Genomic DNA, 72,089 nt, shown 5'->3' with positions numbered 1-72,089 from the left:
TATTGTTTGTCCTGTGAGAAAGGCAAGATGCCCATGAATTACATGCTCAAGATCAAACACCTGGTAAGTGATTAGGCCACTGACCAATGATCAGTGACTCACTGAGTATTCTAGTCAGGCCTGTCCCCCTACATGGTATCCTAGTGTAAACAGAGACTTCTGCCTTTCTGGATCTTTCTCTCCGGTCATACTAATTCATGGATATACACGCTTCTTAGCTGACTGAGCAAACATTGCATCATCCACAAAGCTAACCAGAAAACTAGCCCAAGTGTAATCATTCTGAGAAGCCAGGTTGGTAAGAGCATGGCACTAACGACGTAACTCCGGAATTCTTGCACCCTGGGAGACAACTGGCTTAATTTTGATCTGTAGCCAAACTACATTTTGAAAACCTCTTAACAACCTTGAAAGGGTTTGCTTCTGGTCACAAATGGAACTCAGTGAGAAAATGTTGGAGTTTTATATATAATCTATTGCTGTTATTGGAAAAAAATAGCTCACCGGGCATATCCTGCTGATAATAAATCAGGAAGATAATTTGCATATGAGAAAAACAATAGTGCACCTAACCCTTTGGTTAGGTTGCCCGTCATGTGTTGGTGGGCGTGATGTTAGGTGATTGCTCTGTTCACAAGTAAATAGACATATGAAGAGATCGTGGATTACTGGATAAGTGGAAAGAAAAGATTTTAACTATAAACTTGACGTTTTGGTTCCACAGAATTTCTTAAATGATTAAATGGATTTATAAATCTACGAATATTTAGGTTTGCATGCTAAACAATGAGATCACAAGAGGCATCCTAGTCTTTCATACATCATCCAAAGTGGCAAAAATGATGTTGGACAGTGACAGCTAGCTTTGTGAGTTGAGGGTTTCATTTGACTCTTTCATTAAACTTCATTCAGATCTACTACCGTAACTGTCTTGCCATCTTTTCAAACATATTTGATTCCTTGAAATTTCTCCATTATTGCCAAAGCCATCATAATTAATTATAAAAGCCATCATTTATTAAGCGCCTACTGTGTGTCTCATATTATCCTAAAGCATATTTATGCTCATTATGTTCATGCAATCTTCACAACAATTCTAAGAGGTAGATTTTATTACTGTCTTCATTTTGAGTGATTAAGAAAACAATAGTCCTGTACTTTATGTTCAAAAATTGTCATGACTTGTACTTACTGCATCCCAGTCAAAACACCAACTCCCCATGTCCCTGATCACAGCTGGCTATGCATGAGATTGAGTCATTCATTAATTCATACTAAAGTAAAAATGACAAAGGTTGATTGATCTGTTTAGAAGAGACTTGGAGAAATCAAGTCAAATGGTAAATTTTTCTGGTAGTGAAAATACATTGTTGGAAAAAGAAGTGCAGGAGTCAAGGAGGGATTTCATGCTGAGGAGTCCACTGTCCTTTCAAGTACATTTCTTAAATGTTTATCTGGTAAGATGGTAAACCATTTCTTCTGTCAATAAGAACAGTGTGTACCAAAGAATGGAGACTTGGTTTATTCAGAGAGTATTGCTAGAAAAAGTAGAAACCTATGTATGTGGTGGAATTTTCAGTCCAAATTATCCACCCACAGGTGGGATAAATGAATTAGCTGTAGTTCTGCAGCTAAGAATTCACAGGTGGCAATTATAGTAGTTAAAGCATGTGCAGGCAAAAGCGTACAAAAGTAATTTAGGTGATGGTTAATATTGAGCACTATTTTTGATCAAATTTCACATACTTGTTTTTATTTTCTCTTTTTTGTCTACCTAAAATTAGACCCATTTCTTCTCAGTTTCTAGTACTTGCAGACAAGTATTATTGGGAGCATGGCTTCAAGAATACATCTCTGGGCAATTTGGGCTAAACTGGACTGCTCACGTTCTCACGGTTTGAGGCCATGAGAAAACAGAAAACACTTTGGTGACCTAAATAATTTGAACTGTCAGGGTCCTACATCTCTCTCTCTCTTTTTAAAGATTTTATCTATTTATTTGACAGAGAGAGAGAGATGGCAAGAGAGGGAACACAAGCAGGGGGAGCGGGAGAGGGAGAAGCAGGTTCCCCGCTGAGCAAAGAGCCCAAAGAGGGACTTGGTCCCAGGACCCCAGGATCATGACCTGAGCCGAAGGCAGACGCTTAACAACTGAGCCCCCCAGGCGCCCCAGGGCCCTACATCTCTTTACCCAAAACATGATCATCTATGGCTGTAACAGTTGGAGAAGATGGATACTCTAGATAGCATTGTGACTTAAAGCAAGGGCTCTGGGGTTGGACTACCTGAGTTCAAATTCTACCTCTGCCATTGACTGGTCATTTGATCATAAGCATTTATTTAACCATCTTTTACCTCAGTTTCCTCATTTGTAAAGTGAGGGCAATAATAGTATAGTATTTATTTCACAGGATTGTTGTGAGAAATTGAAGAATCACTTAGAACAATGCTTGGCACAAAATTAACATTCAATCAATGTGAAATACTATCATTGCTAGTTTTTTGATATATGTTGCACTTCACAGTTCGCATCTTTATTTAAACCAATAATATACATTCTTTTCATCTGTTTTTCCTGAGTACACTCATCATACTTATTTTAAATGTTTTTGACGACTAAAATATCTGGATTAATATGTCTACTTCTATTTTTTCTTTATGGTTTTTAGTAATTGTTTCTGTTTCCTGGAATGTCTGTCAAATGTCTCCTGAATATACTAGACATTGTATTTTAAACATTGTAGAGGCTTAGGGGTGAAATCTTTCTCCAGAGAGGCTTTACCCCTTCCTCTGCTAGGGAGCTGACCACTTTAATCTAATCAAAGATAGATCTGACTGCAGGCTGCATTACAGCATTTTTGTTTTTTGTTTTTTTAGCTTTTATTTTTTGGAACAGTGTTAAGTTCACAGAAAAGTTGAGCAGAAAGTACAGAGTTCCTGTATTCCCTCGCCCCCACACACGCATAGCCTCCCCTGCTATCAACATCCCTTGCCAGAAGGGTGCATTTTTTTTTAACCAAGAGTGACTCTACAATGACACATCATTATACTCAGAGTCTGTAGTTTACGTTAGAGTTCACCCTAGGTGAGTGAACCCATTATCTGGGTTTTGACAAATGTATATGACAGGGATCAACCATCATAGTATCATAAAGAATAGTTTCACTGCTGGGGCACTTGGGTGGCTCAGTTGGTTAAACGTCTGCCTTAGGCTCCAGTCCTGATCCATCCCTGCTCAGCGGGGAGTCTGCTTCTCTCTCTGCCCCTCCTCCAGCTTGTGCTCTCTCTCTCTCTCAAATAAATAAATACAATCTTTAAAGAAACAAAAAAAGGATAATTTCACTGCCTTAAAAATCCTCTGTGCTCCACCTCTTCATGCCTCCCAAGCCCAAACGCCTGGCAACTACTGATCTTATTTTTGTCCTCATAGTTCTGTCTTTTCCAGAATGTCACACAGTACATTACAGTTTTTGTAGTTCTTTCCCATCTTTGATCTATCCCTGTTTCTAGAAAGGAAGCCTTTGCTATAGAGTGAGTGTTTATGTCTCCCCCAAATTTTTATGCTGAAATTCTCACCTGTAATGGACAGTATGAGGTGGGGGCTTTGGAAGGAATTAGGTCACGAGGGTGGAGTTCTCATGACTGGGAGTGGTGCCTTACAGAAGAGACCCTGGAGAGCTCCCTCGTCTCTCCCACCGTGTGAGGACACAGCGGGAGATGACTGTCTATGAACCAGGAGGTCAGCTCTCACCAGACACTGAATTTGTCAATGCCTTGACCTTGGACTTCGCAGCCTCCAGAACTATGAGAAATAATGTGTAATGTGTTTGGTATAGCAACACACCCTCCTAAGATTCCACCTGAGGACCTGGGGTGCCCACTGTGACCTTTACCTCCTGGTGACTCCTTGGAGACTGCAAAATCTCAGCTGTACTTTCACAGATGTTCTGCTCAGTTTCTTACTACTGTTCAGGCAGCATCGGAATTTGGGAAAATAGGTCAAATGTCAGGCTCAACGTTCCACCCACCCATCTCACTGGCATCCCAGCTCATAAGATTCCAATTTTTCTCTCCAGCTCCCCAAACCGCCAAAAATTCTGTTGCCTTCTCTGCCTCTTGGTGACCTCTTGCCCACATCCATAGCTTGGTCCTTGGCCTCATGCTCAGTGCTCAGAATATGCAGATGCTATCTTACCAGAGGAAAAATCAATTGCACAATGCCAACTCTCTTCTCCAAGTTTCTTCCTTCTCTGGAATCTTGTTGCTCAAGGCCAAGTTTTCCCAGAAGTTCCTTAATGCCTTCAAGCAGATATTGTTTGGTGTACTTCATGCAGCTTTTGCAGCCATTCTCGGAGAGAGTGCTGGCCTTCACCTTGGCTGGAGGTGGCCGTCCTAATATACACTCCTGATGGAGGTTTCTCTATTCCTTAGTTATTCCATTAAGATTAACAATATAAACAGTTTGGCCAAGTAATCTACCTATTCTACAAACCATTGGTTGATTTTATGGATGATTTGTCATTTGCAAGTAAATCTGTACTTTAATTTAGCATGGTGTTACCTTAACATATTTGTTCATCTCATGTATAAATACTTGTGAATTCTTAAAGAATTTTAAGGTGAATAATCTGGTGATCATCATCACCATATTTGTTCAGCATATATGAACTTCAACTAACCAGTACAGATATTGTGAAAATGTAATTTTATTATTTTGTAAGTCAACTTAATTTCAATCTTGGGCTCCCATTTTACTTGGGTGGCAGAAATGCAGTCTCAGTTCATTTGTGGATTTCCCTAGGATTGTGTTTAAGTAACAAGGGACTTACATAGTGCCAAAGCATCCAGGTTGGGAGGAATCTAATGCTCAATGTCATCTGTCCATGATGTATCCAGTGACATAACCATCATCCTGTCTCTCCATTCAGTGGTCCACTCTGGCATTTCTTAACCTTCACTCTTATTTATAAGGCCCCTTTAGATCTGTGAGCTTTCTCCATTTACCTTGTTTTCATTCTTGAGTGTGCAAGAAACTTTCCCGTGCTCCTGAGCCATTCTAGTGGAATGAAATTGTCCCGACTCTCTAGACACACTGCCTGTTTTTTCTATAGGACTTGCTGCCTCCCGGGAGCTCAGCTCTGACTCTCTTTTGGATCAATCTTCCAAATCCAGGGGAAACGTAGAGGGATGCTTCCCAGTATTTTGCCCCAATATTTTGTTTATACTATGAGGCCTTTCAATTTTCCCTAACACTTAAACTTTTGAAACTCAAAATCTAGCAATAGTTTGCTTTCTGTTGTCCCACGCATTCCCTGAAACCATGACAACACATTAGCCTAGCTGGAAAGGGGAAAATGAAATACTGGTGAGAAAAACAAAGCAAAACATTGGTTAATATTTCAAAAAAAAAAATGACTGTACTACATTCATTCAATAAACTCTTACTTACTGAGCTCCTAATGTATGCCAGGCAAAATGTTGGACACTAGACTGCAATGATGAATGAGATGCAGTCCTCAACTCAGCTGCCTCCAGAACCAGCAGGGGACACACATGGACAAGGAAGAGACAGTTTCAAGACTTCTGGTGAAATACGGCAAAGTAACCACACATTTACTCCCCCTCCCTCCCCAAATTGCATAAAAGTGACAGTATAGAGTTTTTTGTTGTTTGTCTGTTTGGCACAAACCTATAAAGGCAAAGAAAAAAAAGAGAGAGAGAAATACCTAGAAGTAGAAGACATGGTGGCAATGGAATATTGGAAACTAGAAAGCGGATGGACTAGCGGCAAAGCTGAATTAACAATGAAAAGCAAAGCTGGTGGGAAGGAAAGCTAAGAAGGCTGACTGAGCTACAGAAGCCCCGAAAGGTTTAGAAATATCAGAATAGGGGTGAAGGTGGTGCTCACAGTGGGAAGGTTAGTTGCAGGTCTGTAAGAGAAATGAATTGTCAGTCAAACTTCTACTTTCCAGGTGAGAATGTGGTTGAGTCTGCTATGGGAAGCTGACTAAATAGAAAAACGAAGAAACAAACAAAAAACAATAAAACAACCTAGCCAGAGCACGCTACAGAAATGTGTACCTGCCTGTTCCAGTCAGATTCTTTTCTTCCTTTATTTTTAAATATGAACAGACAACCAAAGATTACCAATTACCAAGGCAATTAAGGAAAGTCTATGCCATGACAGAGAGAACCAAATCAAACATGTGAAGAAAATAGAAATTATGGATGGAGCAGAAAAAAACTTTAAAAAACAAACTTTATAGTTCATATCCCCATGTGGTAGGAAGAGATATAGCATCTGGACAACAATGAGAAAGGGCTATAGAATGAAACTATTCAGAGAACAAAAATTGCTCTTTGAAGTTAAATAGAAATTTTTGGAAGAAAGTTTAGAAGATACATTTGAAACAGTCTTCCAGAAAGTCCATCAAAAATAAGGAAATGGAAAATGGAAGAGGAAAGGAAAAGATTAGAGTTCAGGAGGCCCAACACTCTAATAAACAGGAGTTCTAGAAAGAGAGAATACAACAAGATTAGGGTAGGATACTTTTGAAGAAATAATCAAGAAGATTCCCTGAATAGATGATATGAGCTTATAGATTGAGAGAGCTCACTTATGCCCTGCATAATGCATGCAACAACAAAAACTCACAGTAAGGCATGCCATTGTAACATTTCAGAACCTTGGAAATAAAGAAAAGATCCTACAAATTCTCAGAGATTAAAAACATACAAAAGATCCAGAATCAGAAAAGCACCAGACTTCTCACCTGCCCCGTGGAAAGCTAGAAGTCAGTGGAGTAATCCTTTCAACATTCAGATGGAAAATTATTCCAAATCTTGATTTCCATTCTGTCAAATTTTCTAACAAGTGTGAAGGCAGAATAAAAACATTTCAGACATGCAAGTTTTATTTATCATTTATTTATTTATTTATTTTTAAAGATTTTATTTATTTATCTGTCAGAGGGAGAGACAGAGAGCACAAGAGGGGAAGAGGCAGGCAGAGGGAGAAGCAGGCTCCCCACTGAGCAAGGGGCCAGATGTGGGACTCAATCCCCGGACCCTGGGATCAGGACCTAAGCCGAAGGCAGCCGCTTAACCGACTGAGCCATCCAGGCATCCCCAGACATGCAAGTTTTAAAACTTTTTACCTCCTTAAGATATTTGCAAATGACTTATCAGATAAAGGGCTAGTATCTAAAATATATAACGACTTATCAAGCTCAACACCCCCAAAACAAAAAATCCAGTCAAGAAATGGGCAGAAGGCATGAACAGACATTTTTCCAAAGAAGACACACAAATGGCTAACAGACACATGAAAAAATGCTCAACATCACTCAGCATCAGGAAAATTCAAATCGAAACCACAGTGAGATACCACCTCACACCAGTCAGTATGGCTAAAATTAACAAGTCAGGAAATGACAGACGTTGGCGGGGATGTGGAGAAAGGGGAACCCTCTTACACTGTTGGTGGGAATGCAAACTGGTGCAGCCACTCTGGAAAACAGTATGGAGGTTCCTCAAAAAGTTAAAAATGGAACTACCCTATGACCCAGCACTTGTACAACTAGGTATCTATCCAAAGGATACAAACAGTGATTCGAAGGGGCACGTGCACCCCAATGTTTATAGCAGCAATGTCCACAGTAGCCAAAATATGGAAGAGCCCGGATGTCCATCAACAGATGAGTGGATAAAGAAGATGTGGTATATATATACAATGGGATATTACTCAGTCATCAAAAAAAAAAAAAAAAAAAAATCTTACCACTTGCAACAATGTGGATGGAACTAGAGGGTATTATGCTAAGTGAAATAAGTCAGCTAGAGAAAGACAAGTACCATATGATTTCACTCATATGTGGAATTTAAGAAACAAAACAGATGAACATAGGGGAAGAGAAGGAAAAATAAAATGAGATGAAAACAGAGAAGGAGGCAAACCATAAGAGACTCTTAACTGTAGGAAATGAACTGAGGGTTGCTGGAGGGGTGGGGGTGGGGAATGGGATAACTGGGCGATGGGCATTAAGGAGGGCACGTGATGGAATGAGCACTGGGTGTTACATGCAACTCATGAATCGCTAAATTCTACCTCTGAAACTGATAATGCAGTATATGTTACCTATTGAATTTAAAGAAAAAAGAAAAAAAATTACATCCTTTTTAGGAAAACACTGGAGAATGGGTTCTACAAAATAAGGAAAGAAACCAAGAAGAAGAGATAGGATCCAGGAAACAAGACCTAAACTAAGAATGAGGCAAAGGGATGTCGAGTTAGGTTGACCAATTGTTCCAATTTGTCTGGGCCTGACGGGGGTGCCAGATGTGAGATTTTCAGCTTTAAAACCAGGCCAGTCCCTGGCGAATTTGGATGAGCTGGTCATCCTACGTCTAGGATAGCAGTGAGGAGAAGTCTTGGGCAGAGAGCTGGCAGCAGACATGAGACAACTGGACCAGACAGGGAGGAGGATGGTCTGGAAAATACATCCAGGGGAAAACACATACATACATACTTACATACGTGTGTGTGTGTGTATTTCCTGGTGAATTTGAATGTATTCAATATTTAAAAAAATCCTCTTTTGGGAGGGAGTTTAGAGATCAATAAAGGCACACAGGCAACGAAACCAATGAGTGTAGTGGAGACAATAGAGAAAACAAAAAGTTATAGATGAAAGAAAGTGAAATTGAGACATTTACATGGCTCTTTTGTGAATTATATTTCCATAATCATGCTAATGTAAGCACTGAATATTGCTCCACTTCTAGCCAATAGATAGAAGTTCTATCTATTGAGATGGTGGAGAAAGAGGAGCAAGAGAGTGTGTGTGTGATGAAAGCTCATAAATCATTGCCTTCAATGGTGTGGAGTCAATAGGTACTATCCTAAAAAAAGTACATGTTTAAAAAACATGGAAGCTAATTCCAGAAAAAAAAAAAGTTAAAAGAGTTGAAAAAATCTACTTCTGAAGAATAGAACTTAATAATAGTAGGAGCAAGTAAGGGAAGAGACTTTTAAATTTTAAACATATTAAAAAACTTGGCTTTTAGAATTATGAACACGAATATTTTTGAAACAATAATTACTTTTAGAAGAGGTAATTATAGTCAGCAGCTCACATTTTAACTTCCTTTATGTAATATTTTATCATTCAGAGTTTTTAATTTCAATGCGGTGAAATGGGTTAGTTTTTCTTTTATGATTTGTTCTTTGATGTCTTCATTTCTTCAGGAATATGATATCAAAACATAAGGTACAGTGAAAGAATTGTTAATGCGTAGTAAATTACTAATTATATTAAATTTGAAACATCCAGAAATACTAAAAATGCTATATATTGTTTTTGATTAAAAACATAAATAACTGGGGTGCCTGGGTGGCTCCGTTGGTTAAGCCTCTGTCTTCGGCTGGGGTCATGATCCCGGGGGGCCTGGGACTGAGCCCCACAACGGACTCCTTGCTCAGTGGGGAGTCTGCTTCCCCCTCAGCCCCTCCCTCCCCCCTCATGCTCTCTCTCTCTCTCAAATAAATAAAATCTTCAAGGAAAAACATAAATAACTAAGATATATAAGCAGGGAATAACAATGGTAGTACTATTCTGTGTGTAACATTTTATTTATTTTAAAATATGTATAATTAACAAGGTATTAATTGTAAGAAGGTTTTTTTTTTTTTAAGATTTTACTTATTTATTTGGCAGAGAGAGAAAGAGAGAGAGAGAGAACAAGCAGGGGGAGCGGCAGGCAGAGGGAAAGGGAGAAGCAGGCTCCCGGCTGAGCAAAGAGAAGGAAGTGGGGCTCAATCCCAGGACCCCGGGATCATGACCCAAGACGAAGGCAGACCGAGCCACCCAGGTGCCCCTGTAACAAGGTTTTAATTGGCAACAAACCATCGTTTTAAACTTTTCTACAGTTTGAGATATTTCACAATTAAAAAAAGAAAATAATCAACAGGCAGCCACAATACACAGAGGCCAGGTTTTACCACAGCGGAAGAAGGTGCTTGGTACTAGGGAGCCCCGAGTAAAGCACCTAATCCGGACTAGGGGCATTGATTAGGAAAAACTTCCCAAAGCAAGGTCATCGGAGCTACCACCTTAGGGAGACACAGACGAGCTGGAGGTGGGGGGCGGCAGGTAGAGCTGTACTTCCCTGAGAAAGTAAGGGGCATTTGTGATACGTGTCTTGGGGAAAAATAACAAAGACCCTACAAACCGTGTTCCTGAGTCTGAATCTCATCCCGGGGTAAGGGTGAATCGAATTGAGCAGCATGGCCAAAGCGGATCCTGGGAGACCAGGTGAGGAATCTGGTGTCTGTATTTAATTGGTAGAGGCTCGAATTCTATACAAAATTGTCCCACCCCCGACCCCCTCAATGATGCTTCTGCCTTCCCCTTCGCAGATGGGAACACCGTGCATTTGTCCCTGATTGCTTTCCCCTTTTGTGGCGCGCAGGCCCCTGGTCTTCTCAGGTCTGGGCCAAGTGTGTCAAATGCTCCCTTTCGGGTCTAGCAGCAGCTCCCACGTACCCCTCTGCAGTCCCACTTCACAACTGTGAAGGCTTTGTCAGTATGTTTCTTCCCTTTTAGTCTCCTTTCTGTGCCAGAACCCCTCCTCCTCCGCACGTGTGGGATTCCTGGACGTGGAGTCACGCGCACAGCGTCGGGACACCTGCCCACTGCCGACGACTTGTTTGCTGGGCTCCGCTCCATGCGCCTTTCTGGAGGGTCCCCTTCCTGTGTCTACTGTGTGTGTGCTGAACAGGGCAGTCTCAGAAGTGAGCAGAAGTGAATGCTTTTCTACCCAAGTCCAGCCTGAGAGGAATGGGCTGGTGCTAAGAATCAGCGGGTAGTTACCCTGGCTCTGGCGGCTGAGGTTTATTTTCCTCAAAGGTAGTTTTTGGAAATACTTACTTAGGTTCACTTGTGTGATGTAAAGGCTCTTTCAGTGTGGTGTTCTGAATCCCCTGTTTATACCTTCTAAAAGAGAGGTTATCCTTCTAATTAGATTTTGGTATATGCGCTCTTTTTTAATGCTGTCTTTTTTAGAATGAGGTTTACATACAGTGAAATGAACATAAGCAAATCCTAAATCATGAGTTTTGAAAACATATACACCCATGTAGTTGTCACTCAAATCAAGATGAAGAACGTTTCCATCACTCCCCAAAAGTTCTCCTGTTCCTTCTTTTAGTCCACTTTACCCCTACAAAAACTGCTCTTGGTTTCTATCACTATAGCTTAGTTTTCAGGTTCTTGAACTTCATGTAAGTGAGATCAGATAGAATGTATCTTTTTGTGTCGTCTTTTGTTCAACATGTTTTTGAGATTATTCCATGTTGTTGTGTTCTTTTCTATTGCTGAATAGCATTCCATTACATGAATATTCAATTCATTTATCTATTCCCATTTTGGTGACCATTTTAGTTGTTCCTACACACTGAATTTTAAAATAAGTAAAATGTTTTAAAAAGTTTAGAACTTTTCTTTATAGTGGAGAGGTTTTTTTTTTTTTTTATGAAATCAAAATTACATTCCTAACTGATTAACTAGAAAATTGGAATTAGATTCTCTGTCCCTATTCTGTAGACTGTTTCTTTGAAAGACAGAAATTTGAATGTAAAGGAAAATGGGTCTGGATGATCCCTCAGTTCCCATTCTGAATCTTTAAAGCCACATTAAATAATAATAGAATTTTGAACTCTTCCTTTGCAAGTTACTCTATGAATATTGAGCAGCTAATTCACTCAAACACATTTTTTAGAGGCAGAAGGGGCAGAGGGAGAGGGAAAGAGAGAATCTTAAGCAGGCTCCATGCCCAGCGTTAGCCGCAGGAGGGGCTGGATCTCACAACCTTGAGATCCTGACCTGAGCTGAAATCAAGAGTTGGACGCTTAACCAACTGAGCCACCCAGGCGCCCCCATTCAAACACATTTTTTAACACAATTATTTTTCCTGTGTTTCAAAATGAAAGTGGAGAAATAAAACAATTCATAGGTATCATTCAAAAGCAAGGTGAAGCTTGAGCTAGAAAGATTGAGTCCCTTAAACTTGGAACTTGGGTCTAGAATTTCATTCATGTTGACCTCTGTGACTAAACTATTTGAATTAGTCATCTGTTGCTCTGTAACGAATTACCCCAAAACTTGGCGGCTTAAAATAGCAAATAATTTTTTGATCTCACTATTTCTTTGGGTCAGAAATTTAGGAGCTGGTTAGCTGGGTAGAGGTGGCTCAGGGTCTTTCATGAAGTTGCTGTCAAGGTATCAGGACATATGGTTAAGAGGAACCTGAAGAAAGAAAAATAAGAGAAAAGATGTTTAAACAGGTCTTGAAGGAGGAATAGGAGTTCACCCCCTGAACTAAGAGAATGTAGGGGAAGGTAGAGGCAGGCAGGGGAGGTAACAAATGCAAAATCACGAACTTTTAAGTAGTTAGCAAGAAAGCAAAGGGTGGGAGTAAAACTGGAGGGAAAGTTCAGAAAGGTCATTACGCACATTGCTAAAGAATTCTATTTTCCACAAGCAGTTTGGATCTGCTAAAAATCTATCGATTTTTCAGCATGGAGTAACACAATCGGATTTGCATTTAGAAGGTATTAGAGGAGAAAGTAAGAGGCTAGTAGAAGACTATTGTAATAGTAAGTGGGGAAAGGGAGCCAATGCAAGACAAGGAGAGCAGTTATTAGCATCTGCTCCCTCACATGTGGTGGTAGATGGGGTTGATGAGGGAAAGTGAAGGATCTAGAAGTACTGCTAGGATTCTGCGTGAGAGATTGACCCTGATGTCTTTAACCAGGGCAGAGAATGTGAAAGGAAGAGTTAATCTTAGAGGGAAAATGATGAGTTAGGTTTGGGCATGTTGGTTTTGAGTTAGCTTTAGGATGTCCCGGTTGAGATATGAGTAGCAGATGGGTAGATAAATGAGTCTAGAGTTCACTTGGTGATTCAGGAGGGTAGTTGGTGATGGACAGGCTGCTTGCAGGCTGGGTGACATGGGAACAAAGAGAACACGGAGCTGTGGCTCAGCAAGAAATCAGTGGTTCTCAACTGGGGACAATCCTGCCCCACAGGGGCCATTTGCCAAAATTGGGAGATATTTTTGTTTGTCACAATGTGTGTGTCGGAGGGGCCCCTGACAAATAGTGGGTAGAAGCTGGAAATGCTGCTAAACATCCTACAATGCACAGGACAGCTCTCTTTGTCCCCCACAACCAATAATTATCTAGCCCAAAATGTCAGTAGTGCCATGGTTAAGGGATGCCTGGCTGGCTCAGTCAGAAGAGCACGTGACTTTTGATCTCAGGGTTGTGAGTTCAAGGCCCACGTTAGTTGTAGAGATTACTTAAAAAAAAAAAAAAAGTGCTATGGTTGAGAAGCCCTGATTTACAAAAATAATCTCTTCTAGGAAATACTCCACCGGATCATGTGATTATGGTGGGGGGGGGGGTGTGACTAGGGTCTGTGACTTTGCTGGTCAGTCAGATTTTTCCAAGTTGAACTTGGGAAAGAAAGCTTTTGTAGAGCTGAAAGGACGTGATCCTGAGGTAATGGTAGCCATGTTCTTGCCATAAAGAGAAAGCTGGTGTATGAGAGAGAAAAATGAGAGAGAGAGAGAGCTGTGCGTATGTCATCTGTCATACTTCCCCTTTATTGGCATTTCTGGCTTTTTTCTTTTCCTCCTATGAACTTAATGTGGGAGTGAAGTTTCCTGCTTCCATAAAGCTGAAGCTGCAGCTTACTTCCCAGGCACCTTAAGATTAGAGAGGGCATGTGATTAGGTTCTACCAGTCAGAACCGACTACGGAAGACTGATTCAGGAGAGGGTAACCTTGTCAGGGCTGGACCAGGCCTGCCTTCTCAGTCCCCCTTGGCCCCTAAACATTGTGTATAGTTGCAAAATGACTGTGTACCTCATGGGAAAATTGGGGACAAAGTAGCAGGCTCATGATAGTGGCAGAAAAAAGAAATCATCCAGAGCTTAGAGGTTAGATCCCTGTGGTTTGTGAAAGGGAAAGATAACGTGCTGTGGTGTCACAGTGATATGGTTGGATCAGTCTGGCAGGACGTCGCCCTAAATAGACAAAATGCCATCACCGCAAACCCAGGCATGTCTCCCATGAGGCCTGGGGACATTTGAGAAGCCCCCTTGCCCCCAGACATCTCCCAAATTGAGGTCTCCTGGTATGTGTTGCTGATGGCATCTCCTTTATGTTATTTTACTGTAACCGCCAAATTTATGCAGCAGCAGGCTTATTTTTGCCAAGGCTCCAACTCAGTTGAATCTGTGTGGGTTCAGTTAAGAAAAGAAAGGCCACTCTGTTCAATACAGTTATGAAAAGCTTACTGTAGGGTATTAGTGGCTTCACCGACTGCTGGAAAGACAGCGGTGCGGATCAGGGAGGTGCCACTGACGACCTCCGTCTGAAGTGCCAAAGACAGTAGGGGTTCTCAGGAGCTGGCCAGGAAGCTGCCGCAATTCTCAGCAAGTCCACTGTCTCGCTCTGCAGCCCTGCACTGGGAGCCACCGGTTCACCAGGCCTTATCGGGAACTTGCTAGGAATTTCACGTCCGGCCCGTGCCTCTGAGTGCAACTCTCACCTCTGCTGTTTTCCAAATCTTGGCAAATGCTTCTCATTGACAAATTCTAGCAAAGGTTCTGGGGAAGGTAGTTCCAGGCTCTTCCTCCACGGTGGAGCAGAGACCTTGTAAAGAGATGTGGATGGTGCCCAGCGCTCCAGTAGTGTGCACGGTATGACCGGGGTGTGACCACTTCAGCAAAGTGAGGACACAAACGTTCCACGGATCCACCTTCTGAGATCTTGGCAGAGTAGAGCAGAGAGACGCAAGCTTTCAGAGGCAATAGGGCCAGGTTCTAGCGGGTTTGTGTGCAGCATTAGTTTGCCGGTGGTAGCTTCTTCCCTGGAGAAGTTGGCAGTGTGATTTGGGCATTGTCCAGCCTGCGTGCCCATCAAGGATGATTTCCTAGTCTTGCCAGACATTGTGCCAAGGTGCCTAAAATCCTTTAATAATTCTTTGCTGACGATAGTTAGAATGGGTTCTTATTTTTTACAGTTAAAGATCTTGCCAGACACCTTAAAAAAAAAAAAATCCCTCTTTTTACCTAAGCTGGCTTGAGTTGGGTTTCTGTCACTTGAAACTAAGAGAGTCCTGATTTAAACAGCTTTGTTAATTTGGGCTGAGAGGATGAAGAGAGTGGAGGGAAAAGATTTAAATATAGGTAAGAGTAAGATCATAATCCTGGAGAATGAACCTTAAACCTCAGGGAGGAAGAGGATGTTCTCACCCTCTGAGCAAGAAGGGAAGTAAGAATGGGTGTGGACATGACGCATTTGTAGGAGAAGGATGAGAATGCAGGGCAAGTTGGCCTGTTGAGCAGGAATTATGGCCATTTGCTGGGACAAATGGGAAAGCTAGGATCTTAAGGAGAACAGTGAAAGACTAAAATCAATATCATGCCGGGTGGAGAAAGAGCTGAACAAGGACATATTAAAGGTTTGCTAAGAAATGCTGAGGGTCCCACTGAGACTGATAACCCCACATTTGTTGCAGGGCCAATCTGTGGTATGATTGGTTGTGTCCAGTGACACTCAGCAGCCCACATGTGGGGCAGATGATGGTGTGGTCAGGTCCGTGGGGCATGTGAAGACAGTAGACAGGACAGAGAAGGGTGGGAACAATGACAAGATGGTGGCTGTTATGACTCTGACTGGCTGTGATCTGAGGCTGGGGGCTGGACAGAGAAGACAGTGGAAGCAGAATGGTCGGTAGGCTGGGTGGAAAGAGAGGAACTAGAGGTTTGCGTGATGTCCGAGAGTAATAGGAGACGTGGCTGGAATGGTGGGAGAATGTGGAAGACAGGAGGAAGCAGCGAGGGAGTGGGGATTAGATTGGAAGGTTTTAGAGGAGAATGGCAGTGTCCGGGGTGTGGGGGTGACTATTACAGCATCCTTCAGAGGGTGGGTCCCCTCCCTCGCCTTTCTCAGGCAAAATCCCTCCCAGTTGTTCTTCCCCGAATGTTCATTCTCATCTTATCCAAGTAATAAGATTGCATAAAGGGGAAAAAAAGAGGAATATTGTAGTTCCCTCCATCACATGCTCTGATCCCTGTTAGGCTGACTGCTGGGACGGGCATATATCCATCCTGCAAAGGCTTTCCTTATATAAGCCTACCTCCTACCCTCTTACCTCTACCCAGATGTTAGTAGAATTCTGCTTTGTCACCTCATTTAGCCTGTTAGACGGAGTGCTCTAACCGGACAGATCCTGTGTATCTTTTTTTTTTTTTTTTAAATCACTGTATACTCAGTTAATATGCCAGGGGTTGACACAGTACATTTGTTGAAGGAGTGAAGAAAACCCCCAGATAAAGAAACCAATGCTGAGAGGACCATAAACTGACCCCAGGAGTGGGAGTGGCCTGGGGCTGGGTGGTGAGTGCTGAGAAATTGGAAAGTCCTGCAGCAGTGGGGTAAAGATTCATGGGGACTTAATTTTGGTTTTTGAGTGGGATGGGTGGGGACTGAATCATCAGCATGGAAGATGAGGGTGGGGTTTAGCGGTGAGAGTTTTTTGGAAGAAGGAGGGATGAGAAATTAAAACCAGTCTTCCTGTTTATTTTTAGGCATTAAATAAATGATCTCATCTAATCCTAACCACCACCCCATATTAGGAAAAGTCAAATCATTGTCCAAGGTCACACACTAGTGAAGTCATAAAGCAAAATTTTACCCACCCAGGGACAAGTCTGCTCTAGAATTCAGAATCCTTGTCTGAGAATATTATCTATTTCTCTGGCAAAATTCTCTTCCAAGGTTTCCTTTTAACTTTTTTTTCAATCTTCCTCATCATTCTGAATATCAATGGTTTTCAGTTAATAGCAACCACTGTTAAATGTAAAAACCCCACAGCACACCACAATGGATTCATTTATCCATTCGCTCATTCTTTCAAAATATTGAATGTGCAGCTACTAAGTGCTGGGCACCATGCTAGGTGCCGGGGATTCAGCAATAAAAGAGAAAAAGAGAGTCAGGATGCTTGTGCTTTTATAAGTAGGCTGAGTATTTTTACTCTTTGTTACTGCTAATAGCTCTGAAGGTTTCAATCAAGCTTAAAACATTCTGTCTGAAAGATTCCTATGAGAATCTTCTTTACCTAATTATTTATTGAAGACCTACATTCCAGTCTCCTGCTAAGGAAATTGATGTACATTTTACTGGATAAACAGAAATATTGTTTGGAATAAAAACAGTGGAAAGACATCTATAGCTAAACATCTCCTGGGAAGTCTCTGCTTTTAATTTCTGGTGTGCACATGGATCTCAGTAAGGGTAGATTAAAGGATCTTCTAATAATTTAGCACTGTTGGCTCAGGACAAGGTTCTGAAAGTAAATCTGGACCTATTCCCTAAGGACACTACAATCACTTTAAATCTAAAGGGCAAGAATGGGGGGCTACCAGAATGCTGGCTGCATCCCAGTGTTACTGCTGGGATGTCAAAGTGATGGGGGAAAGAGCAAAATCTGCAGATGGATGCACCTCCATTTCTTACCCCAAGATACTCATGGATGGATGAGCTGAGGCCAGGTAGTGGCTTGAATTAAATTCCAAGTGCTTCTGGTGTCCTTGCACCATCTGATGGGGACCGTGGGGGCTTGCTTATGGAGCAGAGTCTAGTTTAGCTGTATGTCAATAGGGGCCACTGATGGGAGACTCTGGATGGAAATGGTACCAGGAATCACCAGGTTGGCTCCCAAATGTTGGGGGCTGCCAGGCATGAATCGGCAGGTGATAGGACAGGTCCTGCTGCAGTAGAGCTGTGGGACCACAGGAGATTAATTTTGTTTTCCTTGTGAGGGTGGGGGCTGAATCATCAGAATAGGAGCTGAGAATCATAATGTTTCTGGAAGGAGAATCAACCATGGAAGAATGAAACTGATCTAACAAATTGTTAGGCATTTTCACAATTTAGCTCATTAAATCCTAACCACCAGTTTAGATAAGGAAACCTAGGATCACACACCTGGTGTGCAGCCCAGTGGGGGTTTGAACCCAGTTCTCCCTGACCTCAGCAGAGGTGCTCTTTCCAGCTCTAGTCAGAGAGGTAGGGCATTCCTACTTTCACTTGGTATCTATCCCCTATCTTCCTTCTCAGGCAATTAAGTAATTACAATTTGTAGCAATTCGATTTATTAAACAAAAACAATTTTATTTTACTTCTTTAAAAGATTTTATTGAGAGAGCATGCGTGAGCAGGGGGAGGGGCAGAGGGAGAGAGAGAGAATCTCAAGCAGACTCTGCACTGAGCAAGGAGCCTGATGCAGGGCTCGATCTCACGACCCTGAGATCATGACCTAAGCCGAAATCAAGAGTCTGATGCTTAACCAACTGAGCCACCCAGGCCTCCTTAAACAAAATCAATTTTAAAATCAGAGTAGTTGAAAATTTTATAATCCTTTAAAACATAAGACTCCCACTCTTCTAAAATTAGGGAAAAGTTGTCTTGTACTTACTTATGCAAAGCCTATTACCCATTTTTCTCTCTTTATCGATCATTATGTTTAAGGGAAACAGTGGGTCAGTGGATATATGATCAAAATATTAGAGTTGGAAGGTGTAGAATCTGCAACACCAAGAAGCCTAGTGACTTGTTTAGAATAAAATAGCTAATTCCTGAATGATCCAAATAATGGAGGGCAAGAGTGAAAGTGGGAAAATCCTGAGTTTACAAAGAAAATTGAGTTTCAAAAGTTTGTAAATCAGTTATTCGACATTTAGTATATTTCTTCAATGAAAAGAAAATTTTAGGTAGGAATGCCACCTGATTATCTCATCAGAAAATAGCTGAAATCTATTATTTGTACCCAAGAAGAGTACAACAATCAACCCCAAATTATTATGCAGTAGTTAAATTTAACACAATATAAAGACAACACAATATAAAGACAACACACTGAGTGAGAAGGATTTTGATTTTAAATGCATGAAAGAGAAGCTTAGGAGGATGAACGAGTTAACTGAAGGGTCTGGTGGAGATTCTGAGAATGACTTGGACACTGATCAGGGCCTTTTGGAAATGGATAATAGATATTTGTTTTTAAGAGATATGAAAGGAAATTTTCTGAGTGCCCACTATTTATTATAACCAGGAGTTTAAAAAAATCAGTCATTCAAAATCCATCAGTTAAATATACCATTCAAAGCAGCATCTAAGTGGCAGTTACTCTTTTTTTTTTTTTAAGATTTTAATTATTTATTTGAGAGAGAGAATGAGAGACAGAGAGCATGAGAGGGAGGAGGGTCAGAGGGAGAAGCAGACTCCCTGTCGAGCAGGGAGCCCAATGGATGCGGGACTTGATCCCGGGACTCCAGGATCATGACCTGAGCCGAAGGCAGTCGCTTAACCAACTGAGCCACCCAGGCGCCCCTAGTGGCAGTTACTCTTTATGCACTTTTCCCTCCATGCACAAAAGAGCACTTTCCTTCTTTTGGTTTTGCTGTTCACCTAACCAGGGACCATCCTTTCTTTTCTTCATTGCCCTATAAAATATCCTCCAAGTCCAATTCAAATGTCATATCACTTTTTAGAATCCCCTGACAAGATATTAGTGGTCCTTCCTCTGAAACCAGTTGCATTTTGATTGCATTTCTTTTATGATGTACACTTTGTCTCTTGTTTTAGTTTTGGGGTGCCCCGTAAATAGTGGTCAAATACAATTAAATTGTAATAATTCAGGTTTCTCCTCAAGAAATGCCTTCGGACCACCTTTGCAAAATAATGTTCCCACACCCTCAGTCCCTAGTCCTGCTTTATTTTCTTTATAGCATGTATCATACTGGACATAATAGATATTTGTTTATTGCCTGTCTCCTCCAACAGAATTTCTGACCTACTTTGTTTCATTTCCCCAGCACCTAGAACTGTGCCTGGTCCAGAGTAGGGGTTGAATAAATCGATGTAACTGGAAGTGAAAGAAATACCAACTGGGATATATCAAGACACTGGGTCCGATCATTCATTAGTTCTATCAGTACTAGGCTGCAGGACACAGAGTAAATCATTAACCCATGATGGGCATATCCTTATAGAATCAATAAGATTGTTAGGTCTTATGTCATTTCATTACTCTCAGAGCAGGAAACAAGAGAGGCTATGAATAAATGGAGTTCAGGTAGATGTGTGTGGGAAAAAGAACGTTCTAGGCCAGTTACAGGAGCTACCCTTGGTGAAAGGCAAAAAGAAAGGACAGAGCATAAGTGAGGAGAGAAAGATGCGAAGAAAGGGCTGCCTTCAGGTGCATGGGCCTGTCAAGAATGCTGGGGGAGCTGTGAAGTGGAGAGCTGGGGGACATACAGAGATGTTGGGCTGCTTGAGGAGAGGCTCCCAGAGAGAGGGAAGGCAAGCTAAAAGGGGAGGGTATGTGTATGTTGCAAGCTCCACATACTTTTCAATTTTGGCTCCCTTTCCAGTAAACAAGCCCTCTGCTGTGACTTTGTCAGGGCCTGCTTAAGCACGTGGCTCCCATGTGAAAGCAAATGAGATGTTCTATACCAAGAATCACATTAGTTCTCCATTTAATTTGACAAGGCTTCTTCTTTGTTCCCCAAAGCAGACTAGGTTCTAATCTCTTATCCTGAAACCTCCACAGCATGGCTCTTCTCATCTGAGAGTATGTGATCTTGTCTAGTGTTGCAAGCTTCTCCTCTTGCCTTGTGGCCCCTGCCCTGGAACCTCTCCTCCCCCACATTAGGAGGCCTACGGAGGGCACTATCTTTGCTTTTTCTGTATCAGCCTAGTACAATATCCTGAGTCAGTCTCTGTCTCTCACTCTCTGTCTCACACTTACATATTTCACACTCATGCTTAATATAGAGTATACCTCGAATTTAAGTTTCATTAAAGTTCTAGGGTGGTTTGTAAAATAGGAACGGACCCAGGCAAAGGTTTTGAAATTTCCTACCTAAGCTACCAAAGGGCTATATACATTTCAGAGATGGCCCTGTAAGAAGTAACCACTGGCACTTTCTTTGTTTGTTTACTTAGACACACACTCAAAGCTTCACTCTTTTTTCTATACCGTAGTCAAAGAAGCCCTGTCCTTGGCCACAGCGACCGTCTCGCCTTGCAAAAAGTCAGCTACGCCAAGCTACGTCGGAGCAGCTCTGTGAGGCCACCGTTCCTGCGGCCACGGAGGGAGGAGAAGCCCCAGCGACCCAAAACCCAGAGTCCTGGACAGAGCCCCGACGCCCTTCCCGCTGCGCGAGGACAAGGCAGTCCTGCGGCCCTTCGGTAGCCGCGCCTTGCCCCGCTTCCAGAGCAGGGGCCGCCCGGCCCCACCCAGGCTGCTGGGACTAGGACGAGCAGCGCCCCACGCAGGCGCACTGAGGCCGGGGAAGGGGCGAGGCCGGGGAAGGGGCGGGCCCGGCTCGCGGGGCTGGCGGCGGGAGGGGCGGGGCGGGGAGGGGCGGGTGGTGTTTCCGCTGCTTCGAGTGGACTGAGAGCGGCTGCCTGGAGCCTCTTCTGCTCGCCTCCCTGCCCTGCCCCGCGCGCCGCCGCCCCGCGCTCCGCCGCTCTCTGGGAGGTTCGGGGCACTTAGGTCCCTCTGTCACCCTCGGGTGAGTGCTCGCCTAGCCGGGGGTGGGGGCTGCGTCCGGAGAGGGGAGCTGCGGGGAGGACCGGTCTGCGGCTCGCTAAACCCGCGGTGTCTCTCTTGTCTTGCAGTTTGCATCACCTTCTCCTGACCTGAGCAGTCGCCATGGCACAGGTAGGGCCGTGCGCCCCCAGCGCCGCGCTCGCATTTGCCAACTTTGTCAGCTGTGTCAAGGGAGTTCCAGAATTTGTCTGAAAGCCAAAAAAGTTTAGGAGTAAACAAAATCTGCCTTCGAGAAATCTGTTACACCTTTCCTGTTTCTCCTTTCGTTGCTCCCTCCTCCAACCCCTTTTCTGTGTCCCCGGCTTTTTCCCGTCCAGTGCCCGCCGGAACCTGCCGCGAAGCAGCCGGTGGGGCGCAGCAGCCGGTGACGTGGCCGGATTTGTGTACATTCCCTTTTTGTGAGTGAATGTGTAAAAGTGCGCTCTCCCCCAAATCCAAAGAACCGCTAAAATTAGAACCAGAGCAGGAAAAGCTCTTAGCGGTCAAGTGAGACGAACGCGTTTTTTTCCCCATGTCTGTCTTTTTCTTTCTTTGCATGCCTGTCTTCTTTCCTTCCTTCCTTCCTTCTTTCCTCTCCTCTTCCTTTCCCCCCGTTCGCCTCCCTTCCCCTCTCTTCCTCTCCCTTCCCCTCCCCTCCTCTCCCCTCCCCTCCTTTCCCTGCCTTTTCCTGTATTATTTTAATACTACAAGTGGGCATGGCTTTTTCCAGTAGCGCTCTAGTGAGCTTTTTCCAGTTGCTCAACCCAATTTTACTGAAAGGAACTGTTCCTTGTAGGCACTGCTCCCTCCCCACCCCCCGGGCAAAAGATTAAACGGAAGAGCGGCGTTTCTTAAGTAACTCGTGGAACGAGTTCTAAATTGAATTTGCCTTCGGATTGTTTCAGAACTTGGTTACCTAATATTGGTCTTTTTTGCTCTTAACATTTGTCAAAAATACCAGAAAGGAAAAAATCATTCATATAGCAGTCTTTAAAAACAAAAACAAAAACAAAAAAAACGACCGTGTTGTACAGTATTTTTTGAATAAAATATCAGTGCTAACAACTCCACCGCAAAACTAATTTTACAGATCTCAGCAATCAAACTGGCTTGTCAGAGTCCAGATAATTTTTTTAAAACCAGTTTTTTAACTGCTCAGACAATGTCCTCTCTTTATACTCTTCATTTATTAAATCAAAACAAAACAAACAAAACTGACATCAAAATTAAGTGAGGTTTCAGGGTCCTTTCCAAGAGAACTTGGGAGGATTATGATGACCTGGTAACTTTATTAAATTTCTACAGTGCTTCCATTCTTACTTCCTCTTTTGCACTTAGGAAATATTACAATAAACCAATTCTCCTATTACTTCAAATGGAAACTTTGGTTTAGGTTCTTCCCCATATAAAGAATACTTTTATGTGGAACTAACTTTCCTTCACTAAGAGTTGTTTTTCTTATCTTGATATGCTGGTGTGGGGATGTAAATGATGACTGATCAGGCATCAAAGAATAATTCCCTTTATCCTTGCTCATTTGGCTGTTTCTTGAATCTCTTTTGTAAGTTCACCCAGTGATGTCTGAAGTTTTTCAATCAATTCCTTCTAATTATGTAGACTCCAGATAGCACAAATGAACACGCTTTTCCAATTGTGGACATTAATAATTTCAAACTATGAAAAGTGTAAAGGATGTTATATATACAAAACCTGGGAGAATGGTGGTTTGCATGATAAAATTGGGTGCATGATCTCTATCACAGTACAACTCCAGGACTGTTTTCTATCAAAACCACAGTGTTTAGTCATCATAAAAGTTACAAGTAATGTTAAGAAAGATACAGTGTTGAATTTTGCACTTTGTTATTAGTTCTCCTTGGAAACGATGGAAGTAAAACATTTTGTTAAAAGGTGGTTTTTTTTTTTTTTTTTTTTTTTTAAGATTTTATTTATTGGGACGCCTGGGTGGCTCAGTCGGTTAAGCGTCTGCCTTCGGCTCGGGTCATGATCCCAGTGCCCAGGGATTGAGTCCCGCATCAGGCTCCTTGCTCAGCAGGGAGCCTGCTTCTCCCTCTCCCTCTGCTGCTCCCCCTGCTTGTACCCTTGCTCACTCTCTCTTGCCCACTCTCTCTCTCTAAAAAATAAATAAAATCTTTAAAAAAGAAAAGATTTTATTTATTTGCAGAGAGAGACAAAGCGAGAGAGGGAACACAAGCAGGGGGAGTGGGAGAGGGAGAAGCAGGTTTCCCGCGTGGAGCAGGGAGCCTGATGTGGGGCTCGATCCCGGGACCCTGGGATCATGACCTGAGCCGAAGGTAGACGCTTAATGACTGAGCCACCCAGGCGCCCCCAAATTTTGTTAAAATATTAACATTAAGATAGAGTTTTGTTGTTTTTATACTTACACATTTGATGGGATGCAGAATGCCCACATTAAGGACTTGTAGTTTTACTGTCAAAAAATTCCCAGGGCAGTTGGGTGGCTCAGTTGGTTAAGTGGCTGCCTTTGGCTTGGGTCATGATCCCGGGGTCCTGGGATCGAGCCCCACTTTCTTCTCTTTGCTCAGCCTGGAGCCTGCTTCTCCCTTTCCCTCTGCCTGCCGCTCTGCCTACTTGTGCTGTCTATCTCTCTCTGTCAAATAAATAAATCTTAAAAAAAAAAATTCCCTTGGACCCCAGTGTAATGGTAGGAAAGCTGAAGTAGTTTCAGTGTTAGGTTTCAGACGGTTTCTATGGTAGTGTTTTGTTGACCTGTGGTTATGGGAACCAGAGACCTCCACTCTAGCCATTTGGAAAGTAGTGAAATCAGATCTAAGCCTGAGACTTAGAGGTGCATATTTCAGCCATTTAAAATGTATCATTAAATATTGTCTCTTATTTATTGAAGAATGAAAAAGACTCCCACAGCAGTAATTCTTCATGTTTATAAACTGTACCTCCCATACCAGTGTTTTGTCTTTTTACTTGACCTTGGGACCACCCTGCCAGTCACAGCCTGCAAAGATCCAGGAATCAATTGTATATGTAGCTCGTGGGCGTGACCGTCTTGTTAAGAATTTAAAGAGAAAGCACTGACTGATCTTCAGTAGATAATTGGAGTTTCTGTTTTTATATGAAAAATATTACTAGGGATATTTTATACTCTTGTGTGTATTTACATTAATGTTTTTTGTTTATTTGTTATATAAATAAATTATAAGTTTTATCTCATACTTAATATAATTCATATCATTGCAAATTCTTAAAATTTTACCCTAATGATGTCAGTATAGGGGGACAAATCCATAACAGATATTGTGAACTACATAAAAAGTGATTTATATTATCATGGTGAGTAAATACATTCAGAGCTGGGGGTATTTGTGGAATAACCACCCCTTGAGCTCTGCCCTTCTCTCTCTGGTCCTAATCCTCATCCACTAGCATTGACACATGTGGGGGTCTACCAGTTGACTATTATTATGGAGCGAAGTAGTCTAACATGAGGCTTCCCAGTCTTTCTCAAAGATAACACACTGGTTGACTGTATCGAATCACAAATGTACCTGCATGTAAACAGTTCCTGGACAATATTTATTTTTTTTATCTTTGAAATGATTCATTTGAATGGTTTTGTATTTATCTGATTTGGAACCACAGCACCCATATTGTTTTAGAATAAACTTTGCTAAATGAATGATAAATTATTATGATTCTTAGATCACTAATGTTTTCTAATGTACTAAATTTGGGTACAAGCTAGTTCAAGATATTTACTAAGGAATGGCCAGAGAGCTGTTAATTGCCTGAATTATCTATATAGAGTATAATATTTTTTGAATCCTTTCATCTTTTTCTTACAACGGTCAACTTGTGATTATATAAATGTGACTTTTTAAAAAAATTTTTTATTGTTATGTTAATCACCATACATTACATCATTAGTTTTTGATGTAGTGTTCCATGATTCATTGTGTATAACACCCAGTGCTCCATGCAATTAAATGTGACTTTATTTATTTATTTTTTATTTTTTTAAAGATTTTTATTTATTTATTTGACAGAGAGATAGAGAGAGAGCACAAGTAGGCAGAGAAGCAGGCAGAGAAGCAGGCAGAGGGAGAGGGAGAAGCAGTCCCCCCCACAGAGCAGGGAGCCCGATGTGGGACTCAATCCCAGGACCCTGGGATCATGACCTGAGCCAAAGGCAGCTGCTTAACCGACTGAGCCACCCAGGCGCCCATATGTGACTTTTTTTTTTAAATTAGTTTTTAGGGTCATTTTTCTCTATTTGACTTAACCATATTTTGGGTTAGATTTCTTAAACTGGATCCTGACCTATTTCTCTCTTATTGCTTAACTTGTTCATGCAGGTTTTTAAAATCTCACTATTGAGCTAGAGCCAAATTATTTCACAGATATTCTAATTTATTTTAGGTACTTAAAAGTACATTTTGTACTTCTGTATTCTTTGGTTTGGAAAAATCAGGAGTTGGCTGTATTTCAAAGATTAATGATCCATTTAATATATTCTAATTCAATTTGAGTCTGTATAATTTTGTTTATGATAACCAAACTTTAAAAAGATAGATTTTGGGGAAGCACCTGGGTGGCTCAGTTGGTTAAGCGTTTGCCTTTGGCTCAGGTCATAATTCTGGAATCCTGGGATGGGAGTCCTGCCTCATTGGGCTCCCTGCTCAGCCAGGAATCTGCAGTTCCCTCTCCGTCTGCCCCTCCCCCCTCCTCGTGCTCTGTCTCTGCCACTCTCTCAAATAAATAAATAATTTTTCTTTAAAAGATAGATTGTGGGCAATCTGAACTTAGCTTTATAATGTTTATAGAGTTATATTTAAAGCAGCAGGAATGTCATGAAGCAAAATGAGGCAACATAATTTTTCACTGGAAACTTCATGAACATCAGATCTCTCCTCCATACATAAATTGTGCAAGGTTTGCTTAGAAATTTTTTTGGTTGGTTTGAAATCATTGTACTGTGATAATTTATAAAGTGTCTGTGCAGAACAAGCAGGATCAATGTAAATAAATAGATTTGAGATGAGGTTCATTCTAGAGGAGTTGACCAGATACTGATTGTATCTTTCCATGCCATTCACTTTAAGGTCAACTCTCTCTTTAGAGATCTCTCTTGGGATCTTAGATCAGGATTACCTATACTGCTTTGGGTTAGTGTCTCTCAGTTCCTGATACCTCCGACTCTTGTTTACATTTTGGATGCTGAGAACTAGATGCAAAACTGCTTGGCTTCTTGGGAAGCCACTGAGCAATTCATTGGCATTCAGCAAATCTTAATTCCCTTATCTAGATCTGGTCCCTTTGGACACAGTTGGAGAGCTAGTGACTTAGAAATTTAAAATGGTAGAAATATAGTATTTTTACATAATAGATCAATTTCTGAAATAAACTTTATTCATATAACCTGTATACTATTCTAAAACTTCACAAACACATTAGTTGATCTTTACAAAAATTAGTGCTCCTAAGACCTTTGCTTAAATGTTTGTTTTTTTTTTTTTGGACCCATCCTTTCAGTTTAGTAGTTTATATAATATGTAAACCTGTATGCAGTTGATTTACTGGAATGAATGCATATTCCAGTTGGTATCATTTCTTTGGACACCTGTTCCTAACTCTTCTCTTTACTTCCCATTCATGCGTGCATTTATGAATGGATGAAGCTTTTGAGTTCCCACTAGGCACCAGGTATTGTTAGACGTGGGAAATAAAAAAGGAAATGGGACAAAAATTTATTGGTATAACAGATGCATTGCTAAGTCCGTTGTATGCATTATTTAGTGCTCACAGTACAGTTTTGGAAATCAGTATTACTATTTCAATTTCACAGAAGAGAAAACTGAGGTCACTTACCTGGCAGTGGTCAGGTGGGCCAAGGAGGAAGGGCATTATATGCAGAGGCAACACCAGCCAGGGTGAATGCTCAGAGGTATAAAGGAGTTTGGCCTGGCCAGGAGCCACAGGCAAGATGATATTGCTGGAGTGAAGCGGTCAGGTGGGGAGATGGAGCCCTGCCTTGGAAAGGGATGCCAGAAAGAGCTAAAGAATATTAACCATTTTGTAGGTGAGGGAAGCTATCAAAGAGTTTTAAGTTGGTCCCGGGCGCCTGGGTGGCTCAGTTGGTTAAGCGACTGCCTTCGGCTCAGGTCATGATCCTGGAGTCCCGGGATCGAGTCCCGCATTGGGCTCCCTGCTCGGCAGGGAGTCTGCTTCTCCCTCTGACCCTCCCCCCTCTCATGCTCTCTGTCTTTCATTCTCTCTCTCTCAAATAAATAAATAAAATCTTAAAAAAAAAAAAAGAGTTTTAAGTTGGGGTGTGCCATGGTTAGATTTGCATTTAACCAAGATCACCCTGGTTCTGGTGTGATGTTGCATTTCTGTGGCAGCAGAAACCGCATGATGGTGCAGGGGGTGGGAGGGAAGGAGAGAGAAGTGGGATAGTGGAAGACCACTTAGGAATCTGCCGCTACGATCCCAGTGAAATCTTAAAGACAAACTAGGCAGTGGCTGGGACTTGAGATAGGAGGGGACTGTCAGAAGAGTAGGCAGATTGGGTGCATGAGTGGGGTGGTCCTTGGTGGTGAAGGGTCCGGTCAGGGTCAAGATGAATGGCTTGCTTGACTGAGTGGTTGATTTGTGTTTTTCTCTGAGAAAGGAATACGGGTTTGAGGTGGGGGGAGAAGGTAGAGTTAGTAGTGGATCTGTTGAATTTGAGTTCCTTATAAAACATTTAAGAGGTGCTGTCTAGTAAGCAGCAGGGTATATATGATCTTTAAATCCTCTTTCATCTCTGTAGGTCATTTATTTATGTATTATTCCTCTTCCTACAACTAAAAATGGTTTGAGGCTAACATTTCCTACCTTTGTGTAGGACCAGCCATGTTTATTAGATTTCTGCCCCTTGTTTAGAAACAAAAGGAAAAAAAAGTTGTGAATCCGTGCACAGTCTTCTCTAATATGAGAAGTCTATAAGCTTGTTTCCTGAAGTATTGGTTAATGAATTGGTTAGTGATACAGCTTTTCAAGTACTATTCATAGAACGCCCAGCTGAACAGTTAGGTAAAACAGAACTGCCCCCCCCCCATTCCCCACCGCAAATGTGTACTCATTGGAGGCTAATGCATTTGCCCACTTTAACTAACTCAAGGCATCACCATTATTCATGGACAGTTTAACTTTCCATTTGTTGGTATTTGCCAAGGGAAGGCATTCTTATACTGTCAGGGAGTCATAGTCATGGGAGCATTAAAGAAACAACAAAAACCTAAATCATACTGACAAAACCTTTATTTCGTTTTCAAAACTTCTTTTCTACCTTTATGTGTAGAACTTAAATTATTTATAGTGATACTTTTCCCCTCTTACACTTGATTTTAAGAAAGGGGTCAAGGTAATGGTTAAAAAACAATTTGAATTTAAGGCTTTGAACTTAACTTTCACCTTTTTTGATAGATTTGGAGCCAGGGTAAGAATTAGGGCTTGAGACGGGTGCCTGGGTGGCTCAGATGGTTAAGCATCTGCCTTCGGCTCAGGTCATGATCCCGGGGACCTGGGATCGAGCCCCACATCGGGCTCCCTGCTCAGTGCAGAGCCTGCTTCTCCCTCTCCCGCTGCCATTCCCTCCGCTTGTGCTCTCTGGCTCTGTCTATCTCTCTGTCAAATAAATAAAATCTTAAAAAAAAAAAAAAAAAGAATTAGGGCTTGAGATCTTATTTCTCACCCCCTATTGTCTATGTTTATACCCCTCAGTCCTCTTGGAGATTCTGGGTTTTTTTCCTTCTGATATTTATTTTACCTTGCAACTTCGATCATAATCATATCATGCCGGTTTTCCCCTCTTTTCCTGCTCATTTTATTTTTCCCGGTACAGTGATTTTTAATTTTTTTTTCTTTGCTCCTCGGTGGGACGCATATTATCACAGGAAATATTAAGGGGCCAGTACTGTGTACATCAGGTAAGACCTGAACTGCTCTGGCTGGGGAGTGAGGCAGGGTTCTGCCGTTGGACTTCCCCGTTCCCCACCTCTCTGGGCAGCCTCCAGAGGATTTTTGTCAAACCTGAGCCTCAGAAGAACCATACTTAAAAATCACCCTGTGGCCGCTTAGCAGTTGCTCAGCTGTAGTGGCTTGCTTCCTGGTTTCCGGCTTCCTGATCAGTATTAAGAGGAACGCTGGGTAGGTGTTTGATTAAGTATTGATTTCCTTAAACTGGAAGACAGATTTAAAGAGGGTTTCGTTCTCTTCTGTGTCTTCAGGAAGGCTTCAGCTTATTTTTTATTTTTTTTTAAAGATTTTATTTATTTATACATGAGAGACAGAGAGAGAGAGGCAGAGGGAGAAGCAGGCTCCCCGCGGAGCAGGGAGCCCGATGCGGGACTCGATCCCAGGACCCTGGGATCACGACCTGAGCCGAAGGCAGACGCTTAACCATCTGAGCCACCCAGGTGCCCCAGGAAGGCTTCAGTTTAAAAGGTTCCAGGCAGGTGAATGTTTTCTCATCTTTAAATTTGAAGTTGTTGTTTCTGTTGTTGTTTTCCTGTTTCTTTAAATTCTGTCTAGGAAAGCAACCCTGCACTTTTTTTTTTTTTTTTGGTTTAATTGTGTTCATTTTATTTTGGCACACCTAGTCCTTGACGGTAAAGAACTTTCTCATTTAGAATAAAGGAACAAAAAAAGACTACAAAATTACAGAGCTAGGAGAGTGGATAATTTTGAAGGTGAGAGTTAAAAGAGTGACTTATATGTTTTGGCCATGTATGGCCTGAGAATATATACTAATGCCCTTGAGAAGACCTTGGTGGCAGGGAGTGAAGGTAACTGAGGAGGAACTGGGGATGGGGGAAGGGAGCAGTACCTACTCACAGTTGGAATTAACCTGGGTAAGGTATAAATGTTTAACTTGAGGCTAGTGGGGCTATAGGAAAAAGGAGAAGCCCTCTAGCATGAGTCATGGAAAGTCACATTTACCCAGTGCAGACAATTTTGTGTGGACTGGGATGGAGTTTGGACAGGATGTCCAAACAAGGTTTCTGCCCTTGTGACTCACGTCTGTGATTCACTTTTGGTCCCTTACTACCACTACTTGGCTTTGGCTAGCTTTGACAGTGACTCGGATCATGTGGAATGTAGCACGTGTTTCCCAATTTCTAGAAAGCTTTCAAAAATACAATCAGCAGTTATTTCTTCTTCAGAGTCAGTCGCTGAGATTCTGAGGATACTTCCTTCCATCTTTCACCTCATTTCCTTCAGTCTCAGGGGTCAGATGTCTTTTTAAGGCAAATCTCTCTTGTCTCCTCTGTTCTTAACCTCTCGATCTACTAGCAACTCCATAGCCTATAAACTGGATAAAGTATTTTTTTTTTAAAGTGAGTTTTTAAAAGAAAAAAAAAACATCATTTGTAAAATCGGAGTTCATGGAGATGCTTTGCCTCACAATTCGCTTTTTTGGTGTCCTCCAGTCATGCTTTTTACCACCATCAAAGACCTCCTCGTTATCAAGTGCAGTGGACCCTTTCACTCTCACCTCCTGTTTGACTTCTCTGTGATACTGGACACTGCCTTTTCTTCTTTTCTTCCTGGAACATTTTTCCCTTTTGGCTTCTCCATGCCATCACCACCCTCTTTGGAGATTTCCTTTTTGTTTTTGGGAGACTGTGCACCATCATGATTAATAGCCTGCAGTTCTATGGCCTGTCTTCAGGTACTGACTCTGCTACTTGCTTGATGGTCCCTTGGATGATTCTCCAAACCTTTCTAAGGCAATGTGTATCTTCACCTATAAAATGAGATGATCCATGTGAAGCTCTGAACACTGTGCTTGGCTCATTGACATACTGAGCAAATATTAGGGGCCCAATGCAGGGGCTTGAACTCATGACCCTGAGATCGAGACCTGAGCTGAGATCAAGAGTTGGACGCTTAACTGACTGAGCTACCCAGGCACCCCTTAGCTGCCATTCTGATTGTAGGGGACCTTCCCTTCTCTGCTTGTTCTCCTTGCCACCCCACTAACATTGCCTTTTGTGATAGCCTCCTCACACAGCTCCACTGACCACTTATGTACTCTGGTAACTGACAAAGCCTGCTTCTCTTCCAGTATACCTACTGGGGAGAAACGTAAGACCAGTCATCCTATTGCCCAACCAAAAAAGGAATCATCCTAATTGGTTCCTTCTGCCTTGGTTCTGTTCCTGTCTGTCTTCTCCTTTCCATTTCCACTGCTCCTGACTTGGATCAGGCCCTCTCTTCTTCCTTGGTTAGTTGTTTTTACAACAGCCTTCCTGTCTCCACTCTTGCCTAGTCCATTCCGTTGTCTCCACTGCTGCCCCAGTAATATCACTGGGCACAGTCGACATTATTCTTCCCTACTGAAATGTCCCCTAATGACTTCCCCTTGCCTACAGGATGGTCAGCACTTCTTAGCATGGCCATGCAGCTCCTCCTTACCTCCCACCATGACCACCATTTGCTTTTCTCTGCATACTTACTGTTTGTTTCAGTCTGTTCAAACTCTTAATCCTTTGTCCAAAGCACCAGAGTTTTTCATTCTTTCATGTTTTTATGCATGCTGGATTATACCTTCCTGTACTTCTCTGCTTTCTTGAACCTGCCTTGGAAAATCACAGGCAACTTTCAAGACATTTTTTGGGAAGTTTTTCTGATATCTTTTCTTTCCACTCTTCCCAACTCAGCCCCTCCTTTATGTGTATATGTACCCTGATGAAACCTGTGTGTGTGTATACTCTACTGTACTTGATTATTTACGTGCCTGGCATGTTCTCTTGGCTTTTAGAGATCATCACTTTTTCCTAGTGATTAGTACAATTAGTCCGCATGTGGAAAGCATTCAAAAAATGGTTATTGAGTGAATGAATAGACAGACAAGAGAACGAAGTTATCTGTCATGTCAGTCCTAGGTTCTAACACTGAGAGAACCTGTGGTATTTATTCACTTTTTTTTTTTTAAGATTTTATTTATTTATTTGACAGAGAGAGGCACAGTGAGAGAGGGAACACAAGCAGGGGGAGTGGGAGAGGGAGAAGCAGGCTTCCCGCTGAGCAGGGAGCCCGAGGTGGGGCTCGATCCCAGGACCCTGAGATCATGATCTGAGCCAAAACCAAGAGTCGGATGCTCAACCGACTGAATCACGCAGGCGCCCCTCTTCAGTTTTAGATAGAACCTTAACAGGAGTTTTGAAGGACTGCAAAAGCATTTGTTAGTAAAAGTTAATGCTGGGATCCTCCTTTTATCATAAGATAAAAGTTTAGGACTCAGTATTCATAAAGCCTTCTGATTCTAAAGAACTAATGATATTGCAGATTTTGAGGGGGAAGCCTTAAAATATTTTGATGATTAAAAGCACTACATGGGGACGCCTGGGAGGCTCAGTCGGTTAAGCGTCTGCCTTTTACTCAGGTCGTGATCCCAGGCTCCTGGGATCAAGTCCCACATCAGGCTCCTTGCTCAGCGGGGAGCCTGCTTCGGGATCTGCCTGCCACTCCCCCTGCTCCTGCTTTCAATCTCCCTGATAAATAGATAGATAGATAGATAGATAAATAAATAAATAAAAGCACTACATGTATGATAATATAAGCATAACAGCAAACCTTATGAAGCATGTCTTCCAATATATTTTTATAAAGTTCTTTTTTTTTTTTTAAATTTTGTCAGAGAGAGAGCGCGTGCGCACAAGCAGGGGGAGGGGCAGGCAGAGGGAGAAGCAGGCCCCCTGCTGAGCAAGGAGCCGGATGCAGGACTGAATCCCAGGACCCTGGGATCCTGACCAGAGCTGAAAGGCAGACGCTTAACAGAGCCACCCAGGTGTCCCTACTTTTATAAAGTTCTAAATTCAAAGATTTGGCATATGAATTACCAAATATCTTTTCAGGCTTTACCAGGTTATCTTAAAATCCCTAAGTAAATATAAAGAAACAGGACTAGATGAAAAGTTATGTAGTAAAAATACTGCTTGGAGTTGAGTGCCTAGGGCAGGGCATCAAGTTTCAATGCAGGTTCAGCATGCCCTCGATCAAAGTGGCAAGAGACTTAAATGGAAGGAATCCTGCAAGGAAGTGCCCTCTGTGAATCTGGGGGTCTCATCGGGGCATGGACACTGGGGGCGATGCCCAAGGGACGAAGGCCTTGGAAGCCAGACCTTCCCATTAATGGTATTGCAGGTGGACCAGGATAGCTCATGCACTGAATTGGTTCTGCTAATCCAAACTGTAAGTGGTCCTCTTCCCATTTCAAATGGGGTTATCAAATGGTAAATTTATTTAAAGACTGAACATGATATAGAGCAATGGCTTGCTTTGTTATTATTTGCTTTGTCTGTATTGGTCATGCCATGAATAATATCACTGTGTTTCCTGTCCCAGGTTCTTAAAGGCACCGTGGTTGCCTTCCCTGAATTTGATGAGCGGGCTGATGCAGAAACTCTTCGGAAGGCCATGAAAGGCCTGGGTAAATTCAACCTTCCTTTTGTTCTTAAAAAAAAAAAACAACAACAACAAACATATGACCTTTGTTTTTTCAAACAAAAAGTCACTGATTTACAGTAAGATTAATTTTAGAATATTTTATCTGAAATGTATAAAAAGAGGGAAGATACATGAAAGTAACAAAATAATATGACTGATCATCCCTAATATTCAATCTCTAGAACTGAACAGAAAGTTAAATTTGGCCTCTTTGTTTTTTAGCTTTTCAGCTTTACCTGGGAGGTAGCTGACCAAGTAGATAAGCAGACATTCCTGAAAGTGATCAGCTGTGCAGGCCTTTGTCCCCTTTGCCCGATCAGGTGTCTAGTTCTGCAGTCTCTTGCATTCAACTATCTTCTCTTTCCCCAGTCTCCTTTCTAGCCATGTATAAACCTCTCATCTGGAGGATTTCTACGCAGAACTGATCCTCTCTCCTCAGGCTCCTTCTGTATTAGTGTCCATGAGTGGGGATCCACCTTCTTCAAATTTGGTTCTGACCCCTTCTCTCTCCATTCTGAATATCTTGTGAGATTTCTGTTGTAGCAGGATTAGCCTTAGCTTTCTGGCCTTGCACGCCCTTCCTCAGTATCCCAGCCCACATTGTCGGACTCAGCTCATGTTACCACTCCGTGTGTTCTCTGACCCAACCATGCTGGGTTATCTGCTATTCATGAAAACCCTGTATTTTCCTACTGCTGAGCTTTTCTCTCATTTTAAAGGCCTGTCCTCTTAACCTGTATCATCGCCTGATAAAACCCTTCCATCCTTCACGACTCTTTTGGGTGTCACCTTCTCCATGAAGTTTTCCCAAAACTCCTTCCACCTATCAGCTAAGAGAACCTCCTCTGAAACCCCATTCAACACCTGGACCTCTCCTGAGGCACTTGTAACAGTCTGCCTTAGCTCAAGGTTGTCCATGTGTATTTGTATTTTTTACCCTAAATTGTAACTTGAAACCAGGGTCTGTATCTTTCTCCTCTCTTAATCTGCTATAACACTCAACACCTGCCTTGTGAATATCCATTGTTTGAGTAACTATCTGTTGCAAGAAAAACTAGGTGCGCTCAGTTTTTAAAAAGTCAGGAATATTTTTCTACCTACTTCACAATACATCAGGAATAGGGGATAGTTTATATTGAAAATATAACACGTTATATGTTGTGCATTTTGTAGCTTAATGAATTATTTAATAAGTCTATTTTATGAGGTAAGGAATCAAAGTGACTGGGGCGCTGATCCCAAAGGTTATTGAGACAGTGGGCATGGGGGAGCCAAGATGTAATTCTTCGAACATAAATTGCAGGCACTGATGAGGAGAGCATCTTGACTCTGTTGACATCCCGAAGTAATGCTCAGCGCCAGGAAATCGCCGTGGCTTTTAAAACTCTATTTGGCAGGGTAAGACTGCACTTCATCCTAAATTAGAATGTGAGAGCCCCGATATGGTTTAAGGCTAGTTTGAACTCTACGAATATTCCTTTGTAAACATTATTTATTCTATTATTCTGATTTTACTATTCCTTTTCTCTTTATAAGGGTTTTTTTTTTTTTTTTAAGATTTTATTTATTTGATAGAGAGAAACACAGCGAGAGAGGGAACACAAGCAGGGGGAGTGGGAGAGGGAGAAGCAGGCTTCCCGCGGAGCAGGGAGCCCGATGCGGGGCTCGATCCCCAGGATCCTGGGATCATGACTTGAGCTGAAGGCAGACGCCTAACGACTGAGCCACCCAGGCGCCCCATCTTTTAAAGTTTCTTAATTATCAGCTATTGGTTTACAGTGTTCACCCAACTTATCCCCATAATTGTTTTCCCTTGCTTGATGCTACCAAAGTGCCAAAAGATCCCATGGTGATAGCTGCCTCTCTTCTTGCCTGCTTCCTTCTCAGGACTGTTTTATTAGCTATTTTCTAGATGCAAACCTGTATGATAGTCTGTTTTATTGTGACATAGTACATTCTTGGTTCCTCGTGGAGTGGTATTTTAATAAATGTGTTTTTAGTTCATTGATTTAAATGCTCTTATTTGATTAACAGATCAAATAAAAATTAAATTTGTTACTTAAATGAATTACTGTTACTTAAATGAATTACTGTGTATATGAGAAACTTAAACATAATTTTGTTATTCTGAAAATTTGTTTTTATCATTTAATTAAAAAACAAATGCAAAGCAAACAAGCAAACAAAAAGAGTATTCTGAACATAGTTTCTGGTTTCTTATGTGCTGAAACTGGAATGGGTAGGGAATACTGCTTTTCTTTTCATAATTATATTTTCTCCATTGTAGCAGCTGTCTCTTGGTAGTCAGGAGCATAATTATAAACATAATTCATTATGTATTAGAATATTAATAAATATTGAGAGAAAAAATTATTTTGTTTAGGTATGATAGGCTAGATTTTGTCATTTGTAAAAATGCATTTATGATTTTATTTTGGGAAAATTGTTTTTAAAGATAAACGTGTTTCTCAAAACAGTATTTTTAAACTTTCTTTAACCTATTTTTATTCATTTTTTAATTGTGAAGTTCAGAAAAACATTTCTTAAAAACAAATACCTTGACACATAAGTGGCTTTGTTTTAGCTTAAGCTTTAGGTCATGTCAAAAGTACATTATTCAAAACTGGGGTTTTGTTTAACTCACATGTCTTTTGTCTGCTTGGAGATGGCAACATAAATAATTCATTCGTGCAAAGGGCTATGCTTTATATTTAAGAAGAATCTCCTTAAAATTTCTGCCTGGTTCACAGATTTGTATTTTCTGTAATTTAGGACCTTCTGGATGACCTGAAATCAGAACTGACTGGAAAATTTGAAAAATTAATCGTGGCTCTGATGAAACCTTCTCGGCTTTATGATGCCTATGAACTGAAGCATGCTCTTAAGGTAAAAGAATTAGTGAAAGGGACATTCTTGTCATGAATACTGTTATTTTGTGTTGATAATTACACTTAAAAATTTTTGAATTATTTCTGTGAGGGTTTCTTGGAGGACAAAATTGCGTAGGAGGCAAAAAGAAGAAAAGGAGGGAGAAAATTACAAGTGTGTCATTTAATCTTTTTGTATAGTTAACTCAGTAATAGTGGCTATTTAAAATTTTAATATTTTTTGTAGCTCTTTGTATTTTATCTTCATGCCTGTTTTCTAATTTTGAGATGTGTTTAAAAAATGTTACAGGTTAAGTGTTTTATCTTTTAAAATAGAAAGTTGCCTGATTATGAAATAATAATATTGTTAATCATTTTAGGTTAAAAAAATAACACTACAGAGAGAATTTTCAGATAGGAAGGATTTTCTAATACCCTTCCCTTCTTTCCTATACTTCTAAATACTAAAATAGTATATATAATACCAAAATAGTAGCTGATAATCTTATTATAATTTCATTGTAGCAAATAACTAAATGTACATTCCCTCGACTGGTGTTTGGAATATTGTATAAATATGACTACTTTGAAACATTTGTTTAGACTTACGGGACAGGAAGTAGTACAGTCAGTGGTAGATTTTGAATGGGCAAAAGGAAATTTAACAACAAGGAGATAATATAGCACAGGAATTCTTACTTATGGAGTGAAAGGAGAAGAGGCCTTATCAAGTTAGGAGCTTTTCTGTGCTTATTCTCTTCATTTGCCCACAGTGCTTCTTTTGGAGTAAACAAAATCTCAGGTTATTGAAAAAGGGCCTTTTTGTGGAGTACTTCTGAAATGTCAGTAGTAATTGAAATTCTGCCAGAGCATAAACATAGGTTTTTTAGTGCTTAATTTTTTTTTTAAAGATTTTATTTTATTTTATTTTATTTTATTTTATGTATTTGAGAGAGACCACAAGAGGGGGTAGAGTCAGAGGGAGAAGCAGACTCCTCGCCGAGCAGGGAGCCCCATGCGGGACTCGATCCCGGGACTCCGGGATCATGACCTGAGCCGAAGGCAGTTGCTTAACCAACTGAGCCACCCAGGTGCCCCTTGTGCTTGATTTTTGAAAAAGAAACAGAGATATAAAGAGAATAAGGCTTAAATATGCTATTTTTAAAAATTAAGTTCAGCTCTATCATTGCTTGTAGCTTCTAATTTAGCAGTGTAGATAGACTTTTATCAGAAGAAGAAAGAAAACCAACTAAAATTACAGTTAACCTTTGAACGACACAGGTTTGAACTGTACATATACTGATTTTTTACAGTACAGTATAGTTACTGTATTTTCTCTTCCTTATGATTTTCTGAATAGCATTTCTTTTCTCTATCTTACTTTATTGTGAGGATACAGTATGTAATACATATAACATACACAACATGTGTTAATCGACTGTTTATGTTATCAGTAAGGCTTCCGACGAACCGTAGTAGGCTCTTTGTAGTTAAGTTTTTAGAGACTCAAAAATTATACACAGACTTTTGACTTGGGAGGTGGTCATTGCCCCTAACTCCCACGTTGTTCAAAGGTCAACTGTATGTTCCAAAAATCCAGAAAGCATGTTTCAGTTCCTTTGTACTGATCCAGTTCCTAGTAACTAAGCAATGCTACATTTATTATTTCCTTTGGTACAGAATTGGAAATTCCATGGAAAACTTAATTTGAGGGCAGGGGCTTTATGTTTTGAGATACAATTGTTTAAGTGTCAGTGCTCCTCCATGTAAATTTATGTAAAGTTTTCATTTTTACTCTTTCAGTCTTCTTAATTTCATGTTTCATTAACATGTTTTACTTTCAAACTATTTAGAATGAAACTATTTAGAATAAAATTAAAAATTTATATAATCTCTTATGTGTCATATATCACATACATGCAATAAACGTTTTTCATTAGACAAAAAAGGATAAAATTGTCTTTGGAAAGAAAATAAATTGGAAATGTTTTAATTCTGTAACTAATAGAACTTGTATACAAAGAAGTGAATATTAAGTTGGATAGTTTATATAATTATATAATTATGCAATTTGGGTAATATCTATTCTAGGAAAATAACTTTCATCTTATTGACGTATGTTCTCTATTAAAAATAAATCTCCAAACAGGGAGCTGGGACAGATGAAAAAGTACTGACAGAAATTATTGCTTCAAGGACACCTGAAGAACTGAGAGCCATAAAACAAGTTTATGAGGAAGGTAAACATTTGGAATTTTATTTCCCCTTCATCTCCAGTCACTTTTACACTTTTCTAAAGTGAGTGCAGTTCTTCATGGTTACAGGAGGCAGGCCATACGTGATTGCTGAATAAACGAGTGAGCGAATGAATGAATAAGCAACAATTCAAGCTCGTTTTCCTTCAGTAAGGAAAAGACTGCTTTTTCCTGGACCTGTATCTATTTTGGTACTTAAGAGAAGCTTCTGATGAAGATAGGAGTTTACTTTTACGTAGAATTTGCAACTAGTGTAGGGACATACAGGTTGTTTTTCTTTTACATGAACTTCAAGATGTAGGTGGTTTTTCTTCCTGAAAAAAAAAAAAAATCAGTTTTAATGTTAGTAGAAGTTAAGAGTTACCTAAAAGGCCCTTTTGGAATTTGGGAAAAGAAACCTTGTCCAGACCAGAGTTGATGAAAATGTTTGAGTAAATGTGTGTCATTTTAGTCAACGGCAGTGCTTGAATACTCTGCATTTTTTTTTTTTTTAAGATTTTATTTATTTATTCATGAGAGACAGAGAGTGAGAGAGGGGCAGAGGGAGAAGCAGGCTCCCAAGGAGCAGGGAGCCCGATGCGGGACTCGATCCCAGGACCCTGAGATCATGACCCGAGCCGAAGGCAGTCGCTTAACCAACTGAGCCACCCAGGTGCCCTGAATACTCTGCATTTTAATTTTTCTCTTTGGTGTGCCTTACTTTTTTTGTGAAAAAAAAAATCTATCATTTCAATCTGAAGTATGTTCTATGAATGGAACCAAGAAAATGAAATAAAAAGTAAAGTAGAGTGTTCTTTGCTCGTCACATTTTCTGTACCAGACCCTTTCCCCTACCTGACTGAGCAGACTGTTGAGATTATCAGCTCAGTCAGCAGACCAACAAGTTGAGTGCCTTCAGCTAGGAAAATGGGTCCCTGTCTTGGCACTAGTTTATTTATCTTAGAAATGACATTGTAACTCAGCAAATCAGAACAGTGTGAAATTTAAATAATTAACTTTCTGAAGTGCTGGATCTTCTTTCCTGCTTCTCGTTAAAGTTGGATAGGTCCCAACCACTAAGGCAGAGGGGATACATGTAACGTAAGTGCAGAAGATCACCTGTGCGTTTTATTTGATGTCATATTCAAAGATCTCTCTCTGGGGATGGTGACCTTTGTGAGGGAGCCTTTGTGTGCTGGATGACAGACGGGGTGCTGTCACGTACTACGCCCTGGCTGTGTGTCTGGTGGTGCGCTGGCTGTCAGGAATGACACAAAGGGTTCCCACACCATAGCTCCCGTACTCAAGGAGTTTGCAGTCTCTTTGGGAGTGACGTGATTTAGAAACTGACTGCGGCTGTTCAAGGATAGCAGAACCCAAACTAAAGTCAAATACCAAAAAATGTTTCATGCCAGAATTCATTTAGAGCAGAGAGGTCATCCAGGCTCTTGATGTTAGAAGAGGCTCTGTGGTGCAGTCAGACAAGGTTTCCAGACGAGGTAGGTTTTGGGGAGGTGAAGAAAACATTTTTGGCGTGTTCATCCGTTCATCCCTGGTCTGGAATGGCATGGGGACTAGAGTGAGAGCAGTATATGGAAGGAGTGGAAAGAAGCTGGCTGTCATGGAGGGTATGTGCATGTCTCGTGCGGGAGATAAACAGAGTAAATGCAGGCTCTGTTGTTGATGGTTTTACATGACTGGGTGAGAGCTTTGCACTTGATTCAGAGGTGGTGTAATGGGCGGTGGAGTACTGAAGGAAGGAGATTTGAATCAAGAGGCTGATTAGATAGCTATACATGTGGGGAGGTAAGCTAGGCAGTTATGGCCCAACCTAGGTGGGCCATAGGTTGGTGGGAGGTATGACGGGGATAGATTAGAGGGAGGGGAACTATGTGAAATGATTTGATCATTAATCACATACAGGTTTTGTAGTACGCGAAGGGATAGAAGAGTCCTTCAACATTTTGTATTTAGGTAACTGGTTGAAATAAAGATGGAGCTCTTCTAGACATTTATTTATTTAATATTATATTATATATTATATTATATTTAGTTAGCCAGCATGTCATAAGGTTTTGATGTAGTGTTCTAACAATTCATTAGTTGTGTATAACACCCAGTGCTCATCACCACATGTGCCCTCCTTAATACCCATCACCCGGTTACCCCATCCCTCTACCCCCCTCCCCTCTGTAACCCTCAGTTTGTTTCCCAGAGTCCAGAGTCTCTCATGGTTTGTCTCCCTCTCTGATTTCTCTCCATTCAGTTTTCCCTCCTGTCCCTGTGGTCTTCTAGATCTTTTAAAACAGAAGTGTCAGGCTTTTAAAGTTTGTCTGCTTTCAAATAATGATTTTTTTTTTTTAAGATTTTATTTATTTATTTGACAGAGAGAGAGACAGCGAGAGAGGTAACACAAGCAGGGGGAGTGGGAGAGGGAGAAGCAGGCTTCCCGTGGAGCAGGGAGCCTGATGCGGGGCTCGATCCCAGGACCCTGGGATCATGACCTGAGCCGAAGGCAGACGCTTAACAAATGAGCCACCCAGGCGCCCCTCAAATAATGATTAAATATTTAAATGTCTTAGAGCTGCCTTCAATAGCAGCTGTTTGAGTTAGTGAAGAGGGTGCATAGACTTTTGTAGATTCCAGTTCTCCCCTTTCCTGTGGCATTATGTGGAATAACTGGAAATAGAGCTGGGAGGGGGCATATTTTAAAACATCACAGCTGTCTCTCAGAGTTAACTTTATTTGCTGCAGAGGAAAAAATATCTTATTAGGGGAAAGAATGGCCGTGCCTAAAGAAAGAAAAGCTCAGAATTTTAGAGGATAGAAGACCTTTGGAAACTAATCATGTAAAATTTGTGAAAGAAAGCATTACAGAGTTTAAAATTATGATCAATTGTATGTTAGAGGTTTTCCTGTACCCATCACATGTCTACAGAGTATTAATTGCATTGGTTGAGAGTGTTTCTGAATGGCTGAGTCTGGATTTAGGCTTGAATTGAGTGCTTTTGAGAGACTTTAATTTGTTTTCTACCAGTCACTCATTTAAGCATTTGCCTTTAGTCTTTAGAGCACTCAGAGATGGAGTAGAGAACATTTATACTAATCAAATATTCCTTCCTTTATGTCTCCTCCATTTGATTCATGGCAGGATATCTTTTTTAGTTGAAAGAAGCTATAAATAAGTATGAAATTATTCTGTTGCAGAATATGGCTCAAGCCTGGAAGATGACGTGGTGGGGGATACATCAGGGTTCTACCAGAGGATGTTGGTGGTTCTCCTTCAGGTATTGGGTGGAGACTATTTAGAGTTTGATTAAAAAATCTGAAGCTGGACTTGTCTGAATCTAGTTAAGTAAGGTCATTTAAAATTCTTTAATCATTTCTCATACTTGCCTGATTGTGGTTGTATGTTGCCTGTGTTTGTTTGTTTTTCAGAATATCTGACCTAAACTCTAATAGCTAGCTAACTTACGGTTTTGTTTTTTTTTCTGCTTTTTTTATTTAAGATATCACTATTCTCTTTCATTCATAGGATTTAAAATCAAAAGGGTCAGATTGGTTTTGGACAGTGCTGTGTAATGATGTGAAATATTGTAGAATTGCTATCTTAAAATCGTATTATTCCTAAGAGAAAGAGCTTTATTTGCACAATCATCAGGTGGAACTAATTTTCCTTTTGAATAAAAATGCTCATGTAATTCAATAATGTGACATTATTTCTTTTCTTTTCTTTTTTTTTTTTTTTGTGACATTATTTCTTGTAGGCTAATAGAGACCCTGATGCTGGAATTGATGAAGCACAAGTTGAACAAGATGCTCAGGTGAGATGTGATATGTGGTGACTTTATTATGACATATGAATGAAAAAAAGAATCCATGATAATGGAAAATCATAATATAGATTGTGATAGCATCTAAAAATAATGTTATTTATGGGCCCTTTACAAATCATAAGACTCATAAGTATATTTTTCTCATTTTTATCTGGCCAGCTAAATGTTTTGTCCCAAAAGGGAAATGAAATAAAATGAGTTACATATAAATAGTGAATTTTGCCTAGATATATATATATTTTTGGTGATTATGGAACTTCACGAAATGGGTAATTTTACCAAAAAATATAGGTATTATTGATTCCACTGCTAGTGAGGCAGTAGGTGTCTTGGCAGGAGAGGATAAAGAAAAAAGAATGAGGTATTTTAGTGATAAATGGTGTTTTAATACATAGTAGATTATCAGTTACCGTAGTATTTGGGAATTCCTCCACCTTTCTTTCGATAGAATTCTAAATAGGATTGTTCTCTTGTCAGCTGCTTTTGAGTGACTTCCAAATGAAATTCTGTACTTAAGTGGCTTTTAAATCCTAGTATAGTCTCACTATTGTTAGCAAGTAATCAAATCTTAACTATAGAGAACAAACTGATGGTTACCAAAGGGAAGGTGGGCAGGGGAGTAGGTGAAATAAGTGATGGGGATTAAAGAATACACTTATGATGAGCACGGAGTAATGTATAGAATTGTTGAATCACTGTATTGTACGCCTGAAACTAATATAACATTGTATGTTAACTATACTGGAATTAAAATATGTTTAAAAAACTTAAAAACATAAGTAGTCAAATGTGGGAAATATTAGGAAATTTGAAACATGAGACTTGAAAACTGGAAATTGGTAATAAAGGAATTATTTGCATTCATAGAATCACATACCGTAGTCCTGTTTCTCTGGTCACATGTTTCAAGTAATAATTCTTTTTTTTTTTAAATATTTAAAAAAGATTTTATTTATTTATTCATGAGAGACAGGCAGAGGCAGAAGCAGGACTCTGGGATCACACCTGAGCTAAAGGCAGATGCTTAACCGACTGAGCCACCCAGGCGCCCCAAGTAATATATAATTCTGATTGTTAGTCATACACCATTGAAAAAGGAAGAGCCATCTTCACTCCTCCAGTTGACTCTTCTCTATGAAACAACAATTGGATGTGTAATCTGAATTTGCTAATGGGAAAGAGAGAGCATTATTATTCTTTTGGGTGGGTAGATTTTATAATGGTTTCAGAATGCTGTCATCTCTTTGCCTTGCTGGAGACAGAAGGAAAGCAAATGGACATGTACGGGGGACTGTCTATGCAGTATTTGATGCTTCCCTCACTATTCTCCATAAAATGCAAACCTCTTGTGTCACGTCCCTATATAAAACCTTAAAACTTCAGTGGATACCATTATCCTCAGAATAAAGTTCAAGCCCCTAAATGTGATTTATAAGCCTCTTTGTTATCTGCCCCTTGCTTGCTTTTACCTCCAGCCTCTCTTGCTCTGTCTCCACCTGACCCTTCCTCCACCCATTCACCGGACTACTTCCTCTTCAGGAGTCAGTCCTCAGGTTAGTTGTTTATCAGGTATCCCTGTCTGACTCTCCCCGCCCCCAGCCCCGCCCCCCAAGTGGATGTCAGGTGCCCCTTACAGGGGCAGTCCAGCTGCCTTCTATTGAAGCTGTCTATTTACTTGACTGCTTGCCCAGGGCACTCGGAGCTGTCCGTTCAGTTTGTATCCTTTGGATCTAGCATACAGTAGGCACTCAGTATATAACTGGTGAATGGGTTAGTGTATACCTCTGAAGTACAGGGGAATAATTTCTCTTTTATAGATAGAGAAACTGAGGCTCAAGGATTTGAGAATCAAACCCATGGCCACCACTGACCGGTAGTGGAGCTGGGATTCATACCGGGGCCTGTCTAACCCCAAAGCCCTTTCTCTTTCAACTAGACAACGGTCTGTGTTCTTGCCTGCTAGTTCCTCTCCCCTCAGCACCTACACCATATAAAAGGCTTATTAAATGTAGATTGGAAGCACAAATCCAGCTTAACTCTGCCTTCTTGGAGGAAGGAATTTGTGTCCTTGAGAAGAGAGTGCTAGATCAGGCCTTCAAAACTGTACTCCCAACTGTTGGAGACAACGTATTGCTTTCCAAGCATTAATTATTTGTGGGCTTCATAGGAATTGGTGTGATTCTCACCCTCGGACTCTCAAGAGTAGTCTAGATGTTTTTTGGTGGTCACGGTGGAAGAAGCCAACTCTAGTAGTCTCAAATGACCGCAGTGAGGCCTACATTGGTGGGCAGTGGGCTCATTTCCCAGCACAGTTGGTGATGCAATGAGGGGATTGCCGCAGTGTGAGGCCAGGGAGTGGAAACAGTGCATCTTCCCCTCATTTTCATTGATTTCTCTCCTCAGAGCACTCAGTGTATAGCAGTGCTTCTCGGACTTTCAAGTGCTTGTGAATCACCTGGGGATCTCCTTAAACTGCAGGTTCTGACTCAGTGGGTCCGGGTGGGGCCTGGGATTCTGTATTTCTAACAAGCTCTCAGGTGATGCCTCTGGGGTCTTGGGACCACACTTTGAGTACCGGGGCTGTATGGGTGTCACCTACCTGTTGTGCAGAGCATATGCCCATTCAGGACCGTGAAGGGGAACCTTTATACATCTGAAAACTGTCTTATGAAGTTACTTTAAAATATCCCTTGAATAGCGGGGCATGTGGGTGGCTCAGTCAGTGAAGCATCTGCTTGGCTCAGGTCATGACCTCAGGGTCTCAGGGAGCCTGCTTCTCCCTCTTCTTCTGCCCCTTCCCCTGGCTCATGTGCTCTCTCTCTCTCTCTCTCTCAGCTCTCTCAAATAAATAAATAAAATCTTTAAAAAAAAAATCCCTTGAATAGAATTCAGGTTTTCTTTACCCTTTCGGTGATCAGGAACAACAAAGAACATGCTACACTGGCTATTAGTCTTTGATTCTTTAAAATGTATTATTGGGGCACCTGGGTGGCTCAGTTGATTGGGCATCCAACTCTTGATTTCTGCTCAGGTCTTGATCTCAGAGTCCTGAGATGGGCCACCTCAGAGCCTGGGGCTCTGTGCTCAGCAGGGAGCCTGCTTCTCTCCTTTTCCCTCCCGGCCTGCCTCTCCCCCCCTTCACACTCACATGCGTGCCCGCGCGCGCGCGCGTACTCTTCTCTCAAATAAATAAATAAATCTTTGAAAAAAATGTATTATTACTAATGAATTCAGCTTGTTAAAAATAATTTTCCTTTTGGTGTTATGAAAAAGAACACACCCATTTCTTTCTTGTAGCAAGGGCAGCTGGACTGTTGTCACTAATGGGAATTTAAGTTTTCTTAACCGAGAGTAAGCTGAGACAAAGGGCCCTTATATAAGCTTTTGAATTTTTTTCTCTGCTGATACCTGGCACTAAGAGGATTCCTTTCATTTCAGGGATTTGATAAGCCACAGTGAGTCATTCACCTGGGAATTCAACATTTTGTAGATAATTCACTTTACTTTCTTACATTTTTATTTTTATTCATTTATTTATAGTGGTTTTTTTGTTTTTTTTTTTTTACTTTCTTACGTTTTTAATGTGTTAAACTGATTTTACCTCCTCCCTCTCTAAAACCTTCTTTCCTGATCTTGGAGATAAACCTGAAGGAGGGGGAAGAAAGGGGAAGGGTTGGGAATCAATGTTTACTGAGTACCTGCTATTGATTACCTGACACTCTTTGATGCATTAGTTATACAAGTTGCATAATCTCCATTAATGACTCTGTAGAAATATTAATCTTATTCTAGGTGAGGACACGGAGACTCAAGAGATTAACTCATCTAAGATCTCACAGATAAGGATGAGGCCCAGGTCTTTTTGACTCCAAAACCTCTGCACTTTGCACTGAACCAGAGGTTATCAAACTGTGTTCAAATGTAAAGCTCCCTCTGAGGGAAGAGGGGAGGGTGAGGAGGTGTGAGGGGCCCTCATCCAGAGCTGCTCCGTGGATGTTCATCATCCTCATTTAGAAGAAAGCACTCTTACATTAAAACATGACAAAACAAAACTTTTAAATATTCCACATGAAGATTATCATTACTGCATATGATTTACTTAATAGTTTTAGAGTAAATATTGATCTCAAACATAATCCTTTTGAGAAAATGAAGAGTTATAGTTTAAAATAGCCATTTCACAAATTATTCCATATAACAGGCTTAACTGCTGTACCTACCAGAGAAGATTTCTAGAAATATGGAATAGTTGTTAAGAAAGGAGGGCTTCAGGAATGCTTGTAAGTATAGTAGGGGATGTACCCTCTCTCTCGTAGGTATTAATGTGTGTGTATATCTTATCTATGTGTAGAAAACATGTTAGAGGTAGTAACCAATATCTTTGGGATATTGGCCTTCATGGGAATTTTTTTCTTATCCATGTTTTATCTCGTACAAAATTTTTCAGTGAACACATGTTATTTTTGTTATTAGACTTAAAAAGTTACTTTAAGACGGGTCTGTAATACCATGATATAGTTCTAAACTTGAGATACTTGCATGCCTTTCATAGTAAGTCTCTTCTCAGTTTTGAAGAACATGCTCACATAACCAGGATTGATATTACTTATTTTTATCGTTAAATTAATTTCAAAACTGAGTGTAAAGATGTGATACATTTTTCAAAATTCCCTGGAAATACAACAAAAAACGGATATATATCACCGAAATCTACATTCTTAAACACACTATGATCAAAATTTCTACATCCAAACACGTGCTATGATCACACCACCTTCTGTCCTTACTTGGTTTGCCGCTTGTGAGCAGAAAGGCCGCTCCGAGTAGCAGGCTCAGCAGACTGCATTTGTCTTGGTTTAATAGGTGTACTTAACTAGAAATGAACAAAAGGGTAGTGTAGACATTTTAAAGGTTGATTCACTGGGTTTTAATAAATTATCCACATCTCAATAAGTGGACTCAGGTTTAATGATGGTGTTTGTATATAATTTTATTTTTTCAACAATTATATGAACACTAAAAAGCATATATTTTCCATGTAAAAAAAAGTAAATGTAGACACTCAAACTATTCAAAAAGTATATATTAGTTGCCTACTACATGCCAGGCATTGTGCTATACCCACGACCTTTTAAAAATTCGTTATGATCTTTTAGAAATGTGAAAACTCTTTGTAGCTAGTTTTGGTTAAACTGTAGTTGAAAAGAGAAAATACAGAGTTTATTTTTTATCATGTGTTGCTGAACAACTGCCGAGTAAACAACACAAAACGTAGTTAAGCTCCTTTTCCAGTCTGTAAGTGGATGTGTCAACAGTGAGGTAAGCAGAAATTTCTACCAACCACACCATTGCCCCTGAAAGCGTGGAAGTCCCATAGACATTTTGGGAACATTTAATCTTGCCCTGTTGCTGTGATTTATTGCTTTGACTCATTAATCTTCTGTGGCACAGTTCAGTGGCAAGCTCCAGATAGCTCCGAACTCACCTCACAGAGTTTAGGCAACATTAGAATTGAAAAGTAGGGCGCCTGGGTGGCTCAGTTGGTTAAGCGACTGCCTTTGGCTCAGGTCATGATCCTGGAGTCCTGGGATCGAGTCCCGCATCAGGCTCCCTGCTCGGCGGGGAGTCTGCTTCTCCCTCTGACCCTCCTCCCTCTCATGCTCTCTGTCTCTCATTCTCTCTGTCTCAAATAAATAAATAAAATCTTTAAAAAAAAAAGAAAAAAAAAAGAATTGAAAAGTAGAAGATGATGAATCAGGCTAATTAAGATACAGGGAGTGAAACACCAGTGTCATTCAGAACCTGGACATGAGATGGAGAAACGGCTTACTAATTGAGGTTGAAATTTTCACAGGCTTTGTTCCAGGCTGGAGAACTGAAATGGGGGACAGATGAAGAAAAGTTTATCACCATCTTTGGGACACGAAGTGTGTCTCATTTGCGAAGGGGTGAGTGAAAAGAATGTGTATGGTACAGTACTTCGGTTAATTTTGTAAGTACAGAAGCCAGTATGCCAAAATATGTGCTTTATAATAGGCGCTTCCTGAGTGAATCGGTTTTTGTATTTCTTCCTATTGGTAACCTTGAAAAATCTCATCATTCTCTTTGCTGCTGTTGTAGTTTTACAGAACTAGAGATCCTTAGTCCCCGCCTTTGCTGTCAGGGTGACGAGGGAGCTAGGCCTCTGGATTGTTAACTCTCATAGTCACTAATCACTGAGCTGTGGCTCACTTCAAGCATTCCGTCCTAAATGGTGGCACCCACGATCTCTTCGCGAGGCATTCATCAGTTCTTGTGGTATCAGGTGGGAATGAGTTCAAGTGACAGGAAACCCTACTAATTGGGGCCTTAAACACGTGGCTGATTCGGCAGGACCTGGGTGGGCTATCTCTGTTTTTCTGCTTCACTGTCCTTGGTGTTTTGGGGTTTTCTTTCTCATGCCCTGTACCTGATTGTCACAGGAGGGCTACTCTAGCTCCAAATTTATCAACATTAGCAGCAAGAAGAAAAGAAAGGGGTAAACTAATCATATCTGTTTATCGTTCTTGATAAGGAAAGATTACTCAGAATCCTCTCTAGTAGATTTACCTTTGGGTTACATTGGTTATAACTAGTAAGTAGAGGCTGGGAACTCAGTGAACAAAGAGCCTTTATAATCCATTACTTAGGGCTTGGGTATATTGAAGCTCTGTGACAAAGTCAGGGTTCTGTCAGCAAGGAAAAAGGGGAGATTTGTATTCAGTGGGACAATACCTGGTTAGAGTTAGTATCTTCTTTCTGTACAGAATAATCCTTACATGATTGAGAAATCATTTTCCTTTTTTATAGTGTTTGATAAGTACATGACTATATCAGGATTTCAGATTGAGGAAACCATTGACCGAGAGACTTCTGGTAATTTGGAGCAACTCCTCCTTGCTGTTGGTAGGTGGTGTTACAATGTATATAATATTAATGGTGTTAAGAGCTAAAGGGTTCCATTCAGTTGAAGCTGTATCTGAAAATAACCACTTCTTTATGATACCTGAGCGAAGCAAACTCCCACGTTTCCAATTCAAAGTCTGTTTTGATATTGGAAATACATGATTATCTGGTTAGTTCATGTAATCCTATGGAGATACTAAAGCAACTGTTTATAAAAATCATTTTGAAGCTTTATTAAAATATTTATGAATCCAAAGTGTGGGCATTATCTCAGAGGCTTGTAAATATTGTTTCTGATACTGGGTGGAATTGTAGTATCCTTTTGAATACTGTCCTCACAGCTTTGAGGCAGACTGAGAAATTGGCATCTGAGCTAGAAAAAGTATCTTTTGTATGATGGAAGATGTGATGATGGTTGTTTTCAGATTACTTTGGAAATTTATTTTAGCTAAATATTCAGAATGATCTGGAAAAATTGGAGAACTGAGTTTGTGCAGTTCATGGTAGTATTATATACTGTCCAAATCCAGGGAGAATCTAGTCTGTGAGTTCCCAGGGACCCTAGTTTTCATATGGGTTTGGAGTGAACCTCTGTTTGTTCTGAGTATTTGGCATTGGGCTCGAGTTTTTGTGCTGTCTTCTGGAGAATAAGCTAAAGTTGTGCATGAACCGGCACTAATAGTAGTCTTTGATTTGAGTTCCACACTTAATGAATTTTAATAGAAAACTTTCGCACAACCCCTTCATAATTAGAATACACTTAAAATAATGGCATTTTTAGTTACTGTTTGAGTTTTGTTTAAGCACTGGAAGAGAGATTAACTCCACCCCCCAATTAATGAATTGTTAATTTCTCTATATTAAGGAATTTTTATAGGGATAGTTTCTGAAGCTGAGCTGACTGAGGTCTGAGCAGCCCTAACACAGAGTAGATACATACATACATGTTCAGGGAAGATACTCTTTTCTGTTACCAGTTTATCTGGGTGTCTCTCCTGAATTGCGTAAGTCTCATGCTGCTCTATGTGAATCATGGATAGTAAGGAATCTGGAGAGAATACCTAGGGTAAGATTACAGAAAGATAGTCCCAAGATTTGTCAAAGATTAGATGGAGTGGGTACCTTGTGTTATTTGCTTGAATATGTTGGATCAAAAACTTTCAGGATGTTTGTATCCTTTCCTGAAGGTGAAGAAGGTTGTGGTGTAACAGCCCAGACTGCCCAAACTGATAGCAGAAAGGTGCTCAGAACAGAGGGGTGTTGAAAACCTCACACGCCCTGTCCTACACGACTTTCTCTGCAGAACTCGGAACTTTAAGGAAATTCTATCCAGTTTTTAAGAAAATACTTGGTGAATATGGAGATCAGATCAGCCTGCAAATGAGCAGTTTTTTAGCGTAGGTTACTTTTATGCTTGTAAATAAGTAGAGCAATAAGCATGAAGCAAGTTTTGATTTTTAATCACTGTTTCTTTTCCTATCAATATAGCATCTGACCATATTATTTATTTTCTTAGTGAAATCTATTCGAAGTATACCTGCCTACCTTGCAGAAACCCTCTACTATGCTATGAAGGTAAGTGCATATCTTGAATCTTCCATCTAATTAATTTATCTTTCTAGCTATCTTTCCCTGTGTATTATTATGATTTAAATGATAGACTTTGGGTTTGTTTGTTTGTTTTTTAATTCTCCTAAAACATGCAGTTGATTTCTACCAAATTGTTTTACTTTCTCAATTCATCTTAACTCAGGGAAGTTTGATGCTGTGTTTGACATTTTGAAAGTGTGCCTCCCTTTTTTTCTTTCTTACAGGGAGCAGGGACGGATGATCATACCCTCATCAGAGTCGTGGTGTCCAGGAGCGAGATTGATTTGTTTAACATTAGGAAGGAGTTCAGGAAGAATTTCGCCACCTCTCTCTATTCCATGATTAAGGTAGTAGAACCTTTGTTTAAACTATGTTCAGAAATTCAGAGCAGACCAATAGATAGCATGTAAGACAACAGATGGGAGAACCCACTTGTATAAAGTTTCAAATTTTAGTGGCGTGATTAGAGCCATGACTTATAAAGCTTGGCTTATAATATTTCCTTAAAGTACAGATGATGGCTCCCAAGTGAAAGATGGGCTCTTGGTGGGGCTGAAGCTCTCGGGGAGCTTAGGAACATTATTTAGTAGTGGTGACAGATGACTCATCAAACCCAGCCCCCGCCACTGAAGATAATGTGTTTGTTCTTTCTCTCTTTTATCAGTTCCAGCTGTCCTTATCAGTGCCTCCTTCCTTTCACTTCGGTCTTTCTTCATTGTCTGTTATCACCTTGTCTCTGGTATTAGTTCATAGTTCAGGAAAGAACCAGCCAGGTCATATCAGAAATAAGTAAAGAGTTTAGGTATTACTATCATTTTTGTCTTTAAAAGCTAGGGAGACTGTGGCCTATATTTAAATTTGGCTTAAGGCCTTTTGACTTTCTTTTCTTTCTTTCTTTTTTCCCCTTTCTTTTCTCTTTCTTCCTTCTTTGGATAAAAGGGAAAATGGGCCATATGCAAAGCAGGATCTCAACTAAGCAAGCTTTGAACTTTGTGTGTAGGTGTGGCTGGGTTGAAGGGCACTAGAGACTTCTCACATGCACTCTTTGCTTGAAACATTAATTTATCATATATATCTGTGTGTGAGGTAAGCTGAGGTAAAGCATATCCTGCCCCTCTGTCTTTGAAGCAAAAACATAAGAGCCACACAGTCCCAGGATTGCCTCCCTTAGCCAGACACATAATATGTGATAGTAACTTAAAGGTTTAGAAAGCTCGGTTTGAATGTCATTGTAAAAGCTTCCTTGTTCTCTGCGTTACCAGAGGGACGAACATACTTCATTGTCTCAGAGCTGTGCCTTTAAGGGGTAAAATTAGAAAGTTAAACACATGTTACATTGGTAGGAAACTCCTTGTATAACATTCCTGATGTGAAAGTCACATACACAGAGATTATCCACTTGGGAGCAAAGTCGCATGAATAAAACTTGTTGCCAGACACTTAGTTTTTGATTTTCTGCGGCTTCTATGACTCATGGAGGGTAACGGAGTACATTTGGGTTTCAGGATGATACGTCTGGGGACTATAAGAAAGCCCTCTTGCTGCTCTGTGGAGGAGAGAATGACTGAGATAACCAGCTGGAGAGAGATCCTGCGCTGTGCCTGCCACGGCTGCCGCGACCTTCCTAAGCCTCTCGTTGTGCTTGTTTGTATGCCCGAGCCTGACACATTGCCTTATTCATACTAGCATGCTAATGACCAAAACATACATGTTGCAGAAGAGAAATAGCGGTGCTTCTTGCTGATGTTCAGTAAAGCTCTTTCTCTTTGTCTTTTGTAGTACTTACGTTACTAAAGTCTAAAGTCTGGGTCATTTAGATTTTCTTTTAGAAGATCCGACTGCTTTTAGCCTTTTTAAAAAACTTCATTTATATTAAATTGATAACTGTATTTCCTTAATCAGAACCTTAGCCTTAAAATGATGAACTCCTGGAAGTGTTATTAATCAAGTTTGCTACTAAACTAAACCTGAAAAATTATGGTGGTTGCATTCAAAAGATTAATGAGAAATAAACATTTCCTTCCCCCTGACTCGTGTGGGTGTGTGTTCAGAAAAACTTTTTAAAAATTATTTTTATTTGATTATGGTTGATACAAGGTTCCTTTAGTTTCAGGTGTACAATATAGTGATTCAGGTTCTCTGTGCTGTGCTCATCACAAGTGTGGCCACCATCTGTCACCATGTGACACTGTTCCAATATCATTGACCATAGTCCTTATGCTGCTACTTTTATTCCTGTGACTTCGTCATTCCGTAACTGGGAGTCTGCGTCTCCCACTTCCCTTAACCATCAGTTTGTTCTCTGTATTTTTATAGGTCTGATGCTGTTTTTTCATTCAAACAGTGCTGCAAAGACAGAGGGGGGCAAGATAGGCTTTACCTCTGCTTATCTCACACACAGGTGCTGTTTGTTCATTCATTTGTTCTTTAGATTCCACATGTGAGTGAAATCAAATGCTATTTGTCTTTCTCTGTCTTATTTCACTGGGCACAATACCATTAACAATGATACCTTTTTTAAGCTATATATATATATCACTGTGTAAGTTTAAAGTATACAGCACAATGAATTGATTTATATATATTGCAAAATGATTACCATAATACATTTGGTTAACACCCGTCATCTTATAAAAATTAAAAAAAAATTTTTTTTCCTTGATGAGAACTCTTAGGATCTGTCTCTTTCTAATATACCGCATAGCAGTGTGAACCATAGTCATCACATTGTACATTACATCCCCAGTACTTATTTATCTCAAAACTGGAAGTTTGTACCTTTGACCACTTTCATCCAATTACCCCATTCCCCATTTGCCCATCTGGTGACCACAAATCTGATCTCTTGTTCTGTAACTTTGGTTTGTTGATGTTGTTTTTTTTGGATTCCACATGTGAGCTCATAGAGTATCTTTTCTCTGACTTATTTCACTTAGCATAATGTCCTCAAGTTTCACCCATGTTGTCACAAATGACAAAGATTTCCTTCCTTTCTGTAGTTAAATAATCTGTTACATATCACATTTTCTTTATCCATTCATCCACTGATGGACAATTAGGTTGCTTCCATGTCTTGACTATTTGTAAATAATGCTGCAGTGAACATGGGTTGTCTCTCAAACCTTTGTGATTGTCCAAGCAGCCTACTTTTGTTCTCAGTGGCTCTCAGGAGTTGAAGGTGTGCCAAGACCTATTAGTGTCCTAGAGTGGGGGATCTCAGTCATTACCTAGATTGAGGCTGATTGGAATCCAGACTCTCAGCAGCTTTTAAGGTATGCAAAAATACCTTTGTCAGGGGAAGACTGAGAGATGGGCATTTCTGTTTGCCTCTTTGCTCTTTGCACTGAGTCCTAGGGTGATGGCCAGTTAAGAACTGTTTCTTAGTTTGTTACTCTCCCGTTGAACTGGTGAAGAGAGCCTTTCTGGCCTCCAGAGCCAGGTTATCAAGGGATTTGTCCTCTGGAATTGGCCACGAAAGCTGGTGCCCCAGGCGTCTATAGAAACTCCTTTCTGGAGTATTAACCTGGAGTGGGGCTGAGGGAGGAAATGAGGACAGCACCTGTCAGTCTGCCTGATTGGTGGAGAGGATTGTAGTCAGCCTCTAGGCGTCTATTTGATTAGAAGCTACCCCATAGGCCACAACTATAAAGATAAGCTAATAGGCCTCTTTCACAGAAAGACTGGGCACGTGTTTCACTCTGCTAGCTCTGTGCTATGCCCTGGGGCGGGTAGCTGGTGGAAACTATTTCTCCATTTGTAACAGCCCTTCAGGCCCTGTGAGCACAAGCCATGCTGGCCACCAGAGCCAGGTGATCAAGAGGTATCCCCTGGTGGCAGCTATAACAATCAGACGAGTGCACCAGCTCCCACCCAGGAGCACCAGTGAGCCAGAGCAAGGTGGTGGGAGGCGCAGAGAGAGCGCCCATTGCGGTCTCTGTCACCCAGAGCACCTTGGTAGGCGTGGGGGCTGCTAAACCAGAAGCCTGCCCCTTAGGCTGAAGCTCTTAGACAAGCAAATAGGCCTCTTTCACAAAAAGATTGAGGGTGGGTTTCAGTCTGCCCTCCCTGTGCTTGGGTGTGGTAGCCGCCCGCACCATCTCTTCCTTTGATCCAGACCCGTGCTTCCCACGACCCCTAGCCCTGCTGGCTGCCAGAGCCAGGTGATCAAAGGGATTGTCTCCTGGGTGGCAGCCTTGAAAATGGGGGCACTGGAGATCCTGATCACACAGGGGGAGATTGAGAAGACAATGCCAGTCCTCTGAGGTCTTTGGAGAGGATTTTTTAAAAAAATTTTATTTAGGGTGCCTGGGTGGCTCAGTCAAGCGTCTGCCTTCGGCTCGGGTCATGGTCCCAGTGTCCTGGGATCGAGTCCTGCATCGGGCTCCCTGCTCCACAGGAAGCCTGCTTCTCCCTCTCCCACTCCCCCTGCTTGTGTTCCCTCTCTCGCTGTGTCTCTCTCTGTCAAATAAAATATTTTAAAAAAAATTATTTAAATTCAATTAATTAACATATAATGTATTATTTGTTTCAGGGCTACAGGTCTGTGATTCATCAGTCTTCTATAATACCCAGTGCTTTGGAGAGGATTATAGTCAGCCCTAAGGGTGTGTGTTTAATTTAAGCAAGCCTGCCCCTCAGGCTGCAGCTGTGATGAGACCTACTAGGCCTCTTTCACAGATGAGGCTCCCCTCTCTGTCACCTCTCTACTGTCCCCTGGGGGTGGTGCGCAGTTAAAAACTCCTTCTCTGTTGCTTACAGTCCTTTGGGACCTGCGAGCGTCAGCCCTGCTAGCCACCGGAGCCTGGTGATCTAGCGGTGTCCCCTGGGTGGCAGATGCACACAACGGGACTTCCCAGGAGTGGACACATGCCTTTCTGGGAGTTACTGGGGACCTGGAGTGAGGCAGAGGGAGAGTACAAAAGTGGTGCCTTGCACACCTCCCTTTTTGGAGATGATTTCCTTAGATGTGCATTAAATTAGATGCCTGCCCCTCCGTGCTGATGCTTTAAGATAAGCAAAATAGGCCTGTTTCACAGAAAGTCTCGGTGCTTTTCGGTTGGGTGCCTCTGTGCTGGCTCCCGGAGTGGGTGAGCCCGCATGAGCCCTGTAAGAACTGTCTCAGTTCGCCAGAGCCTTGTGGGTCCTGTGGATGCGAGCCCTGTTGGCTTTCACAGCTAGATGTTTTGGGGGCTCATCTCTCAGGTGCAGGGCTTAAAAGTTGGAGTGCCAACTGTGGGGTTCAAACCGTGTGCTTCCCAGGGAGAGGCTCAGGGTTGTGAGTTCCCTTGCGGCTGTAGGTTGTAGCTTCTCCTTCCAGGGGTGTGGTTTATGGGGAGATTGTGCCGGTCTCTCCTGCCCATTCCCAGGTGGGTTTTTTCTTGTTTGCCGAATGTGTAGCAGTCACTCAACTAGTTTTTTGTTTTTGTTTTAGAGGAAGAGAGAGAGCACGAGCAGGAGGAGGGACAGAGGGAGAGGGAGAGAGGAGAGAGAATCTTGAATAGACTCCACACTGAGCTTGGAGCCTAACTCGGGGCTCAATCTCACGACCCCGAGATCATGACCTCAGCCAAAATCAAGAGTCAGATGCTCAACAGACTGAGCCACCCAGGCGCCCCTTTGTTTTTTGTTTTTTTTTTAAGAGGAAATTATTCCATATATAGTTGTAGATTTGGTGTGTCTGTGGAAGGAGGTGAGTATTCTTTTTTCTATTGATAAGGTGAATTATATCAATTGATTTTCCAATGTTAAGCAATCTTGAGTTCTCAGGATCAATTCCACTTTGCCATGATGTATTATCATTTTAAAATACTGCTGGATTTGTTTTGTTACTATATTTTTGAGAACTTTTTCTGTGTTGATGGGGCATACTGGCCTGTAGTTTTCTTTTCTTGAAATATTTTTGTCTCGTTTTGGTATCAGAGTAATACTAGCCTCATAAAATAAGTTGGGAGTGTTTCTTCCTATTCTGTCTGTGTGAGAATTTGTGTAGACTTGGCAAGAAAATTTTACTTATATGTTTGGTAGATTTTCCAGTGAAGTCATTTGGGCCTGGAATGTTTTTTGGAAAGTTTTAAACTGAAAAATCGAATACATATAATTTTTTTTAATTAAAATGAAATGTTTACTAAGAATCTATCTCAAAATTAATCATTGCACATCACTGGGTGTTGGCAGAAGAGTTGAGAAATAAGATGCCCTAAAATATTCTGTACTCTATTTCCAATTGTTATAAACAATTTTGATCATGTCAGTCTTTTTTTTTAAATTTAAATTCAATTAATTAACATACAATGTATTATTTGTTTCCAGGGTACAGGTCTGTGATTCATCAGTCTTATATAATACCCAGTGCTCATTACAACACATACCCTCCCCAATGTCCATCACCCAGTTACCCCATCACTCCACCCCCCTTCCCTCTAGCAACCTTCAGTTTGTTTCCTATGATTAAGAGTCTCTTATGGTTTGTCTCCCCCTCTGGTTTTGTCTTGTTTCATATAATTTTTAATACATAGACATCAAATATATATCTATATAGATCACAAACTTAGTGGCTTAAAATAACACAAATTGTCGTATAGTTCTAGAGATCAGAAGTCTAAAATAAATCTCATTGGTTTAAAATAAAGGTGTTGACAAGGCTGTGTTCCCTTCTGGAAGCTCTAGGGGAGAATCCCATTTCCTTGTCTACTTCAGCTTCTAGAGGACACCTGCATTTCTTAGCTCTTGGGTCCTTCCTCCATCTTCAAAGCCAGCATTCTCTTTAATTTCTGCTTTCTGTCCTCACATCTTTCTCTTACTCTGACTCTTTCCGTTTTGAAGGACCCTTGGCAACTACATTGCCCCCCCCCCCCGATAATCCAGGATAATCTCCCCATCCCAGGATCACATCTGCATATTCCTTTCTGTCATAGGAGGTCACAGATTCTGAGGGTCAAGACAAGGACACATATATTTTTTGGGTGGGGGACATTTTATAGATGGTTTCAGGAAATGATTTTGTAGCATACCCAGGATTGCCTCTGTTAGGGTGGTAGTGCCGGTCCACATTCTCTGTGTGAACAGAACTGCCACATAGTAGATGCCTGGTTAATTCTGCCGACATAAATGGGGAAAAGCATTTCTTGACTAGATTTTTTGTTTTTTTTAGATTTTATTTATTTGTTTGACAGAGAGAGAGTGCGAACGAGAGAGTACAAGCAGGGGGAGCGGCAGGCAGAGGGAGAGGGAGAAGCAGGCCCCCTGATGAGCATGCAGCCTGTCCTGGGGCTTTATTCCAGCTCATGACCGGGAGCCGAAGGCAGACGCTTAACCAACTGAGCCACCTAGGCGACCCTCTTTACTGGATTTTTTGACTTGTATTTAATTTCAATCATCTAAACCCTCCGGGGACAAGTTTTCCTTCCTCATATGCCTGTGTGTGTTTGTATTTCACGCAAGTTAAGAATCAATTTGTCAATCTGTGTGTGCACTCTGAGGCCTCTCCTGCCAAGCCTGTGCAGTCTATCTTATGCCCAGTGGGTGGTGCTGTGGGCATAAACTTACTTTCATCACATTCAAACCACTTCTATTTCATAGTAGCAAACTTTAAAATTTTTCAGCATCAGATGGCTTTCCTATACAATCGTCCTCACTCTAACACACAGACAAAAAGTCAATCTAAATTTTAACCCCCTTTTTGATTACTTATCTGGCACTTGGTTTAGAATCATCCTGTTTTCCTGGGCTTAGGGCATCCCCCCCCCCCCCCCAATGCACTGGTTTATCCTTTGCCCCAAGATTTTGAAGTCTAATTCCTACCTTTTCCCCAGATAGTTCCACCCATATTCCTGTGTTATATATATAAACTACTATTTTCTTCTTCATTCACGTTTTTCTATTGGTTCCTGCTATAATAGATGACTATTTAAGTTCATTTACTCTATTCCATCTTCTCTTCTGCCTCCTCTCAGCATACTTAAGTTACTCTGTTTATCTATGTAACTTTATGCAATATGTTTACATTTTTATTTCTTGTTCCAACAATTATAGAAAGAATCTCTAGACTCCTCATTTTGAAAGGCTAGGGTACTAGAGACTACCTTTCTTCTCTCCTTTCCCCATTCCATCTTCCAACTCTGGTCAACTGTAATTTTGCTTTTCAAATTGTCAGCATTGATTCTGTTTACGTTCTATTCTATAATCCCAATTAAGTCACTATATTTGTCAGTATATTGATTCTACAATTTGGGAATAAAGAATTTCAGATTATCAACTCATAGCTAACCTACCTTCATTCCATGATTTCATTTCCCTTCTTTTGTACTTGTATGTCCCGCCCTCCTTGATTGTTTCTTAAGTGTTTGTAACAATGCTTGGATGTTGCCCTCACTACCTTCTCCTGGAAATCTAGCACCTTCCCCACGTTTCTTCTCCTGGGATTTCTTTCCCGCAGCTCCATCCTTTGATTTGACTGTTTTCTTTCTAGGCCTACTGCCTATCTGCTCACCTTCCTTCCTTCCTACCTTCCTTCCTTCCTTCTTCCCTCCCTCCTTATTTCCTTTCTTTCTGACTAAGTATAGGGGTAGGAAGTTGGTGAGAGAGGTTCTGAGCTCCAGGGTATAGTGTGTATATGAGCCTCGTTTCATATACAGATTTACAATTAATTCTTCTGTTTTCGGTCCTGCATGTCATCCTTACCTCCATGCTACTTGATATCTGTGTCACAGGCTTTTCTGGGGTGCCACAGAGAAGACTGCCTTTCTTTACACTTGCAGCCTCTGTTCTGTATATTTTCAGTTAGGGCTTCATCACTTTCCTTCACTCTTCTTTCAGCTTTCCATTTCCTAGAAATTTGGTGACATTTCTCTTGTGCTGATGGCTTCCCTGTCATTCTCTTTATTGTGAGATTTTTAATGCCTTGATTCTCATTTTAATAGTGTCCAGGGCTCATAATTGCTCAGACTGCCATCTTGAACTGGATGTTCTAAAATGACTTCTCAAGTGCCCATGCTCTTCACAGTGCCTTTTACCAGTCCTGCCTCATCCCCCATGTCCTTCTCATCCTTGTTTCCCTTTGTGAGACTGCTGTGACTTCTTTCCAGAAGCCCAGTCCTATTCCTATTACCAGGCCAGTGTATAGTTGACGCTTGAACAACATGGGTGTGAACTACATGGGCCCATTTATGTGTGTATTTTTTTCTATAAATACAGTACAGTACTGCTTATGTATTTTCTCTTGTTTATGATTTTCTTTTTTTTTTTTTTAAAGATTTTATTTATTTATTTGAGAGAGAGAATGAGACAGAGAGAGAGAGCACGACATGGGGGAGGGTCAGAGGGAGAAGCAGACTCCCTGCCAAGCAGGGAGCCCGATGCGGGACTCGATCCTGGGACTCCAGGATCATGACCTGAGCCGAAGGCAGTCGCTCAACCAACTGAGCCACCCAGGTGCCCCTGTTTATGATTTTCTTAATAGGAGAATGTCTTAACATTTTATTTTCTCTAGCTTACTTTATTATAAGAATAAAATCTATAATTCATGAAACATACAAACTATGTGTTAATTGACTATTATGAGTAAGTCTTCCAGTCAACAGTAGGCTATCAGCAGTTAAGTTTTTGGGGAGTCAAAAGTTAATATACAGATTTTTGACTGCACAGGGGTCAGTACTGCTAACCTGCACATCGTTCAAGGGTCAACTGTAGTATTTAAACCACCTTTGTACCTCCCTCACTGAGGATGATCCTAGTTGCCTTGCTGGGCTACAGACGGGAGTCCTAGTTCTGATCTCTGGGTCCCAGATTTGTCCTGAAGACATGACTTCTCCTGCCCCTTATGCCCAGACTCCTGGGACTTCACTTCTGCTTTCTTTCTGTTTCTAACAACTTTGTCTTGTGTTGGCCTCTTCTCTTTGCCCGTTGGTAGTCTCACGAGTCAACCAGAGCATAGCACACCTCCCAGATGATCATGGCCAGTGTGCCCCAGTCACCATCTCAGATTCCCTGTTACTGTGGACCATCTGTGTCACTGGGCCCTCACTACCTTCTCCTGGAAATCTAGCTGCAAGTTGCTGTCTGTTTGTCCGCTGAGGTGGCCACCTCTTTGAACACTTCCTTGTCCTCCTGGTTGCCCTTCCTGCTGTTCTTTCAGTCCGCCTCCAACTGTGCTCTGACCTAACACATTTTCTGTCATTAGGCACCATCTTCTCTCCACTTATTGCTTGCTTGGGCTGCTACAAGGATAATAGAGATACTTGGTACTTTCATCTCTTCACATATCACCCTCCAATTCTCCAATTCCTACAATCTATATATCCTCAATGGGGGCAATATCATCCCTAAGAGGATAGAAATTGGTTTTTGGGAGCTGAAAAAAATTTACTCTTTTTGTTCTAAAGCACAGATATATACACACAGTACATGAACAGATAAGTGGCATATCTGTGGTATTAAAATTTCATGGGCAGTGGGCATTAGGGAAAAAATGGCTATGAAAATCCCTTGTGTGTTGGGGGGCAATAACTTTTTTTTATAATTCATATTTTATTTTATGTTTTGGGGGTCTCTTTCTTTAAACTTTATTCTTTTATTATTTTTTTATTATGTTCAGTTAGCCACTGTATAGTACATCCTTAGTTTTTGATGTAGTGTTCAATGATTCATTAGTTGCATATAACATCCAGTGCTCCTTACCACGCGTGCCCTCCTTAATACCCATCACCCTGTTACCCCTCCCCCCACCCCCTTCCCCTCTGAAACCCTCAGTTTGTTTCCCGGGGTCCACAGTCTCTCATGGTTCGTCTGGGGGGCAATAATTCTTTAAAAAGGTTAAGAAACACTGCCATGATCTTTGCCAGTTTACTTCTCAGGTACCATTTTCATTGTTTGCACTTACCCAGAAACCTTCAGTAGTCCCCATGGTCAACTTGATAAAACCAGAATTCCTTGTTTTGTAGTTTGCTGCTCTTCATACTTTGTTTCCAATCATCTTTCCAGTGCTAGCTCTCACTTCTGTTTCTACATAAGTCCTCCTCTTTAGCTAAATTGCTAGTCCTAGCCTCCTAACCACAGCCCTTGCTTTCTTACTTTGCTGTTGCCGGTCTCTTACCTGAATGTCTTTCCCTCATCTCTTTCCTATGAAAATCATTCAGCTTTCAAGGCCCAGGAAAACTCCAGCTCTGTCTTTAAGTCTTTCCTAACCACTTCAGGCAAAAGCAACCTCCCTTTCTTTTATGTTTCAATAGTTTATCTTACCTATATCATGATGTAGATGGGAATTTATTACTTTGTGATTTTAATCTACTTAGATCTCTCCCCAATAACTGTCTTATACTAGCCTTATACTCTGCTCTACTTAGAATAGTCCATGTGCAGTTGGCTTTGTTACTTTTTTTGTAATTGATTTAATTATTTCTAATTTTGATTAACAAAAAGCCCAAGTATATATATTAGAGGAAGACATAATAGGAGAAACTTTGTTGATAGTGTGAAGACATTGATTTATGTGCTTTTTTTCAAATATAATTTCTTTATCTTTCTAATTAATATACTAAATACATTTATCAATGCACAGAACAGTGTGTGGTAGACATAAACCAAAACTTTACAGAAGCCATAGGTCATGGTATTCTCATTTCTCATTGTTAAAAAAAATGATTATATTAGCTAACCTGGAGTTGTTGGTTGCAGTCAAGTAGTTTTAGAGATCATAAGAACTTTAAGAAGTTTCAGACCGTGGTTGATACTGAGGCTCATCTCTCTTTGTGGAGAGCAATTATCTCTACTTAAGAACTTGCAGTCTGGGGCGCCTGGGTGGCTCAGTCATTAAGCGTCTGCCTTCGGCTCAGGTCATGATCCCAGGGTCCTGGGATCGAGTCCCACATCGGGCTCCCTGCTCGGCGGGAAGCCTGCTTCTCCCTCTCCCACTCCCCCTGCTTGTGTTCCTGCTCTTGCTATCTCTCTCTCTCTGTCAAATAAATAAATAAAATCTTTAAAAAAAAAAAAAAAAGAACTTGCAGTCTGGTGGAAGAGTCTCCATTGATGGGCATGACCTGAAGACCCTACCCAATTCCGTCTTTGATACTGGGCCAGGTTGAACTGGATTACCCACATGAAGACTAGACTTGTGTAAGAGTACCAGAGAGAGAAAGAGACAGAGAGAAAGAGAGAGAGAAAGAGAGAGAGAGGAAGAAAAGAAATAGAGGGGAAAGAAAAAAGAGAGAAGAGATATTGATTGAGCTTCAATAAACTTTTGTAGAATTTTTATATCTAAAAATTTTAAACAGAATTATTTTCTTAGAGCATAGTTAAGTTTATCATTTAAAAAACATAAAGTTGTGTTTTTCAATACATATTGGGTGGGGACATCCACCAAAACATGCTTAGGATGTTAGAGACTTTTATCTTGTCTGGAGGAAGTAAAGATCAAGGCTCTTATTTTGGAGGATCCTGGAGGCTGGGCTGTATCTCAGTTAGATGGGCCTCAGAGGAAGGGATGCTGGCAAGGGAAATCCCAGGGGGCAGCAGTGGATCTATGAATGGGGGTTCTGGCAGTCATCTGCTCATACGAATGCTGTATGTAAGGAGGTACATAATATATGTCAGTAGGGTAATGATTAAGAGCATGGCTCCTGAGCCAGGCTGCCTGAGTTAGAATTCCTTCTCCACCATTTACTAGCTGTCTGACTCTGAGTAGGTCACTTGATTTCTCTGACACAATTTCCTCGTGTGTAAAATGAGAATGATAGGTGTGTACTTTATTGAGAATTACATGAGTTAATACTTATAAAGATCTACTGGGCAGAGTAAGTTCTCAAGCATGAAGGTTTTTATATTCCCTGGCTCCAGTGCCACGGCTGGCATGTAGAAATCGTGATATTAAATATTTGCTAAATAATAAATGTGTCACCACCTGTGAGAGGAATGAACTAAACCTTTTGTGAGTCTTTGGAGAATGACGATGCAAAGATCCAGATCCTAATAGCTCTTTATTAAATGATAATCTCAAGTAAAATTACTAGGTTTTTTTTTCAAGATTTTATTTTATTTATTTGAGAGAGAGAGAGTGAGAGAGAGAGCATGAGCCGGGGGAGTGGCAAGCAGAGGGAGAAGCGGGCTCCCCGCTGAGCAAGGAGCCACGGGGCTCGATCCCAGCACCCCGGGATCATGACCTGAGCCGAAGGCAGACGCTTAACCATCTGAGCCACCCAGGTGCCCCTAAAATGACTAGTTTTAATTTATTAAAGTCTATTGCTAGGTTCTATTTTATGTATATGTGACAAGGGGACTCATTAGTTGTTTCTTGTTTTTCCTCGGTGATGGTGTTGCGGCTGAACTCTCATTAGGAAAGAGCACAGTTTTCATTTCTTCACCCCAACCTAGAAAGGGAAGGCTGGGATTTGTGCTCCTCCGGGTTTGAACTGTGAGGAGCATCTGTTTCATGTGTTTTCAGCATGAAGGAGGCAGAGATGGAAGTGGGATGGGGAGATTATGCGGGATCAGTCCTGAGCGGGAAGGCCGCCTTTCGGGAGAGGGAGGTGAGAAAGGCGTGTGGAGGGTGCACACAGAAGGGGCCTTCTCGAGGGCGCCTGGGTGGCTCAGTCGGTTAAGCGTCTGCCTTCGGCTCAGGTCATGATCCCGGGGTCCTGGGATCGAGCCCCGCATCGGGCTCCCTGCTCGGCGGGAAGCCTGCTTCTCCCTCTCCCGCTCCCCCTGCTTGTGTTCCCTCTCTCGCTGTGTCTCTCTGTCAAATAAATAAATAAAAAATCTTAAAAAAAAAAAAAAAAAAAAAAAAAGAAGGGGCCTTCTCGAGGGAGCGGGCCTGTGCTCTCCTTCCGGGTCCTAGGAGGTGCCCTGGAATGTGGCAGTGCCTTTGATGGGGCAGCTGATGGAGGGCAGTAGAGGATGAGGATTAGGTATGTGCCGCTGCTGCTTCTTCAAACCAACCGCCTAAACAGCATCATTCAGGACAATTAGGATGACTGATCACCACAGAAATCCTTAAAACTTTTCTTTCTATTTATTTATTTATTTATTTATTTATTTATTTATTTATTTATTTATTTTTTAAAGATTTTATTTATTTTTTTGACAGAGAGAGACACAGCGAGAGCAGGAACAGAAGCAGGGGGAGGGGGAGAGGGAGAAGCAGGTCCCCCGCCGAGCAGGGAGCCCGATGCGGGGCTCGATCCCAGGACCCTGGGACCATGACCTGAGCCGAAGGCAGACGCCCAACGACTGAGCCACCCAGGCGCCCCAAAAACTTTTTTTTTTTTTTTTTTGTATCGTGTAAGCCCTGCTAGTTTCTTGTGTGATATCAACGGAGGTGGAGTGGTTTAGAAAGCATGATGAAATTTGAAATTCTTATCAATATGAAAGATGGGGAATTCAAATTCACATTTAATTTGATTTAAGAAAAAGAGAATAGCACGAAATTTCTGCCCCTTAGTGTTGTGGGGCACGTTTGAGGCCTCTACAGTATTCAGTTCAGCTGATGATTAGCTGAAGCTGGACATAAATGGAAGATTTTAAAACTGTTTTTGATAATAGACATTGCTTTGTACATTTGCAGTTTTAAGGTGTATATTCACAGATTATTTTCTCCTTAGAAAGACGGTTGCTATTTGTGTAAGCTATTATTAAGGCAGACAGATAGTCTGCAACATGCCATAGTGATTTAACAGAGTGTTGTAGTGTTTGCTAGGTCGTTGACTTGAAGGGGCATCTCTAGAACATTCCCCATCCCCTATCGCCCTCCATCAGCTGCTGTATCAAAGGACTTGCCACATTCCAGGGTACTTCATGGGAACTGAAAGTGGGGTACAGTCTCAAGGCTGTCAAGAAGAGTTTTCTCTATCCCTACCCTTCTGTGTGCTCACCTCATCTTCCTCTCCGCTAGGCATGAAAATATATGGCACTCATATTTAAAATATAAAAATACAATTTAGCATCAAATTAGCTAAATATAAAAATGACTAATTTTCAATTTCTATATTTACAAGAGAGATATAATCTAGAAAAGATGTAACATGACTCACTGATGTATGTGCCAGAAACAGAGCCTGGTCTGTAGTGGGCACCCAATGACTGCTTGTTGAATTAATGGACCGTAATACCTATGTATTTTATATAGCCTGTATATAGATGCTTACAGGAGACAGCATGAGAAAATGCAATGAGTGTGGGCTTTGTTGTCAGAGGCAAGAGATTTAAATTCTGACTCTTCTTGGACAAATCACTTATCTTTAAGATGGTATTAATAAGACCTACTGTATAGAATTGCTATGAGGATTAAATAAGAAAACATAAGTAACACATTTAACAAAGTGAATAGAATGCAGTTACTACTCAATAAATATTTTCTGATGGTTAGGGTAAATAATCCTAGCTGCTGTAACATACAAACCCACTATTCTCAGGTACTAAACTTTATAAAATTCATTCCTTCTTCATTTCTATATGAGTATTTCTGGGTGGATGGTATTCAGTGTGATCATTTTGGAACTAAGGCTTCGTCCATTTGGTGACTTTGTCCTACTCCATGTCCCTGGAGTTATCGCCATTCAGCCAATGGATGGGGAAAGAGGAAGCAGGATGAAGTGTGGGACGCTTTAGTGACATACATCACTGTCTCCACATCCCAGTGGCTAAAAGTCTGTTATGGATCCAGCTATAATAAAGACTAGTTAATATAATCTTGGTGCTCAGAAGAGGAAATGTGTTTGGTGAGCATCTGGTCAGTCTCTGCTACAATTTTATTCCCCTCTCCTCTTCTATTTTTCCTCTCCTCTTAAAATACAGTGGTATTTTAATTTTTATTTATTATTAATTACTACTAAGTCTAATGCTGTTTCTTTTTGAAGGTCTAATTCATTTAGTAATTTCTTGTACATGATAAGCCTTTTTTGTACTTGACTAGACTCTAGGGCAAAGTTTGCATCAAAGCCCTTGAAGAAGTTTAAAGGGTGGTAGGGGGAGAGGGAGTGAATGAGGGAGGGAGGGAAGGACTGAGGGACAGAGAGAGAGAGAGAGAGAGAGAGAGAAGGAGAAGGAGAGAGAGAGAGAGAGAACAAGTGAGAGCGCAAGTGTGCATGAGAGCATGAGCACATATTTAATGCTGGCAAGGAGGAGGTGAAACATGCACTCTCGTTGATTCCTGATTAATACCACCCTTCTGGAGAGAACTTTGACTTTAAAATATTTATACTATTTAACATAGTATTTCTATTTTGGGAACATGACCTAAGGAAATGCTTTGAAATACAGATAAAAATTCTTATGTGTAAAATGTTAACCATAACATTACTTGTAGTACAAATAATTGGAAACAATCTAAGTGAGAACCCTAGAGGGATGGTTAAATAAATTACAGTACATATATATAATGAAATGTGGTGCAGCAATTAGATTTCTAAATAACTTCCAGTAACAAGAGAAAATACACTGCAATGTTAAATGATGAAAGTAGAACATACAATTCTAGAGTTAGTATAATTCCACCATAGAAAGAAAATATTCAGGAAATATACTGGATATAACCAATACCTCTATCTAGAGTAGAATGGATAAATTAAAATTTTCTATATCATGCAGTGGATTATTATACAACAATGAAAATAAATGAACTCCAGCTACATTCAATAATGTGGATTAATCTGGCATACATATTGTTGAGTGAAAAAATCAAGATATAAAATATGATTTAATTTATATAAAGTTTAAAAACAGACAATTAAAATCAAATTTTTGGTGATATATACTTAGGTGATAAAATTATAATGAAAAGCAACAGAAATAATCACAAAAGTTAAGTTGGTCATTACTTATGGGGGAGGAAGAAGGTTATAATTGGGGAAAGATGTTTGGAAGATTCTGAAGTGATGGTCATTTTCCATTCTTGGCCTGGATGATGGTTACTGGAAGTTTGTTTTGTAATTATTTCTCAAAGTCTACATTTACATTATGTGCACTTATATACAGGTGTTATATTTCACAATAAAAATATTGGAAATACTAGAAAGAAAATAAACTACTCATAAAAGTATTATTTCTTAATGGTAAAATTATAGTTGTTTTTTGTCTTTGTATTTTACTCTATTTTCCAAATTTCCTACAATGTACACACTTCCTTTTATCAGCAGAGACCCCATCAGCTAAGGCCAGTAAGAAAATCATTGTTGGATTTACCTCCTTGCAGGTGAAAATAACTAGTCTAAGTCTAAGAGTTCAAATGGGATTTTAGAAAACACTTAGGGAAGGAAATGCCAGGTAAAGATGGGTTTCCTGCTAGTCAAACAGGTGTGGGGACAGAGCAATAGTATTGAGGACATTAATGTAGAGCTAACCTCATTTCAGGGAGGTCAGACCCGGAACATGCAGAATGCACAGTCTACTAGTTTACGTTCTTTCCTTGCAAGTAGCAGAAATGAACTCAGGTTGCCTTAGATATCGCTTAGTTTGATTTAACATGAGAGTAAGCAAAAATCCGGCTACTTCTGGCTTAAGCAATTTGGACAGTCATTATCTCAAGTAACAAGAAGTCCAGAGGTTCTGGAGCTGGCTAATTTTTCTCCTCTTATGTATTGCCATTACTATGATTCCATTCCAACAACTCCGTCTCTTTGTTTTGTTTTGTTTTGTTTTTTTGAGAGAGACACACACACAGAAAGAGCGAGAGCGTGTGCACCAGCGGGGGGGAGGTACAGAGGGAGAGGGAGAGAGAATCCCAAGCAGTTCCACACCCAGCATGGAGCCTACCATGGGGCTTGATCCCACAACTCAGAGATCATGACCTGAGCCGAAGTTAAGAGTCTGATGCTAAACTGACTGAGCCACCCAAGCGCCCTATGTCTTTTTGTCTTTAAGTCCAAATTTTCAAATATTTGAGTAGCCCAGCTGGTGTTAGTTGATCATCCCTGAATGCATATTATAGCTGTGTCACGGAGCAACAAGGAACAGTCAGACAACTGGGAACCCACCTCCATAGGGAGCCAGCCAAGAGGTGTGTAGTATATTAACATTTCATATCTGGTGAAGAGGAAGGGGAGAAGGGATATCCATTCCATGTTTTAATAATCGTCTTTTTTGTTTGTTTGTTTCGCTTTTTCAGTGTTCCTGTATTTCGGTGACTTCTCTCACACCATGTGACGTTAAGGAACTATATATTTTGCGACCACACTTAATCCTTCCTCTAGGCAGAGAGCGTGGCTCAGGAGGGAGGCCATACATGACTTCTAGGCAATGTTAGTCAACACCCTTTTAAAATTTTAATATGGATCCTGGGGGAAAACAGGTTATTTATCTTTTCTCTGCATTTGTATGCTGAGATTACCATTTAAACCAGGATCTGCTGGAGGCTATCATTACCAGTGAACGGAAGAAAGCCTGCTGAGAATGAAGCCCACACAACAAAGAGCAGAGCAGAGATGGAGCAGGTAAAGTCCTGATGAAGTGTTCTAAGCAATTTGATCCATTCCTGCCTAAAGCTACATCAACTCTGCTTCAGCTAGTTTCTTTCATAGTAACCATGAGAGCCCACCAACGTACATTTTCTCTTTCATTCTGTGTCAGTGCAAAAGAAAATGGAGAAAGTATGAAGTGGGTGTGATATTAGCTATATGCATGAAAGTCTCAATAAGAAAGCAGTTTGGTTTCTCTATTGCTAGCTCTGTTAAGGGAATAGCATCATACAGTATTTAGCTAATGCAAATCTAACCGAGAGAAAGAGAACTACTGGGGGGAAGGGCTTTGGGTGATTCCACATAACATTACCTGGAAGACTTCTTTACCCATAATGGGAAAGGGTGGGGAGATCCATTCCCTTGTGCTCTCATAGCCTGAGCACCTCACCACAATGAATCTGATTCTAATGTTCAATAACACATACTTTTCATAAAACATAGTTCCACATGAAGAAATAGCAGTTTGTTCCAAAGCTGTAAAAAACTGCCTGCTTGAAAGAGAGAACTTTATCAGACCTTGATATGAAGTGCTCTAAAAAATGCTAAGCTGAATAAACAAGGGTTGGATAAGATGTTAGTGAGCCTTTTTGGTTGCAAAATTAAATCACAAAGATGAATCGATTGAAAACAACACATTTCTACAAAGGCCTCTTTCAGATCTCTTGCTTAAGGAGGTGAAGAGGAATTCAAAGCCAACTAAGGTGGGTACAAATGTTTTACAATCTGCTTTAACCTCGGGATACATAACACTTTAATTATTTTTTAAAGATTTATTTATTTATTTAAAGATTTTATTTATTTATTTAACAGATAGAGACACAGCGAGAGAGGGAACACAAGCTCGGGGAGTGGGAGGCGGAGGAGAAGCAGGCTTCCCGCCAAGCAGGGAGCCCAACTCGGGCTGGATCCCAGGACCCCAAGATCATGACCTGAGCCGAAGGCAGACGCTTAACAACTGAGCCACCCAGGCACCCCAAGATTTATTTATTTATTTGAGAGAGAGAGAGACAGAGACAGAGAGAGAGAGCGTGCGCTCACACACATGTGTGCACATGCGGGAACAGGGGGGAGGGGTATAGGGAGACGGAGAGAGAATCTCGAGCAGACTCTCCGCTGAGCATGGAGCCCACAGCAGGGCTTCATCTCACAACCCTGAGATCATGACCTGAGTCAAAATCAAGAATTGGACCCTTAACCAACTGAGCCACCCAGGCATCCTGCATAACACTTTATAATTTAGTTATCCATCTAAGCACATATATCTTATATCTTACGCGATTGTGATTTAAGGAGTATTCAATGTTATTCTTGTGATTTTTGCCCTGTTTATTGAAGATTAGCCATAGTTCCTCTCTGACTTGAAAGACATCAGGAACTTTTTCTGAGCATAAAATTTCCATTTCCTTATTATGAAAATAATGTTTTATAATTATAAAATAATAGAATCATATCTTAGAAGATTAAGGATAGAAAGAAAGGAAAAAATACCACTCTAACAACTAATGTGTACCGTTTCAAAATAATATTTCCTTCTCTTTGTTGAGGTCTCCCAGGGGATTCCAATGTACAGAAACTCTCTTCTCTACTTGGTTCTGATCAAGTTAGGAAATTACAACAAAAATTAAGGCAGAAGAGGTCCAAAAGTACCTGCATTGCTGGCATAGCATAACCACATGGGTTTGCTAATATGGAACCCCAGAATTAGGCAGATGAACCAGCAGTATTGGATGCAGGAGGCCTCCCCAGGAAGGGGACATATCCCTTGATGTGTCAGAGGAGCATCACTAAATTGAAGCCAAGACAGGACCGAGGGTGGTCCAAGCCAAGCACACCCAGTTATTTTTCTGAAACCTAGCAATCAGTTAACTCACTCTGCTTCTCCAGGACCAGTGTGAGTAAAGGGAAAAGGCGGGAAGCTAATAGGGGAGCTTAGAGAAAAATCTTCCTTGTGGAAAATGTGAGTAGAAAAGGCAAACACCTTTTCTTTTTACAAGTAAACAAACAACAACAACAACAACAAAAAACCCCCACAAAA

The 72,089-nt window shown here is 40.9% G+C and overlaps 1 protein-coding gene and 1 long non-coding RNA gene across 3 annotated transcripts; both read left to right on the top strand.

Moving 5' to 3' along the window:
• Positions 1-21,496: 21,496 nt before the first annotated feature.
• On the top strand, positions 21,497-53,644 carry ANXA5 (annexin A5). Of its 2 annotated transcripts, XM_064585000.1 has the most exons (14): positions 21,497-21,654; positions 21,761-21,803; positions 29,974-30,162; positions 34,062-34,146; positions 35,467-35,561; positions 36,936-37,049; positions 39,180-39,270; positions 42,472-42,551; positions 43,032-43,088; positions 48,955-49,048; positions 49,929-50,024; positions 51,541-51,599; positions 51,839-51,961; positions 53,120-53,644. In XM_064585000.1, the coding sequence occupies exons 3-14, from the start codon at positions 30,052-30,054 to the stop codon at positions 53,180-53,182; spliced, it is 1,068 nt and encodes a 355-aa protein (XP_064441070.1). In that variant the 5' UTR covers positions 21,497-21,654; positions 21,761-21,803; positions 29,974-30,051; the 3' UTR covers positions 53,183-53,644. The 2 variants fall into 2 exon arrangements, with proteins under 2 accessions (XP_064441070.1, XP_045736464.1); XM_045880508.2 differs by lacking the exon at positions 29,974-30,162 and having other exon boundaries at positions 21,498-21,654.
• Positions 30,177-31,817, top strand: LOC135363639 (uncharacterized). Its single transcript, XR_010409522.1, has 2 exons — positions 30,177-31,048; positions 31,142-31,817. It is a non-coding gene; the product is annotated as an uncharacterized LOC135363639 (long non-coding RNA).
• Positions 53,645-72,089: the final 18,445 nt, after the last annotated feature.

This window comes from Mirounga angustirostris, unplaced genomic scaffold (genome assembly GCF_029215605.1).
Source record: "Mirounga angustirostris isolate CCGP_5_RB_7025 unplaced genomic scaffold, mMirAng1.0.hap1 SCAF_2, whole genome shotgun sequence".
Classification (NCBI taxonomy): domain Eukaryota; kingdom Metazoa; phylum Chordata; class Mammalia; order Carnivora; family Phocidae; genus Mirounga; species Mirounga angustirostris.
Note: the sequence above shows the minus strand (reverse complement) of the source record. Positions and strands in the feature narration are given on the sequence as shown.

Excerpts from the sequence above, each read along its gene's own strand:
- ANXA5 (XM_064585000.1), top strand. The coding sequence starts at position 30,052 with ATGCGGGACTCGATCCCAGGACCCTGGGATCACGACCTGAGCCGAAGG. Across the intron at positions 43,089-48,954 it reads AAGTTGAACAAGATGCTCAG|GCTTTGTTCCAGGCTGGAGA; the intron begins GTGAGATGTGAT and ends AAATTTTCACAG. Across the intron at positions 50,025-51,540 it reads GCAACTCCTCCTTGCTGTTG|TGAAATCTATTCGAAGTATA; the intron begins GTAGGTGGTGTT and ends TTATTTTCTTAG.